The sequence below is a fragment of the Ostrinia furnacalis genome, unplaced genomic scaffold (genome assembly GCF_004193835.3).
Source record: "Ostrinia furnacalis isolate ACB-3 unplaced genomic scaffold, ASM419383v2 OfSCF3250, whole genome shotgun sequence".
Classification (NCBI taxonomy): domain Eukaryota; kingdom Metazoa; phylum Arthropoda; class Insecta; order Lepidoptera; family Crambidae; genus Ostrinia; species Ostrinia furnacalis.
The window spans coordinates 20,108-92,196 of record NW_021133489.1 but is presented as its reverse complement, the minus strand read 5'-3'; the positions used below and the strand labels follow the sequence as shown (position 1 = coordinate 92,196).

General features: G+C 36.6%; 3 protein-coding genes across 5 annotated transcripts in view; 2 read left to right on the top strand and 1 right to left on the bottom strand.

Moving 5' to 3' along the window:
• Positions 1-9,918, bottom strand: part of LOC114357556 (uncharacterized) — a 15,630-nt gene extending 5,712 nt beyond the window's left edge. The window contains exon 1 of one of the 2 annotated variants that reach the window (XM_028311237.1): positions 8,319-9,918. In XM_028311237.1, coding sequence (XP_028167038.1) covers positions 8,319-9,675 — 1,357 coding nt within the window. In that variant the 5' untranslated portion in view covers positions 9,676-9,918. The remainder of the gene's footprint in view (positions 1-8,318) is intronic. The other variant, XM_028311236.1, reaches the window with a different exon arrangement.
• A 2,675-nt stretch (positions 9,919-12,593) lies between these two features.
• Positions 12,594-47,079, top strand: LOC114357557 (sulfotransferase 1C4-like). The gene is made up of 7 exons (XM_028311238.1): positions 12,594-12,777; positions 41,154-41,288; positions 41,490-41,589; positions 41,682-42,007; positions 46,346-46,440; positions 46,577-46,763; positions 46,872-47,079. Exons 1-7 carry the CDS (start codon positions 12,690-12,692, stop codon positions 47,009-47,011), a joined length of 1,071 nt encoding a protein of 356 aa, XP_028167039.1. The 5' UTR covers positions 12,594-12,689; the 3' UTR covers positions 47,012-47,079.
• Positions 47,080-52,048: 4,969 nt separating this feature from the next.
• On the top strand, positions 52,049-57,455 carry LOC114357561 (estrogen sulfotransferase-like). Of its 2 annotated transcripts, none has more exons than XM_028311246.1 (7): positions 52,049-52,258; positions 55,018-55,152; positions 55,396-55,495; positions 55,923-56,245; positions 56,492-56,586; positions 56,929-57,109; positions 57,270-57,455. In XM_028311246.1, the coding sequence occupies exons 1-7, from the start codon at positions 52,171-52,173 to the stop codon at positions 57,383-57,385; spliced, it is 1,038 nt and encodes a 345-aa protein (XP_028167047.1). In that variant the 5' UTR covers positions 52,049-52,170; the 3' UTR covers positions 57,386-57,455. The 2 variants fall into 2 exon arrangements, with proteins under 2 accessions (XP_028167047.1, XP_028167048.1); XM_028311247.1 differs by lacking the exon at positions 52,049-52,258 and adding an exon at positions 54,543-54,634.
• The last annotated feature ends 14,634 nt before the right edge of the window (positions 57,456-72,089 follow it).

Genomic DNA, 72,089 nt, shown 5'->3' with positions numbered 1-72,089 from the left:
TCTTTTCCACAAACGAAATTATTAAATTTTACACTGGCAATCTGGCACTCATTTTGGTATGATTTTCAAAATTACAAATATTCAAAGCATTTCCTCTGTATTTAAGACTACGTCTGTCAACGTTGCTTCAATCATGAAATTAATTTCAATTCGTCTTATAACACAATGAACCATTTCGATAGACATTCGACATTGATCTTATTTTCCATCTTTTGTATAGACATTTTCGCAAGTTTGAATAATTACTAGAATGTTCTCACTTCTAAGGTCTCCTTCAAATTATTTACAAGCAACGCCACAACAACAACAACATTGCTAATGTAAAGAGTAGATATATACGGTTGACATCACGTCAGACAGTATTATACCTTTTCCTTGCAGAATAACACCTAATTATAAGATAGATTAGATAAATTAATCACAGTTATGAGTAGTGCCTTCGTCTGTATATTACTAAACGCCGGTGACACGACGTCCAATCCATTGAATGAGCACACGATTTTTTCTTGCTATTCAAATTTTGTATGTAGGCCCTTTTCAAGGCACTCATTCACGTCCCAATATAGCTTTCCGTACCATCACTTCGGTATGTTCTCAAAAACGTTCTGGAGTGGCGACCAAGGGCCGGAAGGCGTAGTGTGGGCAGGCCATCTGTTGAAGGTCGCGGGAGGTGCCTGGATGCTGGTGGCGCAGGACGGTTCGTTGTGGAAATCCTTGGGGGAGGCCTTTGTCCAGTAGTGGACGTCATTTGGCTGAAACGAACGAACGAAAGTAAATGATTATTCAAATGCTTCAGCACCAGCCCATGTTGTTCCGAGTTCGTGCACTCCTGGCACACAATCAGGCGAAGTTATGAGAAGAAGTGATGACATTTATCAACGATAGCAGCCCGACGCGAAGTGCCGTATGTGTGGTGTCAAGCCCCAGAAGGGGGAGAATTGACTATGAGAAGGGACATGGATCAGAGAAATTTGTAAGGAGTCAAGCAAAGCGCCCGGGGAAAAGAGCCCAGAGCAAGTACCCGCGCGCTCTCCCGAGATTCGGTTCGTACGCCGTGAGGCAGGAAGAACCATGGTTGGTGGTGGGATTTGTTCCAAAGTGGTGGTAGGGCAAGCTGTATTTGGGAACTGATAAAACTTTTGATTAAAATGTTTGATTTTGCAAGAAGTGGAACCCTAAACAAGAAATCATCATACCTGTCTCAGTCGAAATACGAAAACCGACCTTTCAAACGAAAGGGGATTATATTAAGTACTCACCCAAAATAAAAGTGATTTTCGGGGAACCTTTGGCGACAAATGAAGTGGCGACTGACGACAGCATTTTATTTATTTCTACTACTTCATATTTACCACTGCTTTTACCACTTTGTTTTTGTGAAATTTAAATATGACGTCCCCAGGGTTACACATAATTAGATATCCTAATTAAAGTTAAACGGGCATTGAACACTTTATAACGTAACTTTTAATAGCAAGTGCCTAAGCGAGTGGGATTTCAAACGTCATCAGCATCAGTTTAGTAAATCTTCAAAAGAATGTGCTCAGCTCATACTCGTAATAAAATTACGATAAGTATAAAACAGTTTCTAAATTAGTCAAAGCAAATAGACAAAATAAATATTAATGACAGTGATAAACTCATTGAAGGAGTTCATTAATACTAAAGAGTCTAGCATAATATTTCTGGCTAGCTACTTATTTATTTAAAATCTTTATTAAACATTTACAAAAAAAGCAGTACAAAAGGCGAACTTAATGCCATGTGGCATTCTCTACCAGCTAACCTTAGGCAAAACCGAGAATTTGAGTTATTTCTAAACATATTCTATCTCTAACACATTCATTATAATAAATATGGACTCTACAAATAATAATTCACCTACATTTATTCATAGCACCTCACCCCAATTTGGAGATGGAAAAATAAAAAATTCGTAGAAATCGTCCACTTGTTTAGTAATCAAATAAAAACAAACATTGCAAACTCCAAGTTGTAATAAGCTGTTCATTTCCCTTTAACAAGTACAAAACGTAATATTATTTGAAGACGAATCTTCTCTTTAAGGTAGCATCCATATTGTGCTGTTAGAAACGTGGACTAATTAATTAAATTTATTTTAAGTCATAATCCAAGTTTGAGATGTGCTTTTGGAATTAAGTGAAAGATCTTAGGTCCGTTTTGTAAAGTGACCTTGTCAAATATAATTTTTTAGATTTACACTCTGTTTAAAATCGCGACCTGGTGATAGCGGTCGCAGAAACATCTTGCTGTAGAAATCCTTAGTGGAGGTCTTTGTCAAACACCTACTTAGTTAAATAATATTTTAAACTATTATGTTGCATTTTTACTATAAAATTATCACTTCACGGGATTTATTGCAACAATATCTATTTTAACGGTACCTAAATAAAATAGCGGGCAGTCTGCCCGCGACCATGACTCGTGCAACCGAGCCGAAACGTCGGGAGGGTAAATATTTTATTTACCGTTAAAATAGATATTGTTGTAATAAATCCCGTGAAGTGATAACCTACTTAGTTGTCATCTTCCAGCTAAAAAAAGAAGAAGCCTGTTATTCCTTTGTCCGGTAGATTTCTATATTTATTTGGTTTCGTGGGGTTTAAGGAATGCGCCAGCTAATAAGAATAAAGACTAGTAAATAAAAAACTCAAAGCCAAATATTAACACAATACCTAATGGAATCTGATTTTTTTAAATCAAAATTGTGAATTGTAAAAGTAATAAAAAAGTATAAAACAAACAAAATACTTAGTTATAAACTGATCATCATTCCAAAACAGATATTGAACTAAGTCTGGAATTCAATGCACGTTCCGCCAATGCAGAAGCGCTGTAAATAAACAATAACTATTTATTCGCATATTAAAATTTATATTATCAAAACAATTTCCAATGAATATGTTTGAATTAATAGTCACAGAGAGAATAGACAGAGATATTACTGTAGTATTTCTGAAATGATGATTCAATATTTGGAGTGATTTAAAGCCAGTTTATGTGAGAAATAACTCGTTGCGATTTGCCAGAAGGAATAAGGATTTCTTGGAAGGGAGAAACACATTCTTAGGATCAGCTTTTCAACTTTCTCTTCAAATTGAACGAAAAGATGTTTGTTATTTTACTCTTGCAAAGTTAATTAGTTATGATTATAATTTTAATTCTAACGTCATACCCAAACAGTCAGACTATATTTCTAGCTGCGGCAGTGGCTTAGATTCCAGCTACCGAAAATGTATACCATGATCATGGATGATGCTTTAGTCCAGTTGAAAAAGTGATTCAAAGATGTTATATGAGTAGATGAAAATATTGTTAAGAGCGAAGAAAGGTAGGTACTATAAAATCCCTACTTCTCTACTAATAAGTATTATATTATAAATTCGAAAGTAACTCTGTATGTCTGTCACGCTTTCTCGCCTAAACTACTGAATCGATTTGATGAAATTTGACATAGAGATAGATTGAGTCCCGGGAAAGGATGTAGAATAGTTTTTATCCCGGTTTTTGAAACAAGAATGGGTGTGATACCTAAAGTTTTCCTGTGACAGACAAAAATAACCAAAGAAAAAGCGTTTTCCAAAAATCGATTCAAACGATGAAACTTAGACCACATTTTAAACTCATTAATTTAAATAATTTAAAGTTTACAAGCTGAAGCAATTACCCTCATAGATTTCAACTAAAGACAAATAAGAGTACTGACAGCATTTATACTAAGCTTCTACTACTAAATCTAGGAGAGTTATTAATTGAGAGGTTGAATTTGGGAGCCCAGTTAGTCTGGGCTGTTAATTTGAGGAAACTTCTGTTGTAGCCTTGAAATGTAAATTGTACTTAATCATTTCAGGACGAATCCTGAAGTTCGAAAACTGGGCGAGTTGAGATAGTTTTAACTAGACCTAAGTGTTAGGGAATGGCCGTGTTTATTACATTTGAAGCTGATTTACATCGCTGCTGTCTTTTCTGAATACTATAATCCGGGGTTTTTCAAGGCGAGAGTGAATAGGCACTTACAGGGCAGATTATGTACTATCCTAGACTGCATCTCACTTAACACCAGGTGCGATTGCAGTCAAATACCTGCCTTGTCATGCATAAAAAAATATTTTGGGAAAAGTTATTATTATAAACGGGATAATTTATGTGGAGGTATGTTTGTTACTTCTACACCCAAAAGCTGGATGAATTTGATGACAAATAAATATTTACATAGTTACTAGTATATTATTATATACCAAATAGCCTATTAATACAAATACTTATTTATAGGTACAGCTGAATAGCACACGGAATTTGTGAACTGAAACACGCTAAAAAAAACGCATTACGAAAAAAGGATTTATAATCTCGATAGAAATACTTTCTCATCATACAATCTGAATATTATTTTCTCTGATAATAATAAAATATGGTTTATCAAACTTGGCAACTTTGAAAGTTTATATTGAGACGAACAGTTTTCTTTTAAATAATAATCACTGAATTACTATTATTTTCTTCCAGTTACATTCAACATTTTTCAGACTGTTCTTTCAGAATAGTAAAATAGTTTAAAACAACTAAGTAAATAATAACAAACTGAAAAGCAAATATCCAATTTCGAAGGGAACACCTGTGTCGCTATACTGAGAGCGCGAAATGAATATTTTGCCAGCGATTCCTATGCAGCTTATGTTAGTTTTGAGAGGTTTGTTCGTTTAGTAAACACTGCGATAATAATCTATAGTACTTGGATATTATTAAATGTTTTCAATTACTAGTGTAAGTTATATTTCGTTAAATATCATCGGGTGGGTTGTCTTTCACCCAAGCATCGTTTCTCGAATGTCTTTTCGAGCATATGGTTTCGCACCACATTTCGCACTAATGTTTTCCCTCAAATGACTTCGCGAAAATGTCTTTCGCGCAATTTTAGTGTCCTGATACGTTTTTCATCTATACTTGGCCACCATTTCCATGGTATTAAAAATAAAGGTACCGTTTTTTTTTTCTTACTTACCTATCCTTTGAAAAATCTCAAAATATTTTCTTTTCATTCGCCCTATTGCTAAATAGATAGAGCTTACTCCTTCTCAGAACGGATATACAGCTTTGCCCTGATTACGTCAACGTTCACTAGCTCAGTTTCACCAGATCACGCCAACAAAAGGGAATTTTCCCGTTATTCTGTTGTTTCAGTTGTACAGAAACCTAGCGAATATGCCACAGAGCCGCATCTGCATCGGCCTATACAAACATTTGGTCGTCTCTATTTGTCGTAGCCTCGTCTTGGCCAGCACCTTTGGGGTTTATTTGTGGCCAATCTGTGGCGTATTGGTCCAATATGTGACGTATATGTACAATCAGTCACTATTGTTCCTTCGTTTTGTTACAATTAAAATAGTAAGATACGGGTCTTAACGCGACGTTTAGTTACATTATGTACTCACGGCTTGACGTTTCGGCTGCTATTACCTACAGCCTAAACTTTAACCTAGAATTAAGCACTAACTATTGTATGTCTTCAAGGTGGAACGCAGCCGATCTACACCCATTTATAATTCAACAACCTATGTACCTGTGGTTCACAATAAACGTATTTTAAATTTGAATTTGAAATATTAAAACAATAATATTCTATTTGCGTTTTCCACGAAATTCATCCTTTTCAGCTTAGATTTTAAGCCTTGAATGTTACTAATGCTTATGCAACTGCATAATTCAAGTGATGTGGTTGTAGCAATACAGAGTTTAAGGATAGAAATGAATCAAACAACGAGTTTTAATCACGCCTCTGTGTTGTACTGAGAAGCCAGGTTTTTCCCAGAAAATTCACGATTTGTTTTTATTTCTATTTGTTTAGGAAATTAATGGCGATATATGTTTCTGGTAACAATAGGTTCTGTGAATCATTAATATACATTGTGCTAATAACTATGGTATCTTACGGAAAAATCTAATGACATATACTTGTAGATCAAAACAGTATCTGGGTGGACTTGTTTAATGTTTTTTTTCCTATCTTTTACACCCTGTATAACAAGCAATAACCATTCCATTTCTTATTAACCACATAATAAAAGATCCATTTCCTAGATGTCAGTCCCAAATGTAAGAGGCGTGAAAAATTGTAAGCTAAACCCCCGTAATATTGCAGATCCACAAATGCATACAAAAATGCACCCTCACGTGGCATTAGCTGTTTCCTATTACAGGGTTATCACCCCTCACATCCCCTATCTTCCATTAAATGTTGGGTGGAAACACACGGATTTATAATCCGAAAGTGCGCGACGCGATTTTTAGAGATGGAAAACATCAGGTACAAAATGAAGTGTAGGGTTTATGGATAGTTGTAAATCCCCAGCATACAACCTAAAGTTTTTTTACTATGCACATCATACTAGTTAGGTAATACATTATTATAGTTTAACATTCTATTAACTAAGCAAAAGTTTTCCAACAGTGATGATGAACTTTCATGGTTTCATAGATCGCATTTCATTCCTATACAATTCGTAAAATGGCATAATACTTACTTAGTTTCAGTAATCGCCTTAAGCGATTTATTAAAATTAATGTATTCTTGATTGCAAAAAATATGAATCAGCGTCAAATAGTTCGTGATACCCAAAAGTCTTTGTAACCATTGAAATAAAGTTGTGTTGTCAACTTATTGGTCATTTTGCGTATCACGAACTACATATTTTGAAGCTGACTGTACCTTGACAAAACTATAATCGATTTGGTCTTAAAATAACTTTCTTGCAAAATATGCTAAATACTGAATAGTTGGCCATAAAGCGAATGTGGAAACTGCGTCAGCTGTCGGGATTCACAGCTCTATGTTTCCTCACTAGAAGATGGAAGGAAAACGTTTATAAATAAACACATTAGCTTGAAAGCCGGATTTGTGGGTGTTACAATAGCACCTCGCATTTATCGTGTGATCTGCTGGAAATGGGTATTAATACAAGTCATGACTGGAATAAAATGTTCTACTACCGTTAATAACTACAAAAGTGGACCGTTGCTACTTGTTTGAACAATATGAAATTACGAGAGTAACTTTTGGTGTTCCTTTCAAATGGATTTTCATATTCATATTTGGGCTCGTTTCCAAAGGTCCAACGACTTTATTGTTATTCTTCTTCCAATAGGACCATAAAATTAAAAAAATACTAACATTTTAATGTCGTGGAACTGTGCATCCGTGCATAGAGTGTTTTGAAGCAGTGGTAGTACCTACCTACTTTGTTAAAATTATAAGAGTCAATAGCATTCATTTTGGTATTGTTTCGAAAACTCTCCTATGAAATTGTAAAGATGACGGAACTTCTAGCTGCACAAAAAAATTAGTGCAATATGGCATAATATACAATCAATTCCACCTTGAATTATTAAATTCTAGTGTTCTTTTTTGCAAATCAACAAGCTTAATAAGTGTGACAAAATTTTAATGTGCTGAGTGCATCGAACATGTATACGTCTATTTTGCAACAACATATAAATTGTAATGTGTAGATGGATGTGATGTATTTGTGATTGAAACTCGCTTTCTTCGATACTCAGCGTTTATAACATGAAATAACGTATACAAATATTTGATGTTCGCGGTTAGAGGAATGGTAGTCAAGTGGGGTAGGCGCCGGGCGCGATCGCAACCGTTTTCTGTTAGTTTCGTGCGTAGTGATGTGCGCGTTCGCTAGTGATGTCGTAATCGATTTCTGAACATGCCCCCCGCCTTGGAGCAGCTGCCTCCAACGGTTATTCTTTTGGCATTAATGGGCATAATCTCTGGTAGCTTCTTCTTATGATTCCGCTTTCAGTTTTTACGTCTGCCACTCGAGCTAGTCCATCTTCTCCCGGGAAGGTTTGTGTTACTCTTCCTAGTCGCCATTTTAGTGGTGGCAAGTTGTCCTCTTTTATGAGCACCAGAGTGTTAGGCGCCAAGTTGTCCTGGTTAATCTGCCATTTGGTTCTGGTCTGCAGTTCCCCGATGTACTCCTTCGTCCAGCGCTTCCAGAAGTTCTGCCGCATTTGTTCGACGCGCTCGTACCGGTTCAAGTGAGGCGTAGATGCAGTCGTGATGTCTTTGTAGCCAGGCGCAACAAGCGGTCGGCCAACCAGGAAATGGGCTGGAGTGAGTGGAAGTAGGTCGTTGGGATCGGTCGACATGGGATACATGGGTCTGGAATTAAGGATTGCTTCGATTTGTGCTAATAATGTTGAATATTCCTCATAAGTGAGGTTCGCGTTCCCTAACCGACGCAAATGGTGTTTGGTCGACTTGACCCCTGCCTCCCACAAACCACCAAAATGGGGCGAATACGGTGGAATGAAGCTAAATTTGATATTCTCATTGGCCGTATAATTTATGATATCTGTTTGATTATTAATAAATGACTGAGATAATTCTTTTAAAGCGCCTACAAAGGTTTTTCCGTTGTCGGAAAATATTTCCGCTGGCTTTCCGCGACGAGACAAAAACCTTCTTAAAGCTAATAAATATGCTTCAGAACTGAGACTCGTTACTAACTCTAAATGCACTGCACGAGTAGTAAAACAAACAAATAGGCATATATAACATTTGCTCAATTTTGCCCCCCTTCCCCTTCGATTTAAAATGAACACAGGTCCTGCGTAATCAACCCCACAACGCTGAAATGGATACCCTGGCTCTAGTCGTTCAGATGGTAAGTTACCCATTTTTATATTTAATGTCTTTCCTCTTTGACGTGTACACGAAATGCACTTATGTACAGTTTGCTTCGCCAAATCTCGCCCTCTGAGTACCCACCAACTGTCTCTAATAGTGGCAAGAAGCAGCTGAGGTCCAGCATGAAGTAAGTGAATGTGTTCAAATCGAAACAAAAGTTGAGAGAAAATATGCTTTGAGCTTAAAAGTATAGGGTGTTTTTTATTATAAGAATAATGTTCAGAATTTTGCAATCTTCCTCCCACTCTAATAAGACCCGAATTGTCCAAAAAAACGTCCAGACCGGAAATATGTCTAGATTTTATAGGTAGGTTATTTACTAAAGCGTGGTAAACATCTGGATGTGATTCTTGTTGTGCAAATTTTGCTAAAACATTTACCGACTCAGTAAGCTCTTTCGATGAGAATGGGCCGCTGCTGCGCTGCGATTTGTTTTTTATGCGCAAATTATTAATAAATCGCAACACATAACACATTGTGCGTCTCATTCGATTCCAATTAGAGAAACGTTCAAAAGGAAATGCATTATTTAATTTAGCTAAACATGATATTGTGCAATTATTTGATTTTAACTCCGGTATTTCACACATATCAAGAACTTGAACATCATTTTGACTAGATTCATTTTTAATTTCACGCAAAAACTCTGGCCCGTGCCACCAAATATCCGATTGTTGTAATGCATCGAGTGGTAGTCCACGTGACAACAGATCGGCCGGGTTATCTTTGCCCGCGACATGTCGCCACGGCAACTCACCGGTCAAATCATTTATTTGTACCACTCGGTTTTGAACAAAAGGTTTCAATAGATTTGTAGACATTTTGACCCAGCTGACGACAATCATTGAATCTGACCAAAAATAAACATTATTAAAACTTATTCTCCATGACTCACTAATTTTCTTAAATAATTTAGCCCCGACTAAGGCACCGCAAAGTTCAAGCCGTGGCATAGTGACTGGCTTAATAGGAGCGACTTTGCTTTTCGCACAAAGTAACCTGACTAGCACTGGTGAATCATCGCTGTAAGTACTCACGTACGCGCAGGCCCCATACGCGTCCTGTGATGCGTCTGTAAATATGTGCAAGTCCGTGTATTTAGAATGGGGTTCCCTCACGTGACGTGGTATGCGTATGTTTTGTAAGCACTGAAATGTGTTAATAAAATTATGCCACTCATTACAAATATCATTAGGCACGGAGTCATCCCAGCCCAGCTTGCAAAGCCATAGCCTTTGCAATTTTTGGAGTCGGTTTTATTTTTTTTTATAAAATTTTACTTATTTCTTGCTTTTTAGTTAACTAATTATTACCTTGATGTTACCACTGAAGGTAGGCAGTACATTGAGACCATATTCTTCATGTCTAGTGTAAAATAATATTCCCTACAAAATACAGGTTACCATATAGGAAACCTAAAAAGACCTTAAACCGTCAGCCCACCTTAAAAACATGAAAGAATACAACTGTTGGTCTATTTGTACCTATAATATTTAAAGAATTATCCTCCAACTCCTAAGCATTAAGGAGTTGTACCTACCATGACCAGTTCATCATGATGATGAATATCTGATGTAAACACTTGAATAACTTTAGAAACTATACTTATCTATAAAATTAAAAGAATTATCTTCCAATTCCTAAGTATTAAGGAGTTTTACCTTCTATCATCAGCTCATCAATATGAGATGATGATTTCCAGGAGCAAATACTTGAATAAATTAAGAAAAAGTTTGAAAAACGATATACGTGCCTATAAAATTTGAGGGTTGCCTCGATTTCCCTAGGATCCCATCATCAGATCCTAACTTGGTGACAATGGGACCACCTCAGAAGTGTCGAACAAAAAAAGAATTTTGAAAATCGGTCCACAATTGACGGAGTAATCGGTGAACATACATAGAAAAAAAAAAACATACAGTCGAACGTATAACCTCCTCCTTTTTTGAAGTCGGTTAAAAATGCACGGCAATACTTACGTGACCTTGACCGTTTCAACGTCACTTTCACCGGTTTAGTAACTTGTCATACGCACTGATATTACCACTATTAGCACAAAACACTGCGGATTATGAATAATGATAGGAAAATGAAAGGATGATTGACCTGACCGTGTATTCAATGCTGCCTTCTCTGCTGGTTTCGCGTGTCCGATTTATGCAGTTGATCACGACGATTCCTTGCTCTNTGACCTGACTGTGTATTCAATGCTGCCTTCTCTGCTGGTTTCGCGTGTCCGATTTATGCAGTTGATCACGACGATTCCTTGCTTTGCATCCGGCGTAGAAGTACCATGTAGATGGATGTGATGTATTTGTGATTGAAACTCGCTTTCTTCGATACTCAGCGTTTATAACATGAAATAACGTATACAAATATTTGATGTTCGCGGTTAGAGGAATGGTAGTCAAGTGGGGTAGGCGCCGGGCGCGATCGCAACCGTTATCTGTCGGTTTCGTGCGTAGTGATGTGCGCGCTCGCTAGTGATGTCGTAATCGATTTCTGAACAAAGGGGTTGAAAAGAGGGACAAAATGTTGTATTGACTAATTTTCATTAATTTTGATTTACCTAAAATAGGAGAGGAAAAAAGGGGATTGTAAGGGGTTGCAAAGGGGGTTGAAAGGTTGTATGAACCGATTTGAATGAAATTTTGTACACAGAAAGTCTATAGACTCTAGAGCTTGAGAAAGGACATAGGCTACTTATTATTGCTTAAAGGGGATTGTAAGGGGTTAAAAAGGGGGTGAAAAGTTGTATGAAAGTATGCGCTTTTACGTCAAAACTACTGAACCGATGTGAATGAAATTTAGTTCACAGATAGTCTAGAGCCTGATAAAGGAATATGCTACGTTTCATTCCAAAAATGGGGTTGTTGGAGGATATTTTTTTAAATATTACAGGTACGAATAGACTGATTTTTGTATTCTTTCAGGTTATTAAGGTAAGCTGATGATGGAAGGTCATGTTATTTTGCCAATTTACTAATCTTTAATTTGTAGGGAAGATGTTTTTTACACCTAACATGGGAAAAATATTGCATGGCGCAGCACGGTGTTGGTAGGGAAATTCTTAATCTAAAGTGGTCTTACTCTAACTAAAGGTTTGACCAAACCAATCATCTCTATCGCGTACGCGGTCTGCACGCATTAGTTTGATCGAACCTATACTTACCTACGCATGCGAAAATATTGAAATTAAAATTTCTTACACGATTTATTGTTATTTAAAAAAATAATGTTTTTCGTGTTTTTATGTTATTTTAAATGATATGTTTTCGTTTTTTTTAAATACATATCTTATTATATCCGTTTTCACCATCAATCCATAATTTTTAAGTGACCTCTATGGTAACACATAAACAGGCATTTTGTTTTCATAGAGGTCACTTAAAAATTGGAGATTTATGGTGAAAACAGGCATTAGACTAAATTTAAATGTACCTACCTACCCAAAACCATTATTCCACGCGGTCGAAGTCGCGGGCACAGCTAGTAAATAATATTTAGAAGAATAAGTATTGTCGGGTGTGAGCTTTTCAAGTTGTAAGAGTTCGTGGGCGGCATTCTTCAAAAAATGTGAAGGTATCAATGAGATAGGGACGAGAAGGTAAGTGATGCATTGTGGAAGCAGACCACTGCCTCCTCAAAGAACTAACTTAGTGTGTGAACTAAGTACCTACCTATATTCTAACGCTTGATAAACCAAAGATATGATTTGATTATATTTATTTAAGATCTTTTCCGTCTTCCATTGAGTAACACAATACGATATATGTTGTATAAAAATCTTATCATGATAGAAATACAGAGATAGGTTATCATTTTCACGAGATTATTTAACTGATCACAATATTTGCGACGTATTTTTCAAGCACTTTGTGTTATTGATACGATAGATATCAACCGGTTAATAATACTCCCACTACCTGGGTATCAAGGAATTCAACTAATTAGGTATTCTGCTAAAATGACTACTTCAAGCAATAACTTTCCGTTGGAAATTAAAGACCTAGATCCAGAAGAAGCAGATGAAATACATAAACACTTTTTCAAAGGTATGTTTTATTTATTTTTGTATCGTTTTATATTATTTAAACCTACATAAGTAGGTAAATGTCATTTGAATAGGTTCTTGCAGTTGGTATTTATTCAGGTAATACTGGGTCTGAGGTCTAATAATTCTGGGTCTAAGGCGTTTCGTGCCACGAATGATTCCGCGGTGTGAATTGCCTAGAAACTTGTTGAATGGAGCTTTTCGCCCTAGGCTTTGGAGAGAGGTGCATGCAGGTGCATGAGTAATTAGTAATATAATATAATAGTAATATGTTTTTTTAATCAACCTATGAAAAATAAGTGTGAAAGACCACTTAAGAGCGGTTCGCACCTGGCCGAATCACACATGTTGTGAAACACTTAAAGACCCATAAGGCCATAATATTCATTAGGCAACATTTGTTGATAAACTGTTTATGACTAGTGTGAAACAAGTTTACCATAAACACAGGTTTCTGAAACTTGGCCGTCCACACTTGCTCTCCACTCATAGCGGGGAGCACGGCAACATGTATCATAAACAATGTTTCATCAACTATTTTTATGGACTTGTGGGATATGATGCTCAACCACAATAAGGAAGCTAGGTGTTATACTTCCTTCCGAGCGGGTGATGTTCTCAGGGACCAAGGTCCAATAAACACCATCTTGGTTTGTCTATACATACTTACTTGGCAGGGTAGAAAACTACNCAGCGTTTATAACATGAAATAACGTATACAAATATTTGATGTTCGCGGTTAGAGGAATGGTAGTCAAGTGGGGTAGGCGCCGGGCGCGATCGCAACCGTTTTCTGTCAGTTTCGTGCGTAGTGATGTGCGCGTTCGCTAGTGATGTCGTAATCGATTTCTGAACACACTTAAGATATTTATTTTTCCTTCATAAATAATAATGACTAGTTAAAGTACTAATTTCATAATTTTAATACAGTATAACACCATGTAATATGTGACTATTTTTATATGAAACCAAAAATATCTGACTTTTAATAGTTCAAATTTTAAATTGAATACATTTATATTTTTAAAGAAATAAGTACATATTGATTTACTATACAGATAAATCTTGTATAAAGAATACTACAAATAGTTTTAACCATAATGCTCATGCCTGAAACTAAAAAATGTTACAAAATATATGCTGGGACAAAATTGACCCAGCGGCGCTTTTAGCGGGGTCGTAATCTTCGGCACTTCTAGTGTTAAATCGTCTTGCGGAGTAATCCTTCTGTACCTGTACTATTACTTATTCTGTGTCTAAACCCCTTTAGTTCGTTTCAGCCATATGACGTCCACTGCTGGAAAATAACCTCCACAAGGATTTCCATAACGACCGGTCCTGCGTTGCCCGCATTCAGGTTCTTCCCGCGACCTTCACCAAATCGTCGGTCCACCTAGTATGGCCACAGTACTAGCAAACTTCTTACATTTTAAAGGGGTTTAGAGAAGTTTGGCCTTAGTCTATTGACTATTCGATTCAGTTATTATGCCACGTAGCGTCCTCAATAGTTTAAGCTTATCATGAAAATGGTCAAAAGATCATACTAAGCTTATAGGTACCATATCGCTGCAGGTGAGTTGGTTGCAACACATTAAAACTTGTATTGCGTAAATGGAGATCGCATTTGTAGCGGCCATCGCCGGTCGAGAGGTAGTGCCTCATCACCCAGTAGGTTGACCATGATCTAGGGGATAGCCAGAATTATTCTGGCTATGGTTTGTAACACCGTCTGAATTTATGAAATGACGAGTATAATTATTGTTAACTTTTTTACCTTGTATTAATACGTAATGTTGCTTGAAAGTGGGACTTGAGAAGTTTCGAGAAAGAAAATAACATGTATGTAGCTATGTTCATCTATGTAAAGCGCTACTTTTTTACTAATACCTACGAGATTTTTTTTAGTGAATTTTAGTGGGTCTACTAATCTCTTGTGTTTAATTTCACTAATTAATGTTTGGTGAGTCATACATTTCCCTTTTTGGATTGATAAATGAAATCCATATGCTTAATTTTTTTCTCTCCGGTCGTTACACTCACTACATAGATTTTTGCAGTTTAAGTATCGTGTTACAAAGAAATCTCTGAAAACTCAATGAAAATAGCAAAAGCATAGTTTTTAGCTTGTCATTTATTAAGATATTAAGGTTTGATAAATTGAGCAATTCTAAGTAAATTGTGAAAAATAAATATTATTCCAGCCTATGTCCAGACCGTTTAAGATGTAAAGATGGTAACGATACTTGGCATAAATATATTTTCTTTCTCTTATTAAAATGTTCTCCCCCTTGGATGAAATAAATATCTTATGTTACTTGTTGTTTCCACACGAGTAGCGTGCCTACAGGCCGTTAAGATATTGCAAAAATTACCAGAAAATCTCTTGTAGGATGAAGGTCACTTCATATGTAGTAACATTTTTATTTAATATTGGTACAGTATCTAGTTGTATTGTTGGATGGAATTTGGTCATAATAATTACAGATTTCTCAACTTAGACGGAAAATTGAAATACCCAAAATATTGTTTTCCGTCCGAACTGTATCTCTGTAATAAGAAAACGACACCTTACATAAAAGTTAGGTGCAGTCACCAATAAATACATCTGAGTACCTATCTAAAGCAAAATCACATTACTACTACTACGTTTCAAAATTAAGTAGCTTAATGTGCCTATCATTGTTGCATATAAACAGAGATTAAAGCAATGGGAAGAAAAACAAAATTTTCTCATGAAACAAAAAAGTATAGTCCGAAAAACTAAAAGTTTGCGAAGATGGATGGATGTTTGCTAGATATTCGTTCACGCTTAAACTATCAGACGGATTCTTATAAAACTTTACTTTGGACATAGGCTGTATTTGATTAAAATCAGCAAAGGCGAAGCCGTGGAATGAAGCTTGTATGGAATAATATCTTAATTACACATTTGCAACGGTGCTTACAAAGTCGCTGCAGCTAATCAACGTCTGATTGCGTACTTTTCAGGAACTCGTTACTCCATTTAAAATCCAACGACAGTTTATATTTGCACATAAATCTAAATATACAATAATTCAAAGGTGACTGACTGACTGACATAGTGATCTATCAACGCACAGCCCAAACCACAGACGGATGGGGCTGAAATTTGGCATGCAGTTAGATGTTATGACGTAGGCATCCGCTAAGAAAGGATTTTACGAAACTGGGTGATTTTACGAAAGGGGGTAAAACGGGATCCACGCGTACGAAGTCGCAGGCGGCCGCTAGTTTCTTATAATCTTCTAGTTGTACAGTAAAGTGGTCTCATTACACTCATCTTATTGTAAATGACAACTACCTAATAAAAAGCTTTTCCGCTACATTTTTTACTTAAAAAATACTTCAGGAGTCTTAGCATAAGCCTGGACAGGCCTTTAACAAAAACAACTGAAGTAATTAATTAATTTCTTAGAAACTTGTTCAATGACTACTCGATAGGATGTTCTGTGTCCTTGAGATTTGGAAGGCTCGTGTCAGTGTTAATAATCCCTACCGACTTTGTTATTTTATTTGTAGTATAAAAATGTTTTTTCTCTTGGATTTAAGTACAAAATATTTATAAATACGTCGTGTAGTGAATGTCGTAAGATGAGATTATGGGACACATAGCGAACATCAGTTCCCCCTAAATTGTCTGACCAGCGTAGGAAGGGTAATGCCACATCCTCTTTTTGCCTCTGAATACAGTAAACCACATATAATATGACATTTAGGCTGGATTGCAACATCTTACTTTAAATTTAAGAAACGTCAAAAGTCTATTAAAATCTATACTAAAAACACCAGTTAAGGTTATAGTCACGGTCAAAATAATGTGGTACTCAGCCTTAGACCTATGATTGATATAAACTAAATATTAAAATTCAAAAAATCAAAAACGTGTTTAACGTAAAAGAAATGTTTTTGAGACTAGAGGAAAAAGCACTACGAATCCTAGTTCGTTTAGAAAATAAAACTGTTAATTATCCTATTTTTGATGAATTGTTGTGTCACCCTACTCAAAGTATGAGTGACCAGTGGGCCTTAAGTCAAGACGATCAAAATTTCATGAGAGCACGTACAAGCATAATGGTCATCGGTGAGCTTCCAGTCAAAACTCATGCAGTATTCATAGTTCGACGCTCGGTGGGGCCAATGATAATGCCAGGTAACTGCCTAAGTATGCCTGTAATGATTATGTTTGCTCCGAGTTTGTTGTGAAGTGTGTTATAGAAACAGTTGGTACGGTTAATACTTGGGAGGTATTTTAGGGCTCCTTACCCATAAAAGGTCTCGAAAAGGACCACATTAATATAATGTTCTAGCGTTAAAAGGCGCATCTCAAACTTTTAATAACTAGAAAAAATCAAATCGCGCAAGGTTGGAATCGAACCTACGACCTTTCGCTTGCCGGTTGGGTGACTGCTCTTAAATACGTTATCTGTCTACCTATTGAACGGTCGATCGGTGAATTGGACAGTCTGTCGTTGTTGTTGTTGTTGTTTCAGCCGAAAGACGTCCACTGCTGGACAAAGGCCTCCCCCAAGGATTTCCACAAAGACCGGTCCTGCGTCGCTCGCTTCCAGGCACCTCCCGCGACCTTCACTAGATCGTCGGTCCACCTAGTGGGAGGTCTGCCTACGCTACGTCTTCCGGCTCGTGGTCGCCACTCAAGAACTTTCCTGTGCCCCAGCGGCCATCAGCTCTTCGAGCTATGTGCCCCGCCCACTGCCACTTGATTTTAGCGATTCTGCGGGCTATGTCAGTCACTCCATATACTTAATGTGTTATTATTTGTAATATCTACAAACAATAATTAAATTAAAATTAGGAACCTTTATAACATTAACGTGCTCTGTTGTAAGTTGTATTGAATGCCAACCTCGAAACATAACTTTGTGTTTGTGATTACCGAACCTAAGTCGTCTAATAGGAAGGGGCTTAAGTAGTTATAAATTATGGGTGTACAAGTACATACTTACATAACAAATATTTGGATTAACGAACGCCTTTAAAGTTAATAGGTGGTGCTCCTCATTCGCTGTTTTTAAGTAGCTACTTTTAAGCGTGTTCGGGGTTACTCCGAAAAACGTCGTCCGAAGTTTCGAATGTTGCCATTCCTCTCACGCAAAGCAAGATGCCAGCATGAGCGACAGTGACAGACCCGAAACTACGTAAATGCGTTTCGGAGTAGTCCGTTGCGGAATAACCCTGCTTATCCTGATGCATAATCATCATCATCATCTCAGCCATAGAACGTCCACTACTGAACATAGGCCTCCTCCAATGCTTTCCATGTTGCACGGTTGGTAGCGGCCCGCGTCCAGCGCCTTCCTGCTACTTTTACAATGTCGTCGGTCCACCTTGTCCTGATTCGAAAAGCTAAATTTTCAAATTTAATTTCCTTTCTAAAATCAAGCAATGCAAATGGTCGCCTAAAACCGACGTTAAATGAAATTACAAGCGCTATCTAGGTCAAAATTACGACTGTTTAACAGGTCTCTTCAGATTTTAATGAGAGGACGTGATTTACACTTTTACAGGCTTTCGGCGCGTTGTTATACCTCTATATACTTTTAATGTTACGTTAAAATAAGGCTGGCTTACCGTTTGAAGCCCGAGCCAACTAATGAAAAGGTATAATACCTGCATAATAAAATATGATGTACGTTAATTAGGGTGAGTTTACACGTGAAAGAAGTAATGTTTTTTTGTTGCATAGGTTGTTTAATAAGCAATTCATATCAATAAAATGCTTTTTATCAGAACTTAGTACCGTAATCACTGCATGGTCGTGGAGGTTTTTAAATCAATCTATGAAGGTTTGTCCAGCCTCGTCGCCTCTAACAGTGTGCTTGTACCCTTATTTTCCTTTAATATGTCGTTCGCAAATAGGATTGTGCTCATTTGTTCGTGATGGTTTGCTTATTACCTTTTATATTTATTCCCTGTTTTCCCTCGGCAATTATTACGAAATCACCCTACAATTACACGATTATCCTATTTCCATACTTCGCGAAAAATATTTTGAAAATAGATGATAAATGAATAAAAAAGTTCTGTAAAGAGTATTGACCTCAAAATCGAAAAAAAATCGAGACCGGTATAAAAACAAGTAAATTATTTCAAACATTGAATCTTGTTTCCTGGAAAAAAGCTTACGTTACAAATACATACGTACGGACGACAGCACACAAAACTCAAATTGGTGTCTTATTTTGTTGTAATACGGGCTATTTTGCAGTAAAAATGTTTGGTTTGGTGTGTAGATAGACTGTACTATCGCTCTCAATACGTTGTTAGAGTTTTTCAACCTGTATGTCCCTTTGATCATGATTCGATTCATGGGATAAACATGATCTCATAAGCATGAAGTACCTTTGGATCTACGGTGGATATTTTCAGATGATCTGAGCCGGTGACAGTCAAAATAATTGATTAGGATAATAAAGTTTAGAAACGATTTCTATCAAAATAATAATGATAGGAAGATTCATTTAAGTTCAGCCTAATACATAGACCTACCTGTAGGCCTAAGATGCGCGCCGTGATAACTTTTATCGACGTCAAAATGTATGGGGAAAATCGATAAAATGGCGTGATAACCGCTTATCGCGGCGCGCATCTTAGGCCTACTGGTGATGATATAATATTGCAGTCCATAGAATTGCTAAAATCACGTGGCAGTGGGCGAGGTTCTTGAGTGGCGATCACGCGCCTGAAGACGTAGTGTGGCCAGGCCCTCCACTAGGTAGACCGAAGATCTGGTGAGGGTCGCTAGAAGAACCTGAATGCGGGCAGCGCAAGACCGGTCGTTATGGAAATCCTTGGGGGAGGCCTTTGTTCAACCGTGGACGTCAAATCAAATCAAATCAAATCAAATCATTTATTGCATTGCATTACATGTGGTTTGATAGTTGGTGAATGGTAGGGCAGTAGGTAGGTCATATGGCTGAAACGATCCAACACAATCACAAACAAATAAAAGCTTAGAATTAAAACTATGAATGTTTACAAAATGATTAGTGTAGGTATTTTAAAAATGACTGACTAATAGTCAGTCAATGATATCTACGTATTCTATTAAGTCTACAAACTCATGTTTCACAATTTGGATCCGTTACTCTGCTAATACATACCTACAGACGTTATAGCCACGTCTCACGGTACAGGATCGGCTTTTGTCCGCACCGCTGAAAGCGCCGACGCATAAAAGGTGGTTTGCTCTCACAAAAAGCGCGCCTATTCGAGATGGAATGGAGGACCTGCCTTGTGAGCGCAGGGCATAATACGAACGCTGTACCTGTATTCTGTATAGTGCAAAGAGATTCGTGAATGGATCACAGGAGAACCGTTACGGTTAATTAATTAACTTATAATTAGAAGGCAAGAAATGGAAGTGTTTTAAAAGAGAACATTTGAAGCAAGGCTAGTTATCACTCTATCTTGTCGGCTTTCAGATTATCTTTGAACATGGAGATAAGTGATAATATTGTTTATGCTTTGGACCTAGTTGAACTAATATCTATCACATAGGTACTAGTGCATTAAGCTAATAGGCCTTTTAGCTCTTCGCGGCTGTTGGGATTCAGTTTCATGCATTTCCAGACGCAAAAAACACATTATCACTCCTTTGCGTTGCGCAGTCGGGTAAAAAGGCATTTCAGTGACATGACTTTAAGCAGTTGACTGAATATTCAATGGCGTGTGCTTGGATTCCTGGTCGGGTAACTTATGAAAATATGTTTCTCTAAATTGGTCATAGTTCACAAAAATGTGTGTGTGCTGTCTGAAATATTTATTTATCTGCATTTATGTATCGTGAAACCATGAAAATCCTAAATTATTCCTTGCTTTGCCACATTCGTGTCTATCTTACAAAGTCAAGACGTAAGCTTTAAACAGCTTTTAAAGTCTGACAGGCTTGATAAAGCCCACAGTTGGAAGATATACTGAATGGGCGCATTGTATCGATCTTAATTGCGATTGTATAAGAACAATTAAGACCTTAGCCACCGCACTTAAGGAACAGTTCTATCTGTGGTATTTCTCTTTTGCTCGGTGCACATTCACCCTTCCGCTGTGTATGTGGAGTAAGACATAAGTTTTGAGCGATATAATTTCTTAAATTTAAGCAAGTTCTTTCGGTTTTAAGAGTAAGTACCTATTTTTTTATTAAATTATGATATAAATATAAATTACAAAATAAGTTCATGTCATCTATATTGATGGCATGAACTTATTTTCATAAAATTCAAACGTAAGGAAAAATATAAATTAGGGCTCTCTTCTTGAAACAACATTACATATTTTAGTTGAAACCATCATCATCATCATCATCATTTCAGCCATAGGACGTCCACTGCTGAACATAGGCCTCCCCTAATGCTTTCCACGTTGATCGATTGGTAGCAGCCTGCATTCAGCGCTTCCCTGCTACCTATACGATGTCGTCAGTCCACCTTGTAGGTGGACGTCCCACGCTGCGTTTTCCGGTACGCGGCCTCCATTCCAGTCCAGTCCAGTTGAAACCAAAATACGTCCAATGCTGGACAACGACAACGACGGTTTCCACAGCGACTTTGCTTGGCTCTACTTCTGCGTAATGACACAATTATAAAGGCGTGTATGATGTACCGCGAGTATCTATACACGCATTAATGATTTGTCAATTTTAGCTATGAAAAAAATGCGACAAAAGGCTAATATTTTCTTTTTGAAAGTTGTCGTCTCCGTCTGCAATTTGTACCGAACTCAAGTTGTGTGTGAGGGCGTTAGCAATGAGGGTAATTAATGTGTACAATAATCGTGTCGACCCTCATTAAACAGGCCATTACGGGCTTTTTAAGAATGCTTTATGATCCAAGCTGGTAGTGGGGAGGGTCAAACCAGAAGTCTAAACAAAAGTTGCCTTATAGCGTGCCAATAAATTAAAATTCAAACAGATATCTTGACGGTTTTTTAAAAAGATTTCTTATCGTTCGTGTGTGTTTACTGCCTAAAGAAATTAACAGAGCCGAGCAAAGATAGTCTACAGAACTTCTGTTTGAAAATACTTTCACTCGTGCTCTCCTAAAACAACTCCAGTGTCAAACTTAATGAACTAAAATTCCCAAAAAAATAAAAGAAGCTTCTGATTCTAACGTAGCTCAATCTGAACAATAAAAAAGCATATTCTTTTCTTACAATCATATTGATTCAAGCCTTTAATATCTATTCAAAACTGGGAGCCAATTCACAAAGTGAACCCAGCACCTCTGAATCAAAAGAACATCACACTTTTAGCACTTAACAATTAAGATGTTGAAAAGCTGCTTTAAGTGCTCTTCTGCCATTATTATTTATTACTTCAGATCTTTCGAAGGATCGTTATTGAATGTTATAAAGTTTTATCCTACTAAAGCATTCAAAGCGTCTAACATTTGCCTAAGCTCGTCACCAGATGCGATTACCGGCGGGGGGTAGGGGCACCTCGGTTTAGCTTAGATCTAGATTCTAGACTTTCTCACTTCAAAGCTTTTGCGTGAGGAATAGAAGCTTTACGGCGAAAGCTGTTTGTATTAGAAGACGGTACGCAAAATTAGAAATTTAGTCTGGTTGAAAATACTTTTTAACAGTTAGGTTTGTAATTCATGGTCTAACAAGAATACGGAAAAGTACCTATAAATGGGCACGAGCTTTATTCCGCTTTTGCGAAAGGCCCAAGGTCCTTCAGGTGATGAGCTGCTCTGCTGGGAGACCAATATCTAGCGGATGCAGTTGACGATTATCAACGAGATTTGATTATTAAATACATCAGCTCTTAGCTCTTATCTCAGTTCTATACCTGAAAGACATCCAGATATACAAGGTGAACCGACGACCTGATAAAGGTAGCAGGAAGGCGCTGGATGCAGGCCGCTACCAACCGTGCTATGTGGAAGTTATTGGGGGAGGCCTATGTTCAGCAGTGGACGTTCTATGGCTGAAATGATGATGATGATGATCCAGATTTAGATTTGGTGTCATAATCCATGTCTTCACTTGAAGTGCAATTCTAGTAGCATCGTTTCAGCCAAATGACGTCCACTGCTGGACAAAGGCCTCCCCCAAGGTTTTCCACAATGAACGGTCCTGCGCTGCCCGCATCCAGGCTCTTCCCGCGACCTTTACCAGATCGTCGGTCCACCTAGTAGGAGGCCTGCCCACGCTACGTTTTCCAGCCCGTGGTCGCCACTCGAGAACTTTCCTGCCCCAACGGCCATCGTCTCTACGTAGTCGTACTCTAGTAGCATACTTTGAAGTAAGTCATACCAAATTCACCGCAAACCTTTCCTTGTCCCTTACCATTCTTTTCTCTCACTATCCACTCTTAGTCTCAGAGGTATCAAGCAATCTAATAAAGCACCAGATTGTATGACCGAACTACAGTTGGTAGTTGATAGCGCTGGGGGCGCTGTACGTGACAGTGGCTCCCGACCGTTACATATTGCCCCAAAACAATAGGATTAACTTAGAAACTGCCTTCCAGGTCTCAAGGGGGATATACCAGGGTCGACTCGCAAGATAGATATAAAAGTTAATGGACTTACACACTCGAGAATTTCCGAGTTGAGAAAAATAAAGGAAATTAAGTTTCACGCTAGATAAATTCGGATTTATGCGGGTCAAACTCCAATGCATGGTGTTGGGTAGGGATGATCAATATTCATCGACATCCTACTAATATTATAAATGAAAAAGTTTGGATGTCTGGATGGATGTTTGTTACTCTTTCACGCAAAAACTACTGAATTTTCTTGAAACCTTACAGTATTATTGTTTATAACCCAGAATAACATATAGGCTATAATTTATGACGATCTGTGACAAACTAAATTTCACGCGGGTGAAGCCGCGGGGAAAAGCTAGTCAAATCATAATTTAGGCTTATACTCAAAACTTAATACAAAACCATCTCGTATTTCTTAAAGTTTTATGATGATATTACAAAAGTAGGTACTTGGCAAGAAATCCTAATAAAATTGATTACTTATTTACCTTAATTCAAAGCCACGAGTTAAATAAAACCTGTTGTATATACGAGTATGTAGAGATATGACGCAAAGTATAATGAATATTTTGCCTAAACACCAGTAAAAGCGTATCCCATAAAGTAATTTAAACAAAGATAACAATAAAAAAAAAAAACATTATACTTTACTTTCAAATATCGATATGTGGTTTGCCCATCCCTACAGCTTGAAGGAGATATTTCATACGAACATGAGCGACAATCACTCACGCGAATTGATTTGCATGATAAGAAGGGAAAGTTTGGCCGATAGTGAGTTATCGGATTTTCGACAAATTTGAATAGTAAGGGGATGCTTTGATGCTTGTGATCGATGTTACGTCGTCTTTACGCCTTTTTGCATGGAGTTAAAAAGTTTTTTGGCACGTCTACAACGTGTTTATTTTGTATTGGAACGCGGCTTATAAATGATAAACGAATATGTACCTACCTAAAAGCTTTTAATACGATATTTTTATTAGCACAATTTAAATAATTGTTACGAAAGTTTACTTCGGTTAGTGATAAATTATGACCTCATCGTGCTTCTCGTGATACATAATTTTTATCGTGTTAAATTGTGTAATTTTACGCACAAAATTAATTTTACAATTTGGTTTGGTAAGTATTAAAACTGATATACAATAATATAAGAATAGAAATATTCATATTATGGAAAGGTGTATACCGTAAGTATGAAAATGTACTCAATACACAGCCCAATGAATAAATAAAATTGTTAATTGGCTTGCCAGTTCTTCGAATGTTTGTATAGATACTAGCATTTACGAGTAAAATTAAGTTCGATGTCCCATCAAAGAGTTTTACAAATATTTCATAACAACCCAAATAAAATTCAAATGAACGGGACTATTCCCACCTCTCGTTCCCACCACTGCAACTCCTGTGTAGCCAGGATCTACAGCTTGACCGCCACAAAAACCCAACCAATGAAGGTCAAGTTTGTCCCGGGGGAAAGTTAAACTGTCATTGGACCCGCAACGAAATTAATCAGAAGAACATAGGAGGAGNTGTGTGTGTGGGAGCTGTGGTGGGGGAAATGTGGGGACACTGGTTCTCGTTGTAGTTACGCGCGACTTCATATCTATTCTCTTTCTATGATCTGAGGGTGGAGCAAACTTCGTAGAATGCTGGATTTTTTGTGGAAGCAATTGCAATTCGATACATTTTATTGCTCTGTTATTCTTAAATTATTTTGAGATGTCTGTCTAAAACTTTATTTAAATTGAAAAAAATATCTAAATATATAAAAGGAGAAACTGACTGACTGACTGACAGATCAACGCACAGCCTAAACGGCTAAACGTAGGCACTTGAAATTTGAAAGAGACGTAGCTTAGGTACCGTAGAGGTGCACTAAGAAAGGAATTCCCGAAATTCCCACGGGAACGGGAATTAGCGGGAAAAACGGGATTCACGCGTACGAAGTCGCGGGCGGCCGCTAGTGCTATATAATGCTCACAGCAAAGAGTATGAGACCCTGCAGTGATCCCGACCCGATTTCAAAAAACCCAAAAAACCCCAAGCTGCGAGTAAATACGCATCTTCTGCATGAGCAAGCATCGATCATAGATCATGCTGCACCCTTCGGGTGGGGTTGTGATCAGGCAAGCTCATTCAACTTTAAAAAATATATCGATCGGGTCATGAAATAAAGGAGTTTGAAGTAGTGGCCATATTTAGCTTACACTTTCCAGGCTGGCCAGACGGGTTGGCCACAGTAATAATAATCATTTTCTTTTTTTCCGTATTGAAGTAGCGATGACCTTAATAACAAAACGTTCATGACGTTCTATCAGTCACCAACAACTTTTGATTCGCCAAATGAAGCGTACCTATCATGAGTCAGATAAAACCCGAACAAAACATCGAAATAAAGTCGTAAACAATCGGAATTAGGAACGATTGCGATAAAATCCCCCTATAATATGACGGTCGCATCTCCGGGAGGGTAGAGGTGTGGCGAGAGCTGGGTTTATTGATGTTTATGACGGGACGATCAAGGATCTGGGTCATCGGTTATTGCCTTGTACAGCAGTCTACACAAAACCCGCTGACATGAGTCGTCGACTTTTCAAATGTCGTCAAAGTCATCGACATGATTTTTTTTTAATAAAGCCGCCAAAACCGCCGTGCCCTCGATGAGCTTGGTCTGTAGAGTCCTTATTTACACTTCATCCTTAAAGACAAAAGGATAGGCGAATGTGGCCCTAGAATCATTTTTGACCACCGATTGTAAATGCCACGAAGGTCGATCTCTCTTTCTTTCATTCAGATTCAGCTGCCTGATAGCTCCTGAGGTCATCGGCCCATCAAGCATAGAATGTTGTACTACGTTGTACCTACTACGACGTAGTCGCCATTTAATACCAATTCCACCTGTCAAAAGTAATGTGACAGATTGAGCTTAGCGAATTAGATGTACGTCCAGCCTTTGACTGACTTTATAACACAAATTTTCTAGTATCACTGTATTTTCTATTGATTCTATGATTCAATTACCTATTCGATTCAACTTTAACGGTATCGATAAGCCATTATCGATACCTCCCTAATCGATGTGCCTTTTTATTTGTCCGCACTCGACTGACGTATCGTAATTGTTGTTTGCGCTGGGGCATTAATTAGTGATGAAATACGATACTTGAAGGGAGCGGTGCCGCATTCTACAAGCAATATCCATTGGAGTGTTGTTTGATAGGGATACGAACTTCTGTATAGGAAACAAACAAAATAGAGAGATTCGTAGGTAGAGTTCTTATGAAGAAGTTACATGTCTTTCAGGGCAGGGCAGGTATAAATCATCCCAGACTGCATCTTACTTAACATCTGGTGCGATTGCAGTCAAATACCTGCTTTGTACTGTATAAAAAAGAGACGATAGTTAATCAATAGACTCTTTGACACCATTGAGCTCGCAACCCATTTCACTTACAACTTCAGAACTTCAAGCATTTATTTCAACTCCCAGTTCAAAATTTTAATTGCAAAATTGTCCACGTATTATAGTTATTGCTTTCAATTACCGTCGTTATTGTGTTCGCAATAATGAATCGTGGATAGTTCCGAAGTCCCAATAATTGAAATCGTTACCTGTCCGTACACCCATTATTTTAATTGGCATTATTTCTATAGCCTTTGTTGGTAAATTGATGAGCGTCATTAAGGGCGTTATTTGCATCGCCATTTTGTTTTTGATGACATTAATTTTGCATTTTGTAATCGCTTTGGTTTGCAGTCAACCGTACAGTCTATTGAGTAGCTATGGTAACCTAATTGGATTGAGAGGGTATAAAATGTTTCTATATTTTTATTTCTTCTCAAGACTATACCTATTGCATATTTATGAATAAGTTCGAGGTCTTACTTATAAAATACCTATTTCTAAAAACATTTACAACCTTAATAGTATGCTTTTAATTAATCACTAAGCTTTGATTTCTCTAATTGCCATTATTTCTCATTTCAGTGGCTATTGAAACCAACTGAATTAATTGGTGAATCTGAGTCCATCCATTACTCTAGTTTCACGTTTCTCCTTCTTGTTATTTGGCTTTGGGATTCATTAAAGCCGACTAAACTAAACTATCGGGTTTTGCCGCCGTTTGAGAGGTGAGCGTGGATCTAAATAATTTCAAAGATTATTAACTCCTGAATCCCCGTCTGGAGTTTAGTAACCTTCGTAATTGTCATTATTTTAGTTAATTTAATTTGAGGATTATCTGTTATGGGGTATCTTATGGGTATCTTAACATTGTGGATTTACTATGTGATCTACTCGTATGTAAACAATGTATTTTAAAATAAACTACAGGCGATAGGCTCGCTCAAGTCAGCTCTTATAAAAAAATTAAAAAGTCGTTATTTTAACATCAGGTAGGTCAGTGTGAAAAAATTGCTGTAAATAAATTTAAAGTGTTTTTAATATGATCTTAAATGACTCGGCTATAATTGCAACCGCTGTCTTGGGCTAGCCTATCGGCCGGTGCCCGCTAGACATTAAGTTTTGGGATACCATGTGTGTATTGATAGGAAAGAGCCCCATAATGGAGAGATACTTACCCTGGAGTGGTTTCCATCGACGAAGAATTCGGCTTCAGTCCGTCCTGCTCCCTGGTTAACAGATGGCGCGCCGAACACATCAAGCGTGCCGGGACCCGAGCCGAGCGCGTCTGCTCGCCCCGATTCGGCGAACGCTCGTACGGGAGACGACACGCGGCGGCCGAGACGGAAAAGCACGTAAGACCGGTCGTGGGACACACCTGTGGACAAGAGACAATTTTAACATTTGGGATGAAGGAACAGGAAGATGAAATTTCGATAACGAATGTAGCGATGAAAAAAACTTGCTACCAAGTTAATCATCATCATCATCATTTCAGCCATAGGACGTCCACTGCTGAACATAGGCCTCCCCCAATGCTTTCCATGTTGATCGATTTGTAGCGGCCTGCATCCAGCGCTTCCCTGCTACCCTTATGATGTCCAATGTTATGTACCAAGTTAAACTCTATGTTAATTTATTTGTGACCAAATGAGAATACCAATGGCTCATCTCAGTATTAGTATTCACAGTAAGAGATTTGGCCTTGTATAAAGTTTCAAAAATTAAACGTCCATTTCGTGAAACTCAAGACCTGCGTTGGTGGAATAGGTGATAAAAACCTAGTTCACATATAACGTGACAGCTATTAGCGTCTAGCGCTTCAAAAATATCACAATCTACCTCAATAACCATTTATTTACTCTCTAATACGAAAAAAATATGTCCCAAAATCATCAGAACTTTGTTCATCCAACATTAAATTCACAACGACCCAACCCTTAAAATAAAAGCACAACACTACGCTCGAGTACCTATCTCAGCTCCAACCTCGGTTCAAAACTCCAATTGGAACTTTCCAGATGTTCGCAACTTCGGGATCGTAAAACGGTACTTGGTCTGCAAGCAAAACAGCTAGCATTGGGGGAATTATCCTAACCCGGCAAGTTCTGCTAATAGCGAGCTGTGCGATTAGTTTCCGTTGAATCGACACCATCTGAGCTACTTGCGGACAGGATGTAGAAAAATTAACATGAAAAATTCATTTTAGATCAATAAATTGGCACTTACGAACGTCAATATAAATATAACAAAATGTTAACTCTTTACATGTCTCCTTATCTTTTGGGCCCTACCAGTGCAGCGCCTAGTTTCTTGGATTTTTTTTTACAAACACTAAAAATTAAACAAGGTCAATACTTACTAAAAAGTAACTCGAATAAGAATATTAATAAAAGTCAAGTTAACTAACTACTCTACATATGGTGGTCGGTACATATGGTAGGTGATCAAAATGGATTTCAAGCAACGCTTCATGGTGTCTTTTGATCACCTATGGATAAGAAGTACACTAGGTGATCTTATCCATGGGTGATGAAAGGACACCAGTTTAGCCTGGAGTCCACTTTGATCACCTTGGTGATCAAATCCAGGTGAACAAAGTGGAATAGACCAAAATCAACAGTATTAAACTTGGACCTATGAAAAGAGATGAATTATTTTGCAAGTAGTGAATTTTATTTACTGTCTCAAAAATTTAGTGGAAAATGCTTTCTAGAAGGATGAACGAACACGTTCGACGTTAAGTTTTTGCCAACACCCTGTTTGAGCTTGTTTATTTTAACTTTCAGCAGATAAGTTTACTATAATATTATCTTGACTGCTAAAGTTTAAGCGCACTTTAGCACTTTGCGATTATAGTTTCCGTAGGATCGACGCCTGTTGAAACTTTACGCTAACCTTTACATCCTTACTACGTGATATTCATGGAAGCATAAATAAGTGGATGTTACCTACTAGGGTTGTTCAAAAAGTAATGAGAATGTAATATTTCTAGCCATCATAAAAATCTGTAAAAAATGAGTAGGTAGCCTAATTATTCTTCACTGGAAACTGGTAAAAAAGTCAAGAAAATCAGCCGACTGGTCGTGTTCAGGTGAATGTAATTCTTAAACGTAATGTTGAAATTAAATATTTTTTTTACCAGTTTCTAGTGAAGAATTAATTTACCTACCCATTTTTTTGCAGATTTTTGCGAAGGCTATAAATGTCCTATTCTCATTACTTTTGGAACACCCTTCGTATAACAATGAATAATTGGATATGAAATTTTCTGCAGACAATAATGGAATCTATTGATCCGTTTATGAAAATTTGTTCACTGGTGAAACAGCACGTTATTCCTAAGTCACACTTTTATAGCGGGAAGTACCTATACAGTCAAAGCTTCCAAGAATTTTTGTAATAAAAGTGAAACAAACGCGCGTGGAGCGGCAATAATGTGCTACAGTAATACTAAGCCACTATTTTCACAACTAGTCCAAACATTTCCTAGTAAAAAACCTAATACAAAAAATTGAATATTTTTAACACCATCTTTGCTCATTTATGCTTATTCAAGCGAAATGTTTATTAAAAGAAAGTCATAAGAAAAACTCAAGGAAAAATAACGTTTTCATTAAGTAAGTCCCCGCTAATGAAGTTTTATGAAATCTCAGATGGACTGGGGAAAGAAAGGCTAACGAATTACTTCGTAAACTGCCTGCCCCTGGACAAAACAAAAGAGAACAGTCAGGTTAATTGTTATGTACGGATGAGCGAGTTTCTGTTTTAGTTACATGATTTCCAGGAATGTCTTTTTTATTTTAAGAAGTTGTTGAGTTTTAAATTTTTTTTATAACTGTTCTAATGTTTTTTCCGACTTCAACCAAGCATATCACAAATAGTGATGACATAGCTGTTTTCTTTAAGCTATGTCGTTAATGTTGCACTTTTTTCATATTAATTAAGCGATTCTCACAGTAAGCACCTACAGTAAGACAAAATGTGCTATATTTATGATCAAATCTGAAACAGATTTCATTACAGAGCACACAGGAAATAAATATATTAAGAGATATTCACATAGCTTTATGACGTTTGATATAATTTAACTTTATATTAGACCACGGAGATCATAATGAATAATTTTGTGAAAGATTTTTCATCAAGTCAAAGCAACATTGAAAAGAGAAATGAAGCTATAGAAAACACAAAAGGAATTGTAAAAGAAAACAACATCCACTGCAATGCTGATAAATTCTTTTTTAAGTGCAATGTAACAAAAGCCACCAGACACTAATTGTGCAAGCATCTTGCACATGTCCATTACACAATATAAGAAGGGGCAGAATTGCCACGTTAAAAGTTCATAATTACTCCATAAAATGCTCAGCAAATAGATAATATTCAGCAAAAAAAATTGAAGACTTCGAAAATACAAATAACCTTGAGAAGGAATGGTAATTAATAGCTTAAAAGAAAGAGAGACTAAAAGGCTTAACATCTTGTTCTTGAAGACTTTTCGCTTGGTTTTTTAAAGTACTTTTGACCTTCTCCTCAAGATTATGGTAGCTTGCGAATGGATTGCTTTTCGCTAGACATCTTTGTTTACTACATCTGAACCATCTTATTATCCTATTAGCTATTATTATGTTTATTCAGTTGATAGATGGGCATATGACTTCTCTAACTTATTAGAATCTATCTTCACTGAATCTCAGATATCCATTCCAGATTTACCTATTCAGTTTATGAGTTTTCGCATTGAGGAGACCAACTGAAAATAACTATATTAGGTCGACTTTTTAAACTGTGCCGCGTGTGGGTGACAATTAAATACGTTAAGATTGTCTTATTTTCGCTCGTTCTTTACAATAGTGGGCAATGAATAAGACTTACAATGAGTTTTTCCCAATTTATTTTCCGACATTATTAAAAACTTTTGGCCAAAGTAGGACGTTTTGTGGGCGGGTAATTAATTCGCGGTGCTTAGTGCTTTATGTTTATTTTTATTTGGATTAAACAGCATCAATATTTCTTTACTCATTCAGTGCAGTAGGTTGTAGGATAATTTTGGCGGCTTGGCTCGTATAGTTTTTTGTGCATTTAGTTTACAACTTGCTATCTATCTTATGTCAGTTGTTCATGTACCCTTTTGCACCCACAGGGTGTAACTTAAATCGTTGGCATTCTTTTAAAAAGAGACTGCTTATGATAGGTACATAGTACATGGCTAACATAATGGAAGAAGAAGAATGAAGAAGTTATTCGGGTCCTAAAATAGAGCTTGGCCAATAATATCAGTCTCATAGAGGTCTTCATTGACTAGACTAGTAATAAGCTATTTCACCAAAAAAATGACTAACAATATAAAAAAATCAAAAATAAAGTCTAGTAAAACGGTAATAGGCAATCATTTACAGGACATAAAATATAAGAATTACCTAGAACTTCACGCATTCAGGTTAAATCTATAAACTAATATTTGCCCCAATTGTCGCTCGAAAGTAAAAATACGGCAAGTTAAAATAGCTTGGCAAATTTCCAATTTATGATTAAAACATTTTCCCGTAGCAAATAGCTGAAAAGAGGTTGTGGAATAATATTTCATTGACTACGAACCTCCATTCACAGATACGGAAACTAAATTACTGGACCGAATCACGCGATGTTGAGGAATACAGAGTTTAACGTAATGTTTACGTCCATTTTGTTACGCCTGTTGTTTATTTTTTATTTTTTGTAAATATAGTTTTCAATGCCTAATGTATAAAAGAAAATTGTGAAAAACGGTATTCATAGTACGTGAAATTAAAGTTCAATTTATTTTGCTGTGCCCAACAGGGTCCACAACTGTCAAATATATTTTATAAGATCTGAATGTTACTTACGTGTAGATTTGTAGAACGTTAATACAGAATTTCAAAATGATCGTAATATTGTTACCGCATAATAATAACGTCATCCTTATTTTTAGTATTACGTGGTAAATCTAGGTAAATCCATTTTTTTTGTTCGCTGCAGTCAGGTAAAAAATGTATTTCTACAAAATTAAATGACCTAGAAGCTGGGCCTAAAAGATATGCTTACTTTAGCGTAGCCTTGAGAAATTAATAATTACAAAATAGCCATAAAACCGTAATCTAAAAAGTGCAATCTCAGACCGCGAAAGCCCCGTTCACATGCACTAAAAACTAAGTTTGTTTACATAACCCGTGACTCACCGATATCAGAGTAGTGAACCCGGGACGCGCGTGCCAGCTGGCATGGACGCCGCAATAAACAACTACTAGCTGTATTGTTTTATTTTTGCTGTACATTACTCATCATCGTCATTATCGGCTCCCGTGAATATAGACCAGAGTGACTAGCGGCCGCCACCTAATGCAAAATCTCATCTTTTAATGAGCACCTACGTTCTAAAACGAACCCCCAAGCAAAATTTGAGACTCCTGTATAGTTTCTGAGATTTCGTGATGAGTGAGTCAGTCAATCAAAATCAAAATCAAAATCAAAAATATTTATTCAGTTTAGACCACAAGTGGCACTTATGAACGTCAATAGAAAATACTAAAAAAAGAAAAGGTAGCCCTTATGGGGCACTTTACATGTCTCCTTATCTTTTGGGCCCTACCAGCGCTTCGAGACAAACATATGGCAAGTGCTGAGAAGAAACGCCGGAACAAACTCAGTCACCACACACAAAATCAGTGACCTTTCGCTTTTATAGTATTTGGGCAATAATCTTTATTATAGATTTGCCACAAGTCGACTGGTGACAGTAAAATTCGTAACATTTTATAATGTTCTGTAAAAAATGTCGAATTGATGCTTCCTTATAACGATATGACTTCCAACTATAAATATGAAGCTTTCAAAAGTGTGACGAATTTTTTGTGGAAAATTAACAATAACCCCTTTGAATACGGTTAGGTGAACAACAATCCGTAGGAAATATCATGTAAAATTCCTTCCATTCAAGAACTTTGGTGGCCACTATGCGAAGCGCCTTTCGTTATCAAAGAGTTGTGAACCCGGGACGCGAGTGCCAGCTGGCATGGTTACAGCACTAATAAACAACGAACTTGCCGTATTATTTTATTTTTGCTAAACGACAGGTGTAAAGCCCGCTCTCCGCAAAATCGGATCGTGTTAATTGCTGATATTTTTAATTTGGCCGACTCAGACAGGTGTAGCTGAGATTTCTTTGCTGAAAGTCATAGATAGCTTTACGGTGACACACGCGGGTATATTGGGTATATTTTTCACTTATTGTACCGAATAAATCGTTTCTATTTTTTATTTTACATTGAAACTCTACATTCAAAAGGAATTTGAGAATGGAGTTCCTCTGTTTTCGTTAACGTTATAATATGTAGCATTGCAAATGCAATGTAAATACGCGACAACTAATATTATTTTTATACGTAATCTAACTATTTACATACGCGATATTACAAATGAGTAGTTAAGTAGTTATATTGACAAACCATTATTTTACCAATTTATTTTGCATTGATCATTGATCTATCGATAGTAGGGGAGACCGAGGAGAGTTGTAACAGATGAGAGTTGTAACATTGTCGATTTGTCCGTCAGACAGAATAATTAGAAAATATTACTCATATTATTTTTTATTTTCTTTCATAATTAAATAATAACAGTGCTACATCGAGTTGAAATAGCGCGTTACGTCACGCTTGAGTAGATTTTTTACTCAAAAGTGAAGTCACGCGACATTTCAACCGAATATAATACTGTAATTATTCGATTATGAAAAAAAAAAATGTGTCCAAATATTTTGATCATCTGTCTGACGGACTAAACAGAATTTAGATTTCATTATCCAGTCATCATCCCTATTACCATGACCAATACCATAAAGCCGATATTCCCTCACCATGAGAAAAACCTTAGCCACGTACAAAAACAAGTATACAAGTCTCGTCGGCCTAACGACTGCAATTAGGGCCACCTTAAACTAATGGTTTTGTTTTTCGAAGGAGCCTCTCCCCTTAATTTCTTTTTCCTACGAAGGTATTGTACGTAACGGCAGCATTAATTTGCCCCTTGTTACTTTAGATACAGTTTCTAGTTCGATTTTCTGTTTATTGGACTCTAAGATTTGTTGACCGTTCATTTTGGAAAAGCAGAGGTAAAGATTTGATGTAGTTACTTGGGTGATGTAGAGCCTCGGATATGTAGAGTTGAGTCAATGATATTAATTTAAACTTAGAAGAAATGTAAGAATAATGCGAATACACAAAATTAATATTTTAGCGAAACCTACATAAAAATAAATGGATATACCTGTAATGTACTGGTAGGTGTTCATTATTTAATACCTCCACACTTCTTGAGAAGCCACTAAAACAGTAAACAAATGACGCATAGAATCATTATTTCTTAGTAAACGTGTCATCATTCAGGTTAACGATTTGTTTCTCGAAGTATTGGGGCTGATGACAATGCACGACAATAATAGGATCGCCTCGGCGCACTTTAAGGTGCTCCTTCATTTGCAGCATTCGTCTGTAATGTAACATTTCAGATTCGATTTAGAGCATTACATTACATTACTGCCTTGACTCGATGAGCAATTGCCTGTAATGAAACATTTCAGATTCGATTGTTACAAGTTGCGCACTGTAATGCAGCTCAGTTCACCCTCACTGATGTAATGCTCGACTTTGTCACGTACCTACAGGTAAATGGAACAGGTGAGTGATCACCATTTCATCATCGTCATTATTTCATCCATAGGACGTCCACTGCTGAATATAGGTCTTCTCCAAATCACTCTTATTGTGGCCAAAACAAATACGTCACGCACACTTTCGATATAACTCCGAGACATTTCTATGGAGGAAAGAATCTTCAGTATTTACCTACAGCGTCAAATTGTTCCAAAGCCTTCTAAAGATAAATTGTTTACGTGTCACTTTGAAACATGGGGACGAACTTTTACATTACATTTTATCACTTTTATAATCAAGGATATTTTGAAGGGACTCTATTCCAGTATCCATTTTCTTATTTCGATGATGTTGTTGGTACTCCACGAGTAGGTATAAGCTTCATAAATATTAATAAAGCTAGCAAATATTTTGCTACTAAACAAAAAATGGTCTGTGAAATATTGCTTACAAGCATGAAACGAATATAAATTCTGATCCGGAACAAATACAGAGTTACAATTACAAATTTCAGACGTTTTAACGATATTTTTTATAGCCAACAAGGCCTACATCTCACATGATGGAAAGTGATGATCAAGCCGAAGGTGAAAGCGAATTTCTTTTTTTTTTTTCACCCAGAATCCTAAACCATAAAGAATTCATATACCAAACGCATGTAACCCTACCCTAAGCGGGTAATATTAATTAATCAGAGTGTATTTTAATATGAGCACTTATTTATAGTGTGTATAATTTGATGTCTTTTTAGATGAGGCTGGTTTTTCTCCTAAAAAAAAAATCAACACACTCCCTATGTTACGCAGTAAATGTTTAAATAATATTTATTATCCTAACTCTACATTTTATTGGTTTGAAAAATGTGCCGCTTTACTTTTAATAATGTGACAACGAATCAGCACGAGTGTCAGACATTATTCATGTCTCATAAAATGTATATTTTTGTACGGAATTTAAGACATGCAGAGTCTACTGAAATAGGTTCTGAAAATTTAGGAAAATTTAGAATGCTAGACAATACAAGTAGACCTAATCTTGTTATGGAGGGATAGATAGTAAGTTAAAGGTGATATTCAGACTTAACATTGGTTAAATTACATAAACCGTAAAAACCTAAAAAATACGAGTACGTAGCTTGACCTACCACGTCAGGTTAACATAACGGCTATTGCTGATGTGTTAGCTAGTTGTGTTAGTTACCGGATAATTCTATGAATTTGTAAACTAGACACATTTTATGAAAATGTCTTTAGACACACTTTATGAAAGTGTCATTAGACACATTCTGCGAAAGTGTCATTTTGGCTAATGTGTATAGCGAGGTCTGCAACACTACGCTCCGCCCTGGTTTGGGCTGCGTCCAAGCGCGTGAGTAATCGTAGCGCCGTCTGACGTCACGAGGATACTCTTTCGTTACGACAGATATTTTAATGGCTCGACGAAAGGTGTTCGGATAGTTGAACAGACAGAGACAAGAAAAGAAAAAGAAAGAAATATACAAAATATACGGCACAATTCAGGCGGGTCTTATAGCTATAAAGTAATCTCTTCTAGACAACCTAGATGGATTTAGAAGAACGGTTGTTAGTTAAACAGTTAATATTTCAATGTCGGTTGCATAATACGTTTTAGAGAAGTGACACACTATGATCTTTTTATGAGCTGACATACGAGTACTTTTGAAAGTGTAAAATAACTGTGCGTAAGAATCTCATAAAATTCTAGTAGTATTCGCTTTGTGCAGGTGTGTGGGTAATCGTAGCGCCGCATGACGTCACGGGATCCTCTTTCGTTACGTTGGATATTTTAATGGGCCGACGAAAGGCCGTTTGAACCAGTTATTATTCCAAGTTGGTTGCGTAACACGTTTTAGAGAAGGGATACATAATGATCTCTTTGAACTAACTAGAATAGTTTTTGAACATTTATGGAACAGTAGGTATGAACCTTGATTATAATGAACTTTTTCTTTAACTCACATTAGCAGCAGAATCGATCGGAGTTTCACAAAACCATAAGAAATAAAAGGAACACGCGCATAATTTATTATTAACATGTGATTTTCCGCCGTTATCAACCTGTCTTCTGACATTAAAATTATCTTTCCGATTCCAGGCCGCGTATTCAATTCGCAAAGCGCCTTGAAAGTAAGGTTACCATATCGGATGTCAAAAACAGGAAAAACAGGACAATTTTAGAAGGTAGGTAACGCCCGATTCGTGTGAAAAACGACACCACGCGGAAGCGCAGACTCGTGTATAAAATTTAGAACGCAGAAGAATCTGTATTGCCTTTTATTTATTCATTGAGAATAATTTTTTTATAGTCGGTTACTACCAGGTAATACCAATGTACAAACATATATCACTATGACTATGACTACCAATAGATTAGTGTATGTAACGGCTTCACAAAAGAGGGTAATTTTAAATATTATTATAATCTTACCTAAATTATAAAGTCATAATTATTATGTACACTTTTGTGTGTTACTTGTCATTTTTGAGGAGTTTTCTCAATAACCTGAACTGATTTTCAAAATGTTTAATTTCATCGACAGAAATTTTAATGTGAGCCCTAGATAATCTCTTTCTCTATTCCTACACGGAACGCAAGTAAAATCATAGGAAAAAATCGTTTAATAAGAAGTATCCTTGAAATAGTTTATTTATGGTAACCCTTGCAAGGTATCGGCTGACAAAACGTGGCCAATTTTCCCTCGCGCGTGGGTGCAGAACAATGTACTCGTACCTTAAGATGTCAATTTGTACGTAAATAAAACCGAATGATTCATGCCTAAGCGTGGAGTATGCCATTCATCGAAAATGCCACTGTTTGATAAAGTTACTTTGGGATGGGATGATGGTTCATTTAGGAATTGATAGATTGCTAGGTAAAGATGTATGTTTTAAAGCAATAAGTATTTATGTTCTGGGGCAGGAAAGTTCTCGAGTGGCGACCACGAGCCGGAAGACGTAGCGTGGTCTAGTAGCAAGTGCGACGATAAAATCAACGATTGGAGCTGATATTAAAAAACACCAATATGAAATTCAATTTAAAATAGGTTCCATTTCAAATATGACGTCGACGATGTCGATTTCATGTTTTCTATTTCAACTAAAAACCTAATACATTATCAACAACAACCAGGTATTTTCCGTCACTTTATCTATTCCATAGAGTGGGAGGCCTGTCTACACTAATAATACTTACATAAGGGTAAATTAGGTAATTGAAAATGCGAATACGTTTTCTGTGTGTAAATAACATAAGTAAACTTTCAGTATATTTACTAGAAAACTGATACGCACTCACCTTTATGTATCGTCTCGAAAAGTGGAACTTATCGACAATATCTAAATGGTTGTTTACTGCTAAAGTACGAACGTGCCTCCAGTTGTTTGTCCTCGGACATAAATAACTCCAGCACACACTTAGATAAGTTAGGCTGCGTTTACACTAAAGGTTTACGAGTACGAAGAATCTAAGTATAAAGTAAGGCTAGATTAGGACTGCAAAACTATATTTTTAAGAAGATGTAGGTACATAGCAGCCTTTAATTCATAACTGACAGAACTCGGTTAGGTTTTCAGTTTTTTTCCAAAATGTAGTCAAGAACGCACATAATAATATCACAGTCATGCTCAACACGCATCTTACGTCTATATTAGAGCTCAATCTTATCACAAATCCTTGGCTTCTAAGAAACTTGATTCATTTTCTTTTTTGTGAGTACCTACCTAACCTATTTTCTTCAGCTGAAAAATTTAAGAATTTAAGAAACTGTTGTGCATAGCAGTTCTATGCCTTTGCTATCTTTAAAATAAGCTGTAGATAGAGCAAATAATGTCGATTGTCGAGACACATCCCTCGCTACGCAACTTACCACTTATGTGGTGGAAATACAGCTTTATACCAGTTAACGGAATGGTTGTTTACTTCACTCTAATGTTATTTTTAATGGTGGAACTATAATAACGTTTCGTACTCGTGGATGACAGTAAAGCTATTAAGCCCCCCGACAGACGAATTCTATTGGAGTTACCTATAGGTATTTGAGAGGGGAAACTATGGTGAGATTACTGTATTTAAATTAATTTGACTGAAAATATATAAATAATAAGTTATAAATGTTTCCCTGTAAGCTACTCAAAGTTACTATCCAGAAAAAGTTAATTACGTAGACTCAGATTGTTATGACATTTCTAAAAAGACGGTGCGTAATATAATTCACTGAAGTCAAAATTTTAAGAATTTCATCATCATTTCAGCCATAGGACGTCCACTGCTGAACATAGGCCTCCCCTAATGCTTTCCACGTTGTTCGATTGGTAGCAAGAATTAATTGGTTTAAGAATTTATAGTTTAAAAATAGATAATATACCTAGTCTTTGCCATAAACTTTCATCTAACTTCTGCTACAAGAATGTTATTTACTGCGAATGTTCTACGTGCTGTTTCCCTGATAATAAATAGCTGCAGAACATGGTTATGTCATGTTAACACCGTCGACGGTTACTTCTGTACCCCCAGTGAAAACGGAGTTAAGTCGAAAATGGTGATTTTTGGGAAATCGCATTTGAAGTTAAAAAAAATCCTGCTTCGTCGCTATTAGAGATAACTTGGTGAAATATTTTTTAGGTGAAAGGTAATGTTAGATATAATTAGGCAGTGTGCCAGTTTGGGAAATATAGCATGTAGTTTTTTCGTAATTAAATAAAAACCCAGTTATATCGCCATGCACGGCAACTTTACATTCGTGTANGTTTGTATGAGCGGCGGAGTGTGCCATAGTGAAGTAGTAACAGCGCCATCTGTTGGTCACTAGTTTTGTAGTGGCGTCGCCACACCACTCCCCCCGGAAGAACCGGAGGTGGATGACGTCAGGATGAGCTCAGCAGTCTGTGCGTGATGAGCTTACAAGTGCCAGTGTGCTCAAGTCTGCGGTGAGTCGAGACGAGCAGGTTGCGGTGCTCTATCCACGGTGAGTCGGGATAGTGAGCGGGGCGTCTTCGATGGTCGGGCGTGAAGCTGGGCCACAGCTGTACCCGTGACCAGTGAAGTGACGGTTGCTTGCTGCCGAGGAACCAGGAAGGTCGGTTGCGATCTGCGATGGTCTCTGAAGGCTGGACGCTGGCTTGTTGAAGACGAGCTGATAACGGAGTGGCGGAGAGATGAGGGATGGCGGAGGCTGATGCTGAAGATGGTGGTGATGGAGAGGTTGCATCTCACATCACGTCGGGGTCACCAACCAATGTGGGATATGATGCTCAACCACAATAAGGACACTTACTTACTTTACTTTACTTATGTACCTGGAATTACGCAAATAAAGAAATTTGATTTGATTTGATTTGAAGGAAGCTAATAGGTGTTAGTGCTTCCTTCCGAGCGGGTGATGTGCTCGGGGACCAAAGTCCAATTTACACCATCTTGGTTTGTCTATACTTGGCAGGGTAGAAAACTACGTCACCGCGATGCAGGTTTGTATGAGCGGCGGAGTGTGCCATAGTGAAGTAGTAGCAGCGCCATCTGTTGATCACTAGTTTGTAGTGGCGTCGCCACAGACTGTTTAAAAACAGAGATGATGAAACATTATGTTTATGAACAGTTTATTAACAGTGTTTATCAACAAATGTTGTATAATACATGGCTGGCTTAAAAGTTACCTAGTACTTATCGTACATGTGTAGATAAAGATGTTTTAGTTATGGATTATTTCTTTATTTCATGATCACTGCATTCCCGGTTTTCAATTTCAGGGTATCAAAATGGATTTTTGCGAGTCGGCCCAAAGGGATATTTTTTCACCAACGGCATTAAAGTAGATATTAAAAATACATATAACATGCCAATACGACCTGACGATACTTTTGTGGTCACGTTCCCTAAATCAGGTTACTATTTATCTGCCTTTACAGTTTACACACCCTTTGCCGTTAGTTTTTTAATGATTTCATTAAAAAAATAAGCTTTCAAAATATTACTCATTTTTATGCTAAATTATATTTAAAATTGAATACAACAAATTCTACAATGCAGACATTCATTACATGCTCGTTTCAAATTAAATTGAAATTTTATTATGTTTATATTAGGAACGACTTGGACGCAGGAACTTGTTTGGATGGTGGCAAACAATTTAGACTACGAAAAATCTGATTCCATACCGCTTCATGAACGGTTCCTATTTCTAGAGTAAGTAATTTATTAATAGGGAAACTGTAATATTGATTATAATGTCTGACCAGGTCTGACCTATGTAATGTAATCGGATGTTTTCTCTTCAGTATGTTTATGGTAATAAATAGCGATATAACGAAGAACTATATGAAAGACTTCGTGAAAGGAGACGAGCGGCTGTTAAAAATTATAGAGAAAGTGACTACTCCTGGCACCGAGAATGCGGCGAAGTTGCCTTCGCCTCGGTTCATTAAGACACACATGCCCTTTTCACTACTGCCGCCGAAGCTGCTGGACACCGCCAAGGTGGTGTACGTGGCGCGCGACCCTCGCGACGCCGTGGTGTCCTACTACCACCACCACAAACTCTTCCATTTCATGGGCTACACCGGCGACTTCAAACAGTACTGGGAGTACTTCATTCAGAACAAAAGTGAGATTAAAACTTTATTTATTCATTTTAAGGACAACCAACAAAGCAGGCATAGATACTTACCTTATACTTATAATATAATTAAATATATATTTTTTTCATTTTTTTTTTTCATTTTTCATTTTGCTAGAATTTATGTTAAATGATAAGAAATAAAAAAACTAGATTGCAAGTTAAAGCCACTCCAGCGCGTATTTTGTCCTACACGACATAACATATCAACATTCAACAAAATTTTCTAGAAAAAATGTTAATTATTGTCATATTTTTGTTGGTTGTGTAAGGCTAAACATGGACTGGAGAGCCGGCTTAAACTTAAGTGATTTGTTGCCAAAAAAATGTGAAAAATAATTAGTACAAAAAATATGGATGAAGATCTTTTTTTAAAAATACTTTTACTTAGATATTGTTGCTAATAACTGTAATAATTGGTATTTCAAATAATAATTTAACAGAAAATTAACAAATTGAAGCGAATATAAGCATTTATTTAAATTTAAATAGGTACAACGTACACGGTCCAAGGTAGGTAGATACATCTGGTTTGTTGTACCTAGGACAGTTTCCCCTTTTTTTTTTCTAGCAGCTAGTATGCCCAAATTTTTTAAATTATACACAATATCATGAATGAATTATGTAGTTAATTAAATGATCTTTAAATATAACTGCATTAGACAAGTTTAACTATCACCATTATTTTTCAAAAAATCAAAATTCGAAAAACTGGCCTAAGTACAACTAATCTATACTTATAATCTCAGATTAATGATGCCCAGTGGGTCTAGACAAAGTGCCATTATAATCGCAAACCAGTCGAAAAGTGGTCGAAAAGCCCCTTTTTTGTATGGAATTTGACGGATTCGATTTTCGATTCGATCAAAAAGTGCGTTTTGTCTAGGGGGGCTGATGGATAGTTTTCATAAAAAAGCTTCGTCAAAAGTGAGGCAAAACTTATGTCATTAGTGTCAATTTTGTTGGGGAGTGTGGACAGTGAAGGTAGGTAATTTACAAGTAGTAGTAGGGAAATTTTTGTATATTTTAATATTTTTTTTTATTATTAAAAATAAAACGCATCAGTTACTTTCTTTATTGATTATAATAGGATAAATCGACTTAAAAGTCTCGATTTCGTACGGCGAACAATTGGGAAATTTATTTTCTTGTTACTTCAAGCAAAATACGCATCGAACTGTAGTACTTATTATGAAATGTAACGCTGGTCACTTTCTTTAGTTTTTCTGATAAAATTTGACACTCTGTCACAGCACAAACCGTCATAATTATTAATTAAAATTCGTCGGACGCGTTTCCCAATTTTTCACTTTAATTGACAGTTCATGTGACGTTTACGAGTAAGCCGTTCCGGCTCACTAAAAGTTGCCTCACTTTTCTATCTAGGCTTTATTAATCTAAGCTTATAATAAATCTGTAGAGAGTTCAATTCTGTACATGAAATATATTTTCAAAATAACTATCAGGGGGTGATTAGTGATCGGTAATGATGCCAAAAATGCAATCGGTAAAATATTTGTCTGTCTGTATGTCCCTTATAGAAACAAAAACTACTCGACGGATTTTAACGAAACTTGGTACAATTATTCTTGGTACTCTTGGACTCTTGGGCAGGTTATAGTACCTATACTTAGGAATTATAAATAGGAAAAATCTAAACCGCTTAAGTTAGACGCTTGAAATTTGGCGTGCAGATATCTTAGTAAACTTTTTTTTTTTTTTTTTTTCCCCTTTTTATATCTGCAATCGACTTAGGTCATAATCAGATGTTTTGTCTTGCTTTTTTGTTTGTGTTCATGAGGAGGGGTATTCCAGTAAATTCTCTCCCTCGGTTTTTACTAATTCACGTAGCAATCTAGTCCAGCCTTCCAATATTCAGTCCAAGCCACTAGCATCTTTGGTCCAACTGTAATATTTGCCATCTTTTCAGTCTTGTGGTGGTCTTGTGGGTTTGTTCCACAATTTCTCTAGCAAGTTGGTTTGTGTGATGTTTTAGCCTTTCCTTATATTTGGTACAGTATTTGCTCACCTCCTCCCTGACTGTCGGCATCTCCAAGTACTCGTGTATCTCTACATTTCTAGCGAACCATGGTGAATTTGAGATTGCCCTCAGTGTTTTATTCTGAAACCTTTGGAGGATTTCAAGGTTGGAATTACTGGCAGATCCCCAGAGTTGAATCCCATAAGTCCATATAGGCTTTATTATGCATTTATAGACCAGCATTTTGTTGTTTAAACTGAGGGATGATTGTCTCCCAATCAGCCAGTAGAACTTCTTAAATTGTAAATCTGCTTCTTTTCTCTTTGTTTTTATATGGGTTGCCCAGGTTAACCTCCGGTCTAGATGGAGTCCCAGGTATCTTACACAATTTTCTGTAGGCAGTTGTTGCCCCCGTAACGTTACAGCTGGGCAGTCTCCTTTGCGGAGTGTGAACGTTATTTGTAGAGATTTAGTAACATTTGGCTTTATTCTCCACTTTTCCAGCCATTCGTCAATTTCATACAGGTGATTTTGTAGTTTTTCTGATGCCAAAGCCGGATCTTTATGACTTGCAAGACATGCGGTGTCATCTGCATATGTCGCTGTTACTACATCTGTATTGCATGGTAGGTCCGCTGTGTATATAGAATATAGCACAGGACCGAGCACAGATCCCTGTGGCACAGACGCCCCAATATCATACAGAACGGATACTTCTTCGCCAAATTTAACTTGGAACTTTCTGTCTTGTAGGTAGGACTTAAGCACCATATAATATGAATTAGGTAGAAAACTTTTTAGCTTATACAAAAGACCTTTGTGCCAAACCCTATCGAATGCCTGCTGGATGTCCAGGAACACCGCAGCACAGTATTCTTTCTGCTCCAGTGATTGTCTTATCTTGTTCACTATACGATGTACTTGTTCCACTGTGCTATGTCGCTCCCTGAACCCAAATTGGTGATCTGGTATTATGGCTTCTTCTTCTAATATTGGTTTAAGTCTTTGCAAGAATATTTTCTCAAATAACTTTGATAGTACTGGCAAAAGACTAATTGGCCTATATGAGCTCGGATCTGTGGGCACCTTTCCAGGTTTCAGCAACATGCATATTTGAGAGACGCCCCACAATCTAGGAAAGTATTGTATTCTCATTATGGCATTGAACAGCATAGTCAGGAAGACGACTGGTTTTCTGGGTAGATGTTTAAGGATTTCACCAGTGATTAAGTCAAATCCTGGAGCCTTTTTGTTGCTCAACATTCTTATTGCTCTTTGTAGTTCTCTTGGTGTTATAAGTTTTATAGGTGGTGATAGCTGCTGATCGCTCTCGAGATATTCATTTACCTCCTTTTCGAAATCACTCCTTGTTGAAGAGTTTGGTACAAACACTTGACTTAAATGTTGAGCAAAGATCTCGGCTTTCTCTTTAGGAGTTTTGGCCCAAGCTCCCGACTGAGCTCTCAATGGTGGTACTGATTGTTGTGGTCTCTTGAACTGCTTTGTGAATTTCCATAAAGAGTAATCATCACACCTTTTAGCAGATAAAGATGACAGTTTCTGTTCAAATGTATAGTTCTCATTCTCTGTTATCATTTCCCTCAGTTCTTTAGCTGCTTTTTCATAGAGTCTTCTATCATACGAATGTCTGCTCAGCTGCCAGACTCTTCTAAGTCTTCTTTTCTCCACAAGTTTTTCTCGTATTTGCAGAGGTATGTTAGTAGTTTTACTTATGGTTTTCAATTGTGGTGTACATCGCCATGCAACTTCCTGTATTAGGTTGGTTATATAGAATGTTGCATCATCTATGTCAGCTTCAGTTTTTAATTTTATTTTCAATTCTGTTTCCGCCTCCAAATAATCGGCAAATAGCACCCAATCGGTTCTGTGGTTATAAAGTCTTGTCTGTGTTTCTCTGTATATTATTGTTCTGCTTAGTAAACTTAAAGCTTAGTTACAACAGGATATTGCAAAATTCCCACGGGGACAGGAGTTAGCGGGAAAATCCTTTAGTATGAAAAATCTAAACCGCTTAAATTAGACGCTTGAAATTTGGCATGCAGGTATTTTATTAAACTTAAAGCTTAGTTACAACAGGATATTGCAAATTCCCACAGGAACGGGAGTTAGCGGGAAAAAACATTTGTATGAAAAAATCTAAAACGCGTAAGATAGATGAAGGGGGTAAAACCGGATTCACGCGTACGAAGTCGCAGGCGGCCGCTAGTAAAAAATATAAACCTATCGCATTTAAAGTTCCAAAAACTAAAACCCAACTGCGACAAAAAACGACGCTGAAAAAGTCTAGTGAAAGCTAAGCACTTACTTAATTATTATTTTTACAGTCGATTTTACTCCGTACTTCCCGCATGTGATAGAAGCTTGGGAGCAAAGGAATCACCCTAACTTACTGTTTCTCTTTTATGAGGATATGTTGAAGGTAATACCTGTTGAAGGAATAACATAAAATGAACGTTATTTATTTTTCTTAAGAACTAAGTTACTCTATGGTCTACTATTACTTCTTCAACCTCATGTTTTATACATATTACAGTAGGTACTTTATATGTTTCAAGGACTTGCCGAAGGCAGTTCGACAAGTTGCGGAATTCCTTGGCAAGACTATGACTGACGAGCAAGTCTCTCGTCTATGTGACCGCCTCAAATTCGATAACTTCAAGAAAAACCCAATGCTTAACTTCGAAGTCGGGGGAAGGGACCTAGGATGGATAACTAAAAAAGATAGAACATTTATTAGAAAAGGTTAGTGGATTGACTGTTATAATGTGGTTATAACTAACGATTTTCTTATTATGATAATTTATTATGTTAAAGGATCAGTATCAAACTTACCCTTCCTTTATGAACTAGGCAAATCTGGCGACTGGCGCGAGCACTTCGACGAGCAGATGACCGCGCAGGCGCAGCGGTGGATCGCCGACAACCTGCGCGGGACCGACCTGCGCTTCCCGACTATAACTGATAGTGATTTAGCATCCTACAACAAATAAACGATTTTGAATTATTAATTTTGAAATAATCACCTTTAACTGAAAATTATTATAATACTCATTTAAATTATGCAGTTGTAATTTTTGTTTCGCGGAATCAGAGCTCTATACAATAGTAGGTGGTAACGGGTATATGAGCCGACATTTTAATTTTCATACAAATCGGATTTTATAAAATTTATTTTGTATGAAAATTTAAAAAAATAAAATGATGATATCAATTTTCTGACTTCACCTACCATTTATATGCCCATGTCAACATGGGCTAGTGTCGGCTCATATACCCATTTAATAACATCCTGTACTTAATATTATACGGAAGTAATCCTACTATCCTACTAATATTATAAATGCGAAATTTTGGATGTCTGGATGTCTGGATGTTTGTTACTCTTTCACGCAAAAACTTCTGAACGGATTTTGATTAAACTTTACAGTATTATTGTTTATAACCCAGAATAACACATATTAATGACGATCTGTGACAAACTAAATTCGTTCGTGGAGCCCAGCACGCCCTACCACGTGGAGATCGGCGCGGAGAGCGGGCGCGCCGTGGAGGTGGTGATCGCGGGCCGGCGGCGCACGGTGGGCTGATATTAGAGCTTCATAGACTTAGCGTCGCTCAAAAATCAAGTGCCGAATTTTGAAAAAATAAATATGCCAATGTGTACCTTTACCAAAAAGGAATATTTTATGTTATGTAACGTTTCTTGATAAAGTTATTATTTAATAAGTTATTGACAATTTCCTTTTTTTTTGTATGGAGCTCAACATTTATTTTTATTTTATTCGTTATTCTTAAGTTTTCTTAAGAAATTGACTTTTGTATTATGTAATGCAACATATAAGCTATGTTATCACCAAGTGTCGCATTTCGGAAATCTTCGGAACATTGTCATTTTGGACTTTAAAATAAAAAAAAAATGCATTATTTAATTTAGCTAAACATGATATTGTGCAATTATTTGATTTTAACTCCGGTATTTCACACATATCAAGAACTTGAACATCATTTTGACTAGATTCATTTTTAATTTCACGCAAAAACTCTGGCCCGTGCCACCAAATATCCGATTGTTGTAATGCATCGAGTGGTAGTCCACGTGACAACAGATCGGCCGGGTTATCTTTGCCCGCGACATGTCGCCACGGCAACTCACCGGTCAAATCATTTATTTGTACCACTCGGTTTTGAACAAAAGGTTTCAATAGATTTGGAGACATTTTGACCCAGCTGACGACAATCATTGAATCTGACCAAAAATAAACATTATTAAAACTTATTCTCCATGACTCACTAATTTTCTTAAATAATTTAGCCCCGACTAAGGCACCGCAAAGTTCAAGCCGTGGCATAGTGACTGGCTTAATAGGAGCGACTTTGCTTTTCGCACAAAGTAACCTGACTAGCACTGGTGAATCATCGCTGTAAGTACTCACGTACGCGCAGGCCCCATACGCGTCCTGTGATGCGTCTGTAAATATGTGCAAATCCGTGTATTTAGAATGGGGTTCCCTCACGTGACGTGGTATGCGTATGTTTTGTAAGCACTGAAATGTGTTAATAAAATTATGCCACTCATTACAAATATCATTAGGCACGGAGTCGTCCCAGCCCAGCTTGCAAAGCCATAGCCTTTGCAATAATATTTTTGCTATTATAATTACTGGCGATAATAAACCCAACGGATCATAGATTTGTGAGATAACAGATAAAATTATGCGCTTGGTAACATTGGTAAAGTTAGGATCAATTTTTGTAGTAAAGTGTAATAAATCTTCAGAATGAGACCAACCCAACCCAAGCGTTTTTGTTGAACAATTTTTATCCATACTTTTTACGACTTTGAGAGCTGATATCTCAAAAACCGTTCACTTTAAGAAAAATGTTTTTTAGAAAACTTTATATCATTTTAAAAGACCTTTCCATTGATACCCCACACGGGTATGTACATCGAAAAAAAATTTTCATCCCTCAGTTACATGTATGGGGGGCCCCACCCCCAATTCTTTTTTTTACTATTTAGTGTCATAATTTTGTAGCGGTTCATACAACACATATTCCCATCAAATTTCATCACTGTAGTACTTATAGTTTCCGAGTAAATCGGCTGTGACAGACGGACAGACGGACAGACGGACAGACGGACAGACGGACAGACGGACAGACGGACATGACGAAACTATAAGGGTTCCGTTTTTGCCATTTTGGCTACGGAACCCTAAAAACTAGTTAATTAATTTCATTCTTGTTAAGAACATCGCGCTAAATTATTTTTATTTCATGTAAATTAGAACTCTTACTTTAGAGAAGGGGTCTCCAAACTTTGAGGCCTTGGGGCCATAATAATTTTTTCGATATGTTGCAAGGGCCATAACATTTTTCATTTTTCGGCCCACCTTTGCAAACATAGGCTTTGTCTTAAGCTGTCGCGGGCCGGATTGATACCATTGGCGGGCCGGATATACATACAGGGTGTCCCAAAAACAATGGATAACCCTGTAACCATCGATAGGCCTCGCCATGGTCTCCCTAACGTCCATTTTTGACCCCAGTAAAAATATCACCGTTTTCAAGATTTTTAAGTTTTTGTGCATTTTTAGAAAATTGCCACCTGCGATTACTTTTTCTCATGCCATTTCTACAAATGAAATTGCAGAAGAGAAGGAAAAATTAATTCATTGTCTTGCACTTTTGATTAGCCATCGTGTAAAAAAAATGTAGGAAGACCATCGTGCCCATTACCTTAAAAACTTCCTTGGTTAATTGAGATTCTGAAAAGGTATCACAAGCCTATGTATTCTGTATTATTTTTATCTTATGGCTACTTGAATAGCAACTAGTATAAAAACTGCAAAAATGAGTTTTTCTCGTAATAGTTAAACTAGGACTGCATAGTGGCATTAAATACAAATGGATAATTTTTAGCGTAGGAATTTAAATAAAGCAACATTTTATCATCATCATCATCATCATCATTTCAGCCGTAGGACGTCCACTGCTGAACATAGGCCTGTACCCTAATGATTTTCATAATGACCGCTTGGTAGCGGCCTACATACAGCACCTTCCTGCTTATCTTAATGAGGTCGTCGGTCCACTTTGTAGGTGGACGTCCTACGATGCGCTTTCCGGTACGTAGCCTCCACTTGAACCCTGCTGCCTCAGTTCTGCGAACTACTGTGCCTTGCCCTTTGCCACTTCAGCTTGCTGATCCGTCGGGCTATGTCAGCGACTTTAGTTCGTTTACAGGTCTCCTAATTTCTGATACGGTTTCGTAAAGAAACCCGAGCATAGCCCCTTCCATAGAACGCTGTGCAAAAAATCCACGTTTCCGAGCCGTGTATCATCACGGGTATCTGTCTATTGGCACATTTATAAGGTGTAAAACAAAAATTAAGTAATCACAAAAACGCAGAACGGACGGCCAATGGGGCAAAAGGGTTCAAGTGGAGGCTACGTACCGGAAAGCGCATCGTAGGACGTCCACCTACAAAGTGGACCGACGACCTTATAAAGGTAAGCAGGAAGGTGCTGGATGCAGGCCGCTACCAAGCGGTCGTTATGAAAATCATTGGGGTACAGGCCTATGTTCAGCAGTGGACGTCCTATGGCTGAAATGATGATGATGATGATGATAAAATGTTGCTTTATTAAAATTCCTACGCTAAAAATTATCCATTTGTATTTAATGCCACTATGCAATACTAGTTTAAAACTATTACGAGAAAAACTCATTTTTGCAGTTTACATACTAGTTGCTATTCAAGTAGCCATAAGATAAGAATAATACAGAATACATAAGCTCGTGATACCTTTTCAGAATCTCAATTAACCAAGGAAGTTTTTAAGGTAATGGGCACGATGGTCTTCCTACATTTTTTTTACACGATGGCTGATCAAAAGTGCAAGACAATGAATTAATTTTTCCTTCTTCTCTGCAATTTCTTAAAATTTTCATACTTTTGAACTAGTTTGTTGAACTTTAATCTTTTCTTTTGATAGCCCAACTATCCCTTGTGATAAGGAAAAAAACTAGATTGAAAAGTATTCTCATTTGTAGAAATGGCATGAGAAAAAGTAATCGCAGGTGGCAATTTTCTAAAAATGCACAAAAACTTAAAAATCTTGAAAACGGTGATATTTTTACTGGGGTCAAAATTGGACGTTAGGGAGACCATGGCGAGGCCTATCGATGGTTACAGGGTTATCCATTGTTTTTGGGACACCCTGTATATGGCCCGCGGGCCGTAGTTTTGGAGACCCCTGCTTTAGAGCAATAATAATTAGCAAATCCAAAGAGAGAAAAATGGCACCTAAAAAAATTCAACATTTCAATTGTGTCCCTTGTTCTACCGAATTATTTAATTTCTTCTTGCCAAGAGTTAGGTAGTTTTTAAGAACGAATAGTTTCATTAACCTTCGTGGCAAACTTAATATATGCGTATGCTTTGAGTGGGTTCACCACAAAGTCCAGCGGCGCAACCGCGCCGGGGTTCGAACCCGCGCTCCTCGGATTTCGATTCGACCAGTCCGACATCGACTTCGACACCATCGACCTACTGTCGCATGATAATAATATAATTATGGATCATGATAATTGGAAACAAGTATTTTCTCAATACTTATTTTAGAAAATCCTAGGAACTGTAAATTCCAAGCTTGTAATCCCATTGTTTAGGGCTACATTCTGATATTATGTCAGTCAGTTTCAAATTTTATCTACATTACTGATTCTGTACTATTGTTTGGACTATAACCATTGTGCTAAATCAGTGGTTCCCAAACTTATTTAGTCTACTGCCCTCTTTGAGAATAAATTATTTTTTAGCGCCCCCCATTTTTGTAGTCAAGAGTCGAGCTCAGTCGGTGTCTAAGAGTCCTCCTACACAACGTCCCGATTTTTTTTCTGGGTCTCTTACCGCCCCCCTTTAAGCCTGCAGCGCCCATAAGGGGGCGTTATCGCCCACTTTGGGAAAGACTGTGCTAAATCATAGTTTGTTCATAGTTAAATTTAAACGACCATTTATTAACATGCTGAGAGATGACTTAGATCGTAATCAAAACAGTAAGAGACTAGACGTCGTGCGGTAAACGGAGCTACGCGGAAAAGTTGTATTTTGCGTAATTTACTCGATTTCTTTTTAAATCAAAAATGTCAACGCCAGAATATCCTTATGAAATCAAAGACTTAGGACCGGAAGAAACAGCAGAAGCTTTCAAATACTTCGGTAATTGTACGAGTAAGTACCTGATTTTTTGTGTTAGCAATTTATTTTATTCAAGGACTTGACGACCGCAAAACTTTAGTTAAAATGTAACTGAGCTGTGCTCAGATAAAAGTTTTTGAATAGCCCTTGCAAGAACCGTAAATTTTTAGTTTCATCATATAAAAAATATCTATCTATACAGGATGTCAGGTAAATGGGTATATGAGCCGACACTAGCCCATGTTAACATGGTCATATAAATGGTATGGCGAAGTCAGAAAATTTATATCTTCATTTTAATTATTTTAATTTTTATACAAATCGGATTTTATAAAATTTATTTTGTATGAAAATAAAAAAAATTAAATGATGATATCAAATTTCTGACTTCACCATACCATTTATATGACCATGCTAACATGGGCTAGTGTCGGCTCATATACCCATTTACCTAACACCCTGTATAAAAATGAATTGATGTTCGTTAGTCTGATTATAACTCGAGAACGGCTGGGCCGATTGAGCTAATTTTGGTTTTAAAATGTTTAAATCGTAGTCCAGGGTAGGTCTAAACGGTGAGCAAATACGCGCGCGATATTGTTTTTCTGTGACAGACAAAATTCCACGCGGGCGAAGCCGCGGGCGGAAAGCTAGTTTTTAATAATTTTAAACTTCATATCAAATACTCAGGTAAATTGATTGTGTTAATTATCAATTTTCTAGGCCAACACAATCAAAAGATACAGCCGTTTATTCCGCAAATTTCCGCATATTTTTCGACACTCGCAAGGGAATCAAATCAAAACCTACAGCTACTTACTTCCCGTGAACTCAGAATCTAAAAATTTGGTAGGAAGCAACATTTTATAGCACAAATTAAGGAAAAATTACAAAAACCGTTAATTTTTAGTTACATCATATTTTATAATAAAAATATTTTTAAGAATTTTAAGCTTACCCTTTCCTCATGAACGCGTAGAGGTATTAAATTGAAATCCATATTATATTATCAAATACTCAGATCTATAACACCTTTAAGCAGTAACAAAATCAAAGTAATATAGGTTTGTACGGAACCCTCGGTGCGGGAGTCCGACTCGCACTTGGCCGGTTTTTTCAAGGTTGTTACGTGCGTGAGTGCGTATGTTACAGTGAAACAATTGGACACGGTACACAATGACACAATGTGTAAATTACCTGTATCTAATAAGCGTTCACCGCAAGGAAAGGTATTACCTTAAATAACAAAAAAATTAAAACTACCTACTTTTTAGTGCAGGTTTTTTGGAGTCGGTTTTAATTTTTTTGTTAAAATTAATTTATTTCATGCTTTTTAGTTGATTAGTCTTTGTCATTGTCACTGAAGATGGACCTATGTTTAATGAGATCAAGACTATAGTTTTCCATTTTAAGTGTAAATAATCTTCCCTACAAAATACAGGATACCTACTTTAAATATCGGCAACTAAAAAGTATCATCTAACTCAGTCTTTCCCAAAGTGGGCGATAACGCCCCCTTGTGGGCGCTGCAGGCTTAAAGGGGGGCAGTTAGAGACCCCGGAAAAAATCGGGGCATTGTGTAGAGGCTTGGGAGGCGATTTATAATTTGATCTACTAGGAGGACTCTTAGACACGACTGAGCACTCGACTCTTGACTACAAAAAGGGGGTCGCTAAAAAGAATATATTCTCAAAGTGGGCAGTAGCCAAAATAAGTTTGGGAACCGCTGATCTAACTCCTAACTTATGAAGTTTGACGTTTCATCATCAGCTCTCCTTAAATACCTTAAACAATACAACTGTACATACCTACCTAAAATATTTAAAAGAATTTATCCTCCAACTCCTAGCGTTAAGGAGTTTTACCTTCCATCATCAGCTTGTCAACATTAGATGATGACTACCAGACGCATATACTCGTACTTGAATATCTTTAGAATAAATATGAAAAACGTAATACGTTCCTACAAAGTTTGAGGTTTGCCCTCGATTTCCCTAAGATCCCATCATCATATCCTGACTTGGTGACAATGGGACCACCTCAGAAGTGTACCCTATCGAACAAAAAAAAGAATTTTGAAAATCGGTCCAAAATACATACATAGAAAAAAAACATACACATACAGCCGAACATATAATCTCCTCCATTTTTGAAGTCGGTTAAAGATAGATTTTGAAGTGCCATATTAAGGTTGATTAATTTGTAAGGTATTTTGAAAAAAAAAGAAGATCGTTAGCCTAAGTTTCACCAACTTATTTTAACTGTTAACTTTAACAATAATTTGACAGATTTATTGACTTTTGTAAAAAGTTAATGTGAGATGGTGCAACTCAGCTAGAATGTTTTTGTTAATTACTTAACCTAGTTGTTTTGAAATACATACATAAAGTATGTTTTTGTAAGCAGTGCGTAAGTTTATGCCTTTTATCTAGTTTCTGAAATAATTATACTAAGTAGGTACCTACTTAAAATAATTATTGTTTTTATTATTTCCAATTTTAACGTACTTATTTGGTTTGTTTTGTTGTTTCATCGTTGAAATTATGGCGTTTCATCGTGTACCTACTGTGTGGACACAATGAAACATTTCACACTTTTTTGTAATAATTAATTTTAATACTTAACACATTAAATTAACATTTGAATGTAAAAGGTATACGAAAGCCATTTAAATTCAAGTCTGTCTTTGTGTAAAATACTAAACCCATAATATCTTAAAACACGACGGAACTATGAGTCTTCGACCCTATATCGGTTCATGAGATACAACCTTTTAATCGTTATTATTTCAGACATGGTAGATGGTTTAGTGCGAGTAGGCCCTAAAGGCTATTTCTTTAACAGCGGAATGAAAAAAGATGCAGCTCCTATCTATAATATGCCCATAAGATCCGACGATGTATTCGTAGTGACGTTCCCGAAGTCAGGTTTGTACAATGTTATTTCGGTAAAGTTTTATAACAGCTTGATAAGCTGGATGTCTTCATAGTTTCTATTTAAGTAAGAGTAAGTGTAAAGTAGAATGTTGTTCATACATGATCATCATGACGCAGGCTGCGTTCACTTTGACTTGACCGCTGCTCGCAGAACGCATCCAGTGAGACTAGAAGAATATATGTATAATTTAGAAGCTTTTGAAAATTTTCATAATAAGTTACTTTTTATTCCAGGTACCACTTGGGTCCAGGAGCTCGTGTGGTTAATTGGAAATAATTTTGATTACGAAACAGCTGCAGCTATCCCTCTTATTAAAAGATCTCCATTTTTAGAGTAAGTAAGTTATAAAAACGTAAGATTGTAAGTAAATCTACTTCAGAAAATCATTTTAAATGTTCACAGCTCGAAAAAGCTATTAAAACAGAACATCAGATGTTTTTATCATGCAGATGCTAAAAAATTTAAACTATGCACTGCACCTGCACTATGAAAGTTCCAATAACGGTGAACACCGATGAAACAAAATATGATTCGTAGTCGTAGGCCTATGAGATCATTACAAAATGTTCTTAATTTTCTGCAATCCTCCATGGAAATAATCCACTAACAAGTAATGCTGCAATGCGTTCTGTCTGTTTGGAGAAACCTGAGAGTTCCTAACAGATTTAACAGTTTGTGTAATCATATAGCATTTAATGATACTATCAGCACTTAAATTACCGCCTCCTTACCTTCACCAGAAACTATTGTTTGATTTCAGGCACTCAAGTTTTTGCAACGGCGAAAATACTCGGAATGTATTATTAGAAATTTTAAAAGGAGATGAAAAAAAGATACAGTTTTTTAAAGAATTGCTAAAACCAAGTTATAAAATGGTGGAGGCGCTGCCGTCGCCGCGCTTCGTGAAGTCGCACCTGCCGCTGTCGCTGCTGCCGCTCGGCTTGCTGCGCGCGCGCGTGGTCTACGTGGCGCGCGACCCGCGCGACGTCGCGGTCTCGTACTACCACCACGCTCTACTTTTTAAAAATTATTGCTTCACTGGCGATTTCAAAAATTTCTGGGATTATTTTAGAAAGGATATGCGTACGTTTTCATAATATGTTTTTAATTATGAGTATTATTAATAACTGTATTTAAAAACTTAATTACGTAGAAGTAACTACCTACTTATAGCATATTTATGTTGTACTTACTTCATGTGGCAGGTCTACTGGATGCAGGCAACCTAAAATATGACCGATCGTTGTGGAAATGCTTGGGAGAGGTCTCATTAGATCATACTTAATTCGCTGAAATGGGAACATATTTATGTTAATTTTATAATTTTAGTTGACTGGACTCCATACTTTGAACATATAAAAGAAGCGTGGGACAAACGAGATCATCCAAACATGCTGTTCCTTTTCTACGAAGAACTATTGGAGGTAAAGTTTGGTAGATAAGGTCATGAGAATAGTAGGTATAAGGTACTACTTTCATACATTCTATGGATAAACTGAGTTAATACATTTTACAATATGTACTTATTTAACGAAATTAGGTATAAGTATGTGGATGAGTCTTCCGTCGACTGACCCCACTTTAAAACCCCCGGTTCCAACCAGTCTATTTTTCTCATCCGGAAATTAGACCTACCATCAATCAAAATGTTATAAGAAACTAGTGGCCGCATATTTCTGTCACAGGTTTCTTTCTTGAGTTAAGAATACAAATCCCTTGCTTGAGCATATTCATGACGATTTTTCCTAACAAAATAAACTTTGCAGGACCTGGCCGGCGCGGTGCGGCGCGTCGCGAAGTTCCTCGGCGCGCCCGTGAGCGAGGAGCAGGTGGTGCGCCTCTGCGACCACCTCAGCTTCCACAACTTCAAAAACAACAAATCCGTCAACTTCGACGTCATGAGGGAAATGGGTTTAATGAGCGAAGACGGACATTTTGTTAGAAAAGGTAGACTTAAGGCAGAGTTGTACCACTTAACTTTAACCATAACTATAACTATAACCGGTGCTTTTGTATGGAGTTTGACTTGGACGTTTGTTATTGTTATAGTTTTATTAAAGAATAAGCATTAACTGATCATGTTGAGATGACTTATACTTGTTTCCAGGCAAGGCGGGCGGCTGGCGCGAGTACTTTGACGAGCAGATGGCGGCGCAGGCGCAGCAGTGGATCGACGACAACCTGCGCGGGACCGACCTACGCTTCCCGAGTGGCAAGAAATAGAGTATTATTGACATACCTACTTAAGAGAGACAATTTGATGTGTTTATTGTGTCGATTTGTAATAAAGTATCACTGAACCGAGTCTGTATTATTTTTTTATCTAAAAAATCGAAGCCGAGGCAAATACAATCAAGCTAAAAACCCTATAAATAAGCGTGTACACAGAGTTGTCCATAAAGTAATAAACCATATTATACAGTGTGTCCGGTCACCAGTGTCCGACCCGTTTAGGGCGCAGTAATATGATCAATTTTACCGACAAATCCACTGGAATAAAACATTTTACCCCCAACTGTTAAAAAATTACAGCTATTTTAATTTTTATAGTTTCTGAGTCCGGGTGGATTCATTTATTTACCAAAATCTACCGATGTACAGGACCTATATGTAAAAGTGAGTTCGTTCGACAGCTAAAAAAGTAAGCAATAAGTTGACATCAAAAAGTTTCGGACGCTGGTGACCGGACACACTGTATGTATAACATAATATTAAAAACTATTACCTTATACCATTAGGTAGCATTAATTACTGCACGGATAATAAACGTGATGATATGCATGCATATTGTCGTGTTTGGTGTATGAGTGAAAGACTATATTGTGAAGCGACTTGAGTTTATTCAGTATTATGAAATACATTACATTCAGTACAACCAATGTAAGACGATGACCAAAGACCAAAGACAATGGAGCATGACGCCATCTTAAGAGATAGTGTTGTGCGTAACACTAGTGATGTGACTATTCTCATAACATCCTCCTTATTAGAAAAAAGTAAAATATTTTAATTTTACAGATTGATACAGTTTTACAGACTTGACTACTATTACAACTTTTATTTATTATTATTAAAGACTTGACAAATAACATAAGACTTGTTTATGTAATACAAAATGAGGCAATTTGTTGGACTAAAATATAAGTATTAAACTCTTTAAATAGACTTAAACAGACACTCTACATTAAAGTTAAACATCAGACATTACTAACATTATATCAGTCCTTCACAGTCACTAACACAATTTATGTTTATTAAACAGTAACTTAAATTATAAATCTAACCGTCTTGGGGGTCTTATAACTCTTCCAAACCTAGAGCGCCTTGTACCTGGAGTTGTATGCTCTTCAATAGACGGTGACACTGTATGTGATGTTGGAGATGTATCGACATCTGGACTTCTTTTTATCATCTCTTGAGATACAGTTTGAGGTGACTGCGGAGGCTTCAAAATATGTTGTCTGTTTCTCCTTCCTATAAATCCATCAGGCCCTTCAACAGTATAAGATCTAGGCTGATCACATTTAGATCTTACTGTACCTGTGATCCATGGAGTATCTGGCATTTTCTTAAAATAGACTTTATCTCCTTCTTGTAGTTCTGGTAATGTTCTAGTTTTCCTGTCATAGTAATCTTTCATTTTCTTCTTATTTTCTTCCTTTGTTTTTACATATTCTTGAAACTTAACTGTTTTTGGTTTTAAATTCTTTGTGACTGTAGGTAATTGTGTTCTAAGTGAACGTGACATTAACAATTGTGCTGGAGATGGTAAGTTTCCTCTAGGTGTATTTCTGAATTGAAGCAGAGCAAGATATGGATCTGTTCCGGACTCTTCAGACTTGGTAAGTAAACGTTTACATATCTTTACTCCTGACTCTACCAACCCATTAGACCTTGGCACATAAGGACTTGACGTATTGTGGTGAATTCCCCACTCAAAAACAAAATTCTTAAACTCGGCTGAATTAAATGGAGGCCCATTATCTGAAAACAATTCGATAGGGATACCATGTCTACTAAAAATACTTTTCAGTGAAACAATTACTGTTTTGGCGTTAGTACTAGCTACTGACATTAGTTCAATAAAATTTGAGTAGTAATCTTGTACCACTATATATTTCCTAGATCTATAATCCATGAAATCGACACCAACTTTTTCCCATGGTAGTAATGTGACGTCATGTGGAATAAGTGGTTCTGGAGCATTTGAACTTCTGTGTGACAAGCAAGTATGACAAGACTGTACGATATTTTTTATATCAGTTGACATAAATGGCCAAAATACATGACCTCTAGCAAACGCTTTTGACCTTTCAATACCTAAATGACCACTGTGTATTATTTTCAAAATGTCTGGCCTTAATTTTTTAGGTATGACTATACTGTTACTTCTGAAAATCAGATCATTTTCTGTATGTAAATCAAATCTATACTGCCAATATTCGTGCAAATCTTTGTGAACTTGACTTTTACTTGACGGCCATCCTTCTTTACAGTATTTTTTCAAAATCTGCAGACTTTCATCTTCATTAGTACCTTTGACTAACCACTCTAAGCGTTCTGATGAGACTGGTAATGACTTTATCAATAGATTTACATGAACAACTATATCATCATCTAATTCGTCTGAACTTGTTTCAGGAAGCGCTGCTCTAGACAAAGTATCAGCAATATACATGTGACTACCTTTTTTGTAAACGACATTTAGACTATAAGGTTGTATTTTCAACATCATTCTTTGAAGACGTGTTGGGACTTCGACTAAAGGCTTTTTAAACAATGTTATTAGAGGAGCATGATCTGTCTCTACAGTGACGGTTTGTCCATATATAAATTGATGGAACTTAATGCATGCAAAAACTATAGAATAGAGTTCTTTCTCTATTTGAGCCATTCTTTTCTGAGAATCAGTTAATGTTTTTGAAGCATAATATACGGGATGTTGATTTTGCAACAACACCGCACCAACAGCACTGCTACTAGCATCACTTTGTAGGACAATAGGATCACGAACATTAAAATGTGACAACACTGGGACTTTACATATTAGTTGTTTGAGACGACAAAATGTAGCTTCATGATTAGCAGTCCACTGCCAATCAGTAGATTTTTTCAGCAACTGACGAAGAACTTCTGTCTCACCTGCCATATTTTTAATAAAGGGACTCAAATAATTGAGCATACCTAAAAATCTCTGTAGATCTTTTAGACAAGTAGGCGACGGCATATCTTTGATTGCTCTGACTTTATCCGGATCAGCTGTGATTCCGTCTGCTGAAAATATATGTCCAAGATACTTAATACTCTCTTTGGCAAATGTACATTTTTCTTTGTTAAACTTGACATTGAATTCTTTTGCTCTATTAAATACCATGTTAAGACGATCATTATGTTCCATTTTAGTTTTTCCACTGACTAGGATGTCATCGCTGTACACCGCTACTCCAGGTATGTCACCAAATATTTCCGTCATGACTCTGTGAAAATATTCTGGAGCACAGTTGACACCGAATGGGAGACGCTTAAAACGATAACGGCCAAATGGTGTGTTGAACGTTGTGAGGTATGAACTCTTGTCAGACAATTTACACATCCAGAATCCGCTACTTGCATCCAGGGTGGAATAGAATTTCGCTCCTGCCACCTTGGCGCGAACCATATCAACAGATGGGATAGGATAGTGAGTCCTTTTTATGGCTTTATTTAGATTTCGGGGGTCTAAACATACCCGTAACTGACCATTTTTCTTTTCAATTAAAACCAAAGAACTCACCCACTCTGTTGGCTCTGTGACTTTGACAATGACATCCATTTTTTCTAATTTCTCGAGTTCTTGTTGAAGCTTCTGATGTAATGCGAATGGTACCTTCCTCGGAGCATCGACTTTTGGCTGGACTTCAGGACTCGTAGTTATGTGGCACTCACCAGGAAGACAACCCAGACCGGTAAAAACAGAATTATTACATTCAATAAGTTTATTTATATTTATATTTTGTGACTGACTTGACTGTGGTGGAAGTGACTGTGACTGACTCTTAGTGACTTTAGAACATAATTCTTGACTTGGATTTGACTCATTTTGATTTAAATTAGAAGACAATTGACTGATATCACAATCTGACATTTGCATGTTTGTAGAATCCACACAAAAAACTCTTTTAATTAATCCAATATCTGAGCAAGTAAGTTTACCTAATACAGTTGGAGAGTTGACATTTGCAATTATAAAATTAATTTCTTTTGACATATAAGTATCATTAAATTTAAATTCACACTTTAGGTTTTGTTGACCTAGGACTTCTAGACTATTTCCAGTGTAAGACTTTATTTTGATATTAGTTTCAGACAGTGCACTCTTAATATTAAGTGAATCATAGACATCTTTGGACATAATATTGACATCACTGCCTGTATCAATAATACAATTTATATGAGAATTATTTATAGTTAAATTAATTGACCATTCACTTGATGATGACTTGGATGACTGAATATGACCTATAAACATTTCATTTGACTGTACCTGTTCTGTATTATCATCTGACTCGACATACTTTACTGACTTTGACTTCACTGAACGACAACAAACAGCATAATGACCCACTTTATCACATTTCCTACATTTCACACCCAATGCCGGACACTTTTGACGATGAACTTGGCTGCATCTGGAACACACCTTTCTTGATTGTTGACTTTCATTCCGAGACTTGGCTGTATTTTGTGACTTTGTTCTTGACTGACGTGACTGATGCGACTGATGTGATTGACTGTATAGAACTGACTGATGTTCCGCTGCCAATTCGTCAGTGTGGTTTCTTGAAGCAAGCATGGCCTTAGCCACCTCTAATGCCTTGTCTAAGTTCAGCGTGTCTTCTAGGAGAAGTTTCTCTCTAATATAGTTATATTTCTGGTGCATATTGCATATGAACATTATCTTCACAAGACGTTCTTGTAAGTCACCTAATTCGCAATTTTGTGACCTCAGTTTCAGAGTACAAACAAAATCATCTAGACTTTCTTGTTCACTTTGTTTATATGTGAAGAAGTTGTGACATTCATAGGTAACATTTGCTTTTGGCGCAAAGTACTGTTGAAACATTTCAACCAGCTCGTCGTATTTGATGCTTTCATCGCTCTTCCCGAACGTGTTGAATATGTCTACACCTTTTTCCCCAATGGTGTGAAGGAATAGGGCGACTTTTCGATCATCAGACTCTTCACTCATACCCGACGCACGTAGGTATAATTTGAAGGATTGAACCCATTTTTTCCACTGCATTGACATATTTCCAGACATGAGCATGGGCTGCGGACCACTCATACTTGTTATTTTCTTGGGCTTTTCTTGCGACGCCATTTTTGAATTTACTTTTTGACCTTTTTGACGACAAAATTCCGGGCACGTAGAATTTATCACACTCTGACACCATGTAGTGTTTGGTGTATGAGTGAAAGACTATATTGTGAAGCGACTTGAGTTTATTCAGTATTATGAAATACATTACATTCAGTACAACCAATGTAAGACGACGACCAAAGACCAAAGACAATGGAGCATGACGCCATCTTAAGAGATAGTGTTGTGCGTAACACTAGTGATGTGACTATTCTCATAACACATTTGATTAAACATTCTACACTGAATGAAACATCTTTTTGTTGATATTCTTTCGAATATATTTTTTAAGAATTTTTATTTCATTAAGCAGAGAAAGAAGATCGAACATTTTTGTATGGAGCGTGGCATACCTAAACTTGCAAGTATGTACTTTTTTGTGTACACCTTTGAAACATAACAAATGAAAGAGAAAAAACCAAACAACAATTATTGTTCATCATAAATTTGTCGTACACTTTCTGAAATATTTTACATTGTAAGCGACAGGAACATTGAAAAGCAATGTGCGCAATATTTTAGAAAGCTTGCAAGTTTAGGAGTTCGATGCTCTTTAAGTTGTTTGAGAGATAAACTCAATAACAGGCTAAACATACCATACTGCCGTTTAAATTATCAAACTGCATGATGAAACTGCCAATGAACCAATTGTCTTTGAATGAAATAAAGGTTTTATTTTTTATAACTTGTAATCTATTGTCCCTACCTGCATTCTTGTGAAATAAATAATTCATTTTAATGTACCTACTAAACCAACCAATATGCAAAGACACGAGCGAAAGTCTGGTTTAAAAATAAAACAATAGGCCTATTACGTATTTTCGTGCGCGAGTGTACCCATGCGCAAACACGCCCCCTCCACTTTCTTCCAGCGCTCTTTTTACATGACGCGGCCTGTACCAAGGATAAAAAAATTGCATTGCGAAGCATAACTGCAGATAAATTAAGAAATGGATTTCGAAAAAGTGGTATTTTTCCTTTATACGTTGACATGAACAAATTAAGTTTACAAAATCATGTCACTCTTTCGTCATCAGCATTGGAAAAAAGAATTGAAACTGCAAAACAGTTTATGAACACCTTGGATTCAGAAATACGAACTATGTTTACTAACGACAAGTTAAATTTGTTTACCAGATTGTACTATATGCCTAGGGCTGACGTCGAAAATATACTCCCAGATGAAGACCAATCATTATCATCATTTGGGCCAATACAAAACATTTCTTGGCTGAAAATTTTCCTCAGACAGGTTTAAGAGAAAATGTAACTTCATCTCTGACAGATGCCACAAGTACCTCAGAGCGTTCCTTGCAGCTATTGCAGTCTTCCGAAATTGAACCTCTCAAAGAATGTGCTCAAACTTTACCTCAGCCAGATGCAGCAGTAGCAGCTATTCCAGAGCAATTATTGCAGGTCTCACAGTCTCCGGCAATTGAACCTATCAAAGAATGTGCTCAAACTTTACTTCAGACAGACTCAGCAGCTACTCCGAAGCAGTTATTACAGGTCTTGCAGTTTCCAAAACCTAAAGATATTGAAATATTACCATTAAAAACACCTGAGATGTCTGTGCAAGAGAGTTGTCTTTTCTGGAAACATATTAGTTGAGTCTGATGAAATACCTAGAAAGAGACCGCTATGTTAGCTACACAAAATATTCAGCCGAGTGACTCGAAAAGTAATGCTACAGGTGATAATCCGAATCTAGAATCTGATATGCAATTGTCAAAAACAGTTTTAAGAGGTATTTCTTTCTCATCAATGTGCACTACTCCATCATGTTTTATAATTAATTAATTAATTAACAGATTATCTAGAAAGTCATTTCCATTTACTTTTTAAGTCTAAAGACCATACCAAATGATTATTTTTATAAATAAACAAATTAAAAAATATTTGTTTTTATTTCAATCACAGTTTAAAAATATTCATAATTGGTTGTCCATATGTAACGAGACTCACTATAGACCCTCATTGTTATTCAAACTTCCCGCGTACAAACCCTGCCACGTGAGTAAAATGATACACTATGGTTTTTTTTAAAAAGTTAGATTTGACAGATTGTTTTTGTTTAATGGCGTCTGTACGGAAAACTAAAGGAATATTTTAATTGTAAAGCAAATAGCTTGTCGTAGTTGTTTCTCTGTTCTTTCTCTTTTCAGGTAGGTAATTACCTATTTAATTCTATGTATGTAAAATATGTGATTGTTACTAAAGCAGTTTATTAAAAATAAATATTCTCTTTTCAGAGCAACACTTTTTGTATTATAAAACAACATTTACTCAGCTATTAATCAAGAATGGAGAAACTAAAATTTGAATTTGTTATGAGATCGGGCGAGGACCCGAAGATTAATACGATCTGTATAACTTCTATCACGGATGCCGACCAACGAACATTTGGAATTCCGGAATCATTACAACCTATAATATTTCACGAAGAGATCATTAGAACAAAAAGTTTCCAAAAGGTAAAAGCCACATTAAAAAGACGACATGATAAAAGACGTATGGANATTCAGTAATATGAAATACATTACATTCAGTACAACCAATGTAAGACGATGACCAAAGACCAAAGACAATGGAGCATGACGCCATCTTAAGAGATAGTGTTGTGCGTAACACTAGTGATGTGACTATTCTCATAACACTTAGCTGTTCGCATTATTAATCTTCTAATAAATTGCGAGTCCAACGACAGTTTAACTTTCCCTTTTTATTGGCGGTCAAGCAGTACCTAGAGATCCTGACAACATGAGTTGCAGCGGTGGTAACCAGAGATAGGAATAAATAGTCGCTGTTTTCTTACTGAATTTCACTACATTGTGACAGACAGAATGAAAAAATGGGTAGACGTTTAGTATGCAAACGAATTAAAGTGCGCACGCAAAAAGATTTTATTTCACTACAAATAATAAATAAGTCATGAATTCATCGGATTTATGTTTTCTTATTTACGTACGTTTAAGTTTAAAGCATAATTAAGTGTGTTAATCTAATGGAGTGATTCAAAATTAGGTAGAACCTTTTTTATTTTAATAGTTTATGAATAAAGCTATGAAGCGAGCAGCTACTATTGGCTAGAAATTATAAATTCAAATAATAATATACCTATTTAACTTTAATAGTTACTAAGCCTAAAATGTTCGTGGAAAGTCCTAAACTAATAAAAGCAGGACTTTTTATCGAAAATCTAAACCTAAAAAGCTGCGTAGTTGAGAAACTTTATACTTGTTAGCAACTAAATTACATTACTCCGAAATATTATCACTTTTAATGCATGTTATTTACTCGTTATAAGATATATTTGAATTTCTGCGAAAAAAACTTAATACATCACTCCTTTTGAGGATTCATGTTGTTGAAAACCAATAATATAATCTACCAGACAAACATATTTTTCGTTATTGTAATAATGTGAAATAGATATACAGGTATAGAATTACTATTTACTTATAAGGTTTTAGGTAACTCAATACCACAAAAATACTTATTTACTTACAAAGAAAAATACAAACCTTATCACTTCACTCAATCACATAAATTATTATGGTTCCTAATAGGTACGAGTATAGTGTTCGAATCCTTTGTATTTTTAACGCGTTTTTAATTTAATTTTAATGAAAAAAAAACGCAATTTCCTTCATTTTCAAATAACAAAGAAAATCATATAAGTCTAGTCGTTCATGTGAAATTTACAATTCCATTTCGATACGTTCAAAGCTAGATACCAGCGAGCTGTAACTGTAACCACTAGACACAGTAATGAGGATCTAGGGCCTAGATCCTCTAGGGCAGTGGTTCTTAACCTTTAAGTCATGAGGGACCATTTTATTTCTATCTTGTCAGGGACCACCTCAATCGGTCAAAACCAGTTTGACTGCAAAAATCAGTTAAAATTGGTTTTGACCAAGGTGTGCACTTCGTGGACAACTTGGAATGACTTCAGGGACCACCGGTGGTCGGCGGACCACTGGTTAAGAACCACTGCTCTAGGGTGTATCTGAAACCCACAATCTATGTGCTACAAACCACTTTTCCCGCTCCTTAGTAGAGTTACAAAATTGAGAGACATTGGGATTCTATTTTTTCTGAAACGATATAATTCCGAAGTCCATGAACTTGTGCTGGATCTAACCACTCATAAAAAAATAACTTATTTATTTATGCAAGTAGGCTTTTAAAACGCAGTTTTACACGTCCCAGTATTAACCCTACCACTGCTTCAGGACAATAAATGGGCCAGTGCTGAGAAGAAGCAGCGCAAGAAACTCAGTCACTATTATAATATTGTCAACAAATTACAGGCATGAATGTAGAATATAGTACAGGTATTTGAATCGCAAAGTCTTGTAGGATCAAAGGCTTAGGTTCGTGAAACGAGACGATGCTGAAATTTAATACAAATTCCTGAGATTGGTCTAAATATTCAACTTATCAATAGCATTAATCTACGCTTGAGTTAACGAGTTTTGGCATCGTTTCGTAATATGAACCTAACTTACCAACAAATCCTTCTGTGACGAAATAAACCTTGAAACCGTAGAAAAAGTTGATGAAATTACCAAACCTTTTATTCATTTAAACTCGTTTCTACAAATCAAATAACCGTCCTAATAATAAATCCCTCGGGCGATTTGACAGAGTAAACACGTCTATCTCACTCTGTCCTTTAGTAGTCCTTGGAGGTATTTTAATAAAAAATCCTTTATTACCAGCTTTATTAAAATCGGTAAACGGTAAACCCGAGAAATTAATATTTGGGGCGAAATCTTTCGTTACATGAAAATTTTACGCACGAAATTCGGTGAGAAAGTACAATTACGAGAATAAACGTTAACCTTGAAATTTAATAATGTTTTCTTTGCTTGTTTGTGTTTTATGAGCCAATTATAACAAGTTACTACATGGTACCTATTGTTTGATATAATAATTACTCAAAAGATGCAAACAACTTTGTACAATGATATTATGTTTTTTTAAAGACTGATATGGTTTTCTATTGTTTGTATGTTTAGTCCAATTAATAATGTCTAGTAAAGCAATAAATCTGCAATAACAGAAACAAGTAATACCTAGTTGTTACTAAGAATTGGATTGTATTTATTTGATCATAACACACAGCTGGAAACTATTTCTGGTCATAACATTAATTAACTTATTCTTAGAACTCTGTTACACATACTACAACATGCAAGCGTTTAATTTTCATATTTACTTAATAAGCCACAAATATGTTACAAAATGCCATCATAGATTATAATCTCACCAACCACAATAATTTTAATGACAACATTATGACTTGAAATAGTCGCATGTTATCAAATCATACTAATTACTAAGAATACATACCTTACCTTCATGGCATATCCGACGAAGAAAATAACGACAGAGAAAAAGTTAAAATCTTATTGCAAACAAAATAAACGGGGGATACCTATATTTCCAAGTGAATATTCTACAACTCTCTTTAATTCACCTTCTTAAACGAAACCACGATTAAAACTCCACCTGCAAATATCGGATCCACTGTCTTGAAAATTAAATAGAGAAAGAAAGAAGAAGCTCACAAGACTGGTGGTCACACAGTTTAAAATTGAAACGGTTAACATGGCTGCCATGACAGATGTCAATTTTGGACGTACGTCAGATAGAGTCGCGTGCGCACGCTTTAGTGATTTGACTCCATTTTACAATACTTATCGATACCTAATAGAGTATCTTCCCCGATTTTTGTTTATGAAATTATACTGGACAGCTAAGTATGCAAAACCAGCTAAGTTTAAAAGGCCAATTAATATAATCACCTAATTACCGTAAATTATGAAAATTCGCAAGCAATCCGCTTGAATGGAGACATAAAAGCTTAACAATACACTAATTCGGTTTCAAAACTGCCACTGTTAAGGGCACTGCCGCCGCTTGTACGCCGTAAAGGAATTTATTACGTCCACGCCCTCTCGTCTGCAGTAACATTTTCATTTAATGTTTTTACCCGGCGAAATAAGGCGAGCTAAACGCGTTAACCCTTAATGTCTCATTGGCACGAACGGACGCGGTACTTTTTGTACATTTTATTTACTTAGCACGCTTTAGAATGTTGCCTTAGGCCCGGTTGGAAAGTTATTCGGCGTCGAAACATGTTAGGTTTAGCTTTGACTGGGACATTTCGTGAATAGCGAGTGAAAAATCATTGTGATTTTCATTTGTCACACCTGTTACTTTTCTTAAATATCGACTGCTATAATTCATACTAAAATTGCAGATCATTCTCATTTCATACGACGAGAGAAGTTCTGAGTGCGAGAAGGAATAATATAAGAGTACTAGTGCGTGTGAAAAAAAGACGACGACTACAAATAATTGTGACTTTTCATAAAAGTATACAGCAAATTAGCAATCATTCACTTCTACAAGAAATCATACAATAGCAAGTGTGTGACATTTGATCACTGCGAAATAAAATCATTGCCTCTGAAATATCACATGACGAAAATTCAGAAATGAAAAGTAGCAGTCATGTCCGTCCAGACCTAGTTAGATTGTTTGAGACGACGTAGGTGGAGTTCATAACCTTTCGGACGAATTCGGTTTCTGAACATGTAAATTGTATAAGTTGAATGGAATATACACACAACATTATGTGCATACACAGGACAACATGTTGACCCGAAGCTGTGGTTTAAGATATATTGGGATTTGTAACCTTCAGGCCTACGAAAAATATAAGTATTTTTTGGACACTTGGACGCTATATGTGTTTTTTATAACATCTTTGAGGTGATGTTCTACTTATGAATAAGTTAAAGACTAGCTTATAAATTCTTTTCATTTAGTTTACTATTCTTTTCTTCATTTCAACCATATGCCGTCCACTACTGGACAAAACTTCTCCCAAAGATTTAAACAACGAACGCTCCTGTTTTATTTTCATCAAAACAACGCCTTGTGTTTTATTATTTTTCTTATTTATTTAACTGTTTAAACAAAATTATTCAATTAAATTCCTCGTAGTCAAATTTTTCATTTCATAAACATAATTGCATATTCAGTTCTTGCTTTGTTTGTTATGTTCTAAATTATGTTAATTGGGCTCTAATTTTCTTAATTACTGACGCAACGTCTAAGTTGATTAGAGTTTATAATTAGACTAAGGCTGAGTTGCACCACCTACTTTAACGGTAACTATAACGATAACCGGTGTTTTTGTATGGAGTTTGACAGATTTTTGACGTTTGTTAATGTGAAAGAAAAATGGTGCAACCCAGCCTTAAAGTAATTAGCCGTTTGCTTAATGCTATGCACTATGACCGTGCTCCATATTTTGGTTAGTTTAAATTATGGTTCAAAATAGAAATTACCTACGTCCAGAATAACACAAAATAATAAAAGATGATAATTTTAAAGTATGACTAGGAATCAAAATTTAAAACAATATAGCCTACTTCCACGCGACCTTTTCACTTGACATTGAAATTCTTACCTTATAATTATATTGGATTACCTATTTTGCTTTTATTATTTTTCATAACTTCTGTCGGATCTGCAAACAGCCCTTATATTTAAGGATAGATCATACCCTTAAAATAATTTGGATTATCGAAACGGAAATACTTACTTAGATCACCTTATAAGAACAGTAGCTTAGCGAGAGAAACGTTATGGGTTCGACTCCACATTTTCATCGTATTTTTGATTAAAAAATTTCTTGGAAATTGAATTTTCTCGCACATGTAAAAAGTGCGATTGCGGTAAAATAAAAAAAAGTTTGATAAGTTAATCAAAACGACTAAAATGACTCGTACACCACATTTAAAGCAAATAAATGATGATTCTGATTCTGATACAACCGACTTGAAACGTCGGGAGAGTAAATTACCTTTTTACCTATTTAAAAGTGTTTTGCTGGAAATACAATGGAAAGCATTGGGGGAGGGCCATGTTCAGCAGTGGATGTCCTATGGCTGAGATGATATTAAGTGTTTTGTTGCCAAATAGCGTTATTGAAAATATACAAATGACTGTATGTTCAACTATGCCAATGCCACATTATTTCATATCAAAACTTGTATTACATACGCAAACTTGCGTACAGAATTCCACGGCAGCCATTCAATGCAGTAAACCATAGTGTTTATAGAGCGGGCCGGTTCCTGCGCCAATCCGCGATAAAGCGCCACGCGTACGCACCGCGAACGGCACGCGATTACACGTCGAACGCTTGTTTATACAGGGTGACAGAGAAACTCGACCTATTCATTGAAAGGGGTTATACTAAACATCATAACAACAAATTAGGTCCAGTGAAAAATAAAAAAAATGTATATAAATTCACAACGCCACTCTTGTAGCGGAGTTTTAGCTGACACTGAGTAGGTTTGTTGTCGACACGATAAGAAGAAGAACTAAACACCTTAATGAATTCTGAGATTATGTAAGTTTATGGCAAGCGTTTTTTTTTTAATAAGCAATAATTTTCAATTTTCAGCTTTCTGAAAGTATCAATTTAGTGTTTAGTTGGGGTAGTTTGTCCATAACTAAATTTTCTAAAAATCAAACAACTGTCACAACTCTGTTAAGACTCCTGATTGACTGGACATAATTTATTGCTAAAGACCTCTAGTATCTGTATAACCCCTATCAAGGAATAGGTCGAGTTTCCCTGTCACCTTGTATACTTTCGGACTTATCTGTCACCGTCGCTCATGGTAGCATCTAGCTTTGCGTGAGCGGAATGACAACATTCGAAACTTCAGAAGTTTTTCGGAGTAAGCCGTCGGTACCCATCGAACGCTTGTTTATTGTACCTAAATACTTGTAACATGCCGGTGCGCGTAATTCCCTGTCACCCTGTATACTTTCGGACTTACCTATCACCGTCGCTCATGGTGGCAACTCGCTTTGCGTGAGAGAGAAGACAGTATTCAAAACATCGAACGCTTGTTTATTGTAAATACTTGTAACATGCCGCTGCGCGTAATTCAAATACAGGAAACAAAGAGCTGCAAATTCCAGAATGTGAAGCGTTCGCGTCGCCTTAAGAGGCTTGAACGTAGTATTTTATGTTATAAGCACGGTGTATCAATTTCAATATCATATTACATATCTATTTTGGATTGACTGAAATGTTTATTTCCAAATGTTAATTATGGTAATTAAGTTATTTAAGAAATCTATCAAGCTCTAAATTTCTAATGCTTCCAAATTCCTAAAATGTTTATTCCAGTAATATGATAAACCCTATTTCGTACATTCCAAAAAGTACAATACTCTCAATAATAACTTAATGAATCTCAATACTTGAAGACAATTTATTAATTCTACGACTTCTTGACTTGCCGATGAATCTGGAAGGAAAAACATTATTTACATTGACTCTTGAATAGTAGGAAAATTCCTAAAACAGTGTGTCGCGCCGCGATTACAAAATTACCAACCCCGATTTATTTCAATATAGGCACTGTATGCAACACGGAGAGTACTATACCTAAGCTTTTTTTATTGTTTAGTTCAATTAATTAT

Excerpts from the sequence above, each read along its gene's own strand:
- LOC114357557 (XM_028311238.1), top strand. The coding sequence starts at position 12,690 with ATGACTACTTCAAGCAATAACTTTCCGTTGGAAATTAAAGACCTAGAT. Across the intron at positions 41,590-41,681 it reads GAACGGTTCCTATTTCTAGA|TATGTTTATGGTAATAAATA; the intron begins GTAAGTAATTTA and ends TTTTCTCTTCAG. Across the intron at positions 46,764-46,871 it reads TAGAACATTTATTAGAAAAG|GCAAATCTGGCGACTGGCGC; the intron begins GTTAGTGGATTG and ends TTTATGAACTAG.
- LOC114357561 (XM_028311246.1), top strand. The coding sequence starts at position 52,171 with ATGTCAACGCCAGAATATCCTTATGAAATCAAAGACTTAGGACCGGAA. Across the intron at positions 55,153-55,395 it reads AGTGACGTTCCCGAAGTCAG|GTACCACTTGGGTCCAGGAG; the intron begins GTTTGTACAATG and ends TTTTTATTCCAG. Across the intron at positions 57,110-57,269 it reads CGGACATTTTGTTAGAAAAG|GCAAGGCGGGCGGCTGGCGC; the intron begins GTAGACTTAAGG and ends ACTTGTTTCCAG.